Genomic DNA, 72089 nt, shown 5'->3' with positions numbered 1-72089 from the left:
TTCAGAAGAGATGAGAAAGAAGATGGTGATAATCTTGAAATGTTTGTGAAGTGTTTGGTGATCTTGAAAGGTTTGTGAAATGTCTATGCAATGTATTTGTTAATAATTCCAGTGGAGAACAGCTGGAGGCACACAACTGGGTGTTTGTGCTCCAACACTGACCTGGTCCAGCTGCCTAATTACGATTTGCAATTAGAACAGCTAAAATATTATTGTCATCTGTAACCTCAAACAACTCAGCTCTCTCATTGTGTAAATAATTTTTAATCATTTTTCTTTTATTAGCAGGTGAAAGGGAGGGCTGAGACTTTCAGGACATCATCTACCTTTCACATGTCAGACTTGAAGACCTGAGCAAGTCATATAATGTTTGTGTGGCTCTGCCTGTGTACCTCATTTCTGAAAACACATTTAACTCAGCTTATGCTTAACTTTGTCTACAAACCCCTCACACGTTGCAGTGGCTCACTGACCATGGTCAGCGAGTCACTGAGAGGAGACAAGATGTTTGAGTGACCGCTGCAGCATTTTTACCAGACCGTTCACTAACACATCGACTTTTCTATTGTCTTTCATGCATTGTGTCTGTTTATGAATTGAAGAAGTACTCGATTTTCTGTTCTCTGTGTGCCCATTGGCAGGTCTCAGCCAGGCTCTGAATGTCTTCTGCAGCTCCAGCCTCTGAACACACCAGAGTCTTCCAGGATCTTCAAGAGCAGATTGCACCTGCGGAAAGTCTGGGTTTAGTTTAAACCTTTTTCTGACCTACAGTGATTATCTAGCCTATCACCATGGCATTTGAATGTCTTCCAGAGAGATAGAGAATGATAAAGTCAGCACCCAGCTTTCACTGGTTTCAGTGTCTCCCCTCCCACATGTATCATTTCACTTTACAAGTAAGATGCCTCCTTTTCTAGAGGACACAGGGCGATAGTTTTCTAAACATTTCCCCCCTCACACATTCTAGGTAGCCTCTTTTCACTCAGTGTCCAACATCTGTACAGCCTTCCATGAGAGGCTGATAGACATACACAAGACAAAGCCCAGCAGGAATCTCCTGGAATGGTTTTGAAGTGAGAAGCACCATTACACAGTACCACTGGTGAGAAGAGAAGAAATTAGCTGTCACTTAATTTAAGAGTTTGAAGGGTTGAACTTCAAGTCAGAGACTTGAAACTGTGAAATGACGAACGTCTCACAAAAGCAATTGTTAACCGACTGAGAGGTGAGAAGAAGGGAGGGAGAGTACGTGGGCTGTGAGCTGAGCAGAGAACAGGCACTTCTGCTTAGGAGCTGCCTGACTGATGTGTTTGTGATGTCTCATAATTAACACCTAGCAGTTTTTAAGCTGATAGTAGGCGCTTGTATTGATTAGGACAATTTGCTAATTCTATGTCTGTGTCAGCTATGTCTCTCTAAAATTAGGATAAAACATTTACCAAAAGAGTAACATTAATGTGCTTGAGTGCTCTGAGTCTTTTCACATATCATGATGTCTGGAGCACTACTGAGAACTGTAAACACAGCCACAAAACACCCTTTGTGGTACCCTTGGGTGTCCGTTTTAGACCATATAGCTGCTTCCACAGAGGAGCACAGATTTGTAAGAGAATGGGGATCTTGCACTGTTGAGATTTTTACATGACATTGGACACTTGTGTTTAGGCAACTGGATCAAGCCACAAAAGTCCTAGATTTTACACCCTTGACAATGTGGAAGAAGTTTTCTTTACATCCTGTAGAGCAGTCCTTGCATGACAGACACTGACATGAGCAGCTACAGGAGTTCAGGTTACCAAGACCACTCACCAGTGCCCTGACCTTGTTTGGTTCCCAACACTTGGCTGGTCTTCTCTCACACTTACAACTTTGCATTGCTCTGTCAGTAAGTCTTTGGAATTTATTTATAGTCAGAGGTAAAATAAGTTGAGGAAATAAATCCTTAAAATCTAAAAGCAATTAATTACAGGTTAAACCAAGGATATAAACCATACTTTTCAGTGGAGGAATTTGCATGGGCTCTGAATTTATGGACAAGACATTTATGTCAGTGGGACTAAGGCGCATTCATAAGTTGCTAAATTACACATCATAGTTCATGTGCTTTCGTTAACCAAATGACATTCTGCATACATTTTACTTTACTTGAAAGTGGGATCCATTTTCGAAATGCTAAAGGAGGAGTAAACTTTTCCCCTTTTCTTCTCTCCAAAGGAAGAGAAAAACATGTGTTTGGGCTGAACATTCACAATTGATTTTCAGTCTTGAATTACTTTGTAAAAGTTAATACCTATTAGTGTATCTCAGACAGAGCTTTTTAAGAACAAGAGGCCTGATTAAAAAGGGAGTGAGCTAGTAATGGTTCTGTAGGGTAAGTCAGGAGCAGCTATCATGGTCAGGCCAAATAAGCTTGACTTTTGCACTAGAAATGAAGTTACAGCTAATGATGAATTTGACAAATGGTAATAATTATCAAGCTCAATTTATCTGTTCTAATCTCAGTCAGAGACCAAACTAGCAATTACTGTTGTTCCTAGTCAAATGATGGGGTTTGCTCTGCTCTAATTCCTACCAGCATCATAATAGCCCAGAGATAATGATAACAGAATTATAGACTTTGTTCAAATGTTGTCAGAGTGGGCTGAGTCATTACACTATTGCACTACATACATAAGACATGTTGGAAATACTGAAGGAAAAAGAAGAAGAAAAAAGTAAACATTCTAAATAAAATCAATTATTAATTGGTTGCCTAATTTGCCCTTAATGCATGAACCAATTTCAGGCAATTCTGCTTAAGCAATACTTTGGCAGGTTTAATGTATATGTGGTATCAAAATTTGTTCTACAAATGTTTGTCTAACCCCGGCCAGCACATTCCAGTTGTGTAGAAAGGAATCAAGGTGCCATTTTTCATTTCTTTGCTATTTACTTCAGTAATAATATATTTTAAATTTTAGGATTACACAAATGATGTGGGTAAAACATCTAGTCCCTTTTGCAATTACCTCTGCAAAGGCCAAGAAATGTATAATGTTTCCTTATCAAGTAGAATTTTTTGCAGAGCATTTATATCATAATAAAGGATTTCCGTTTTCTTCTTTTGGCTCTGTAATTGACTTGGCTCCTTACAGTCTTTGGCAAACATGACATTAATTAGATTTACAGATCATACTAAATTGTAAGGTGTTGCAAAACCCAGGATAGATGGCAAAATAATAAAATGAGAATTGCAGAATTTAGAGATATAAGTAGGCAATAAAATGAGATTCAGTCTGGAAAAAAGCGGGGAACAATGAAAGCAAAATGCAGAAACTGTACAGCAATAAGCTACATGAAAAGCACCAGTGAAATTAAAGATTGTAAAAAACCCAGGCTATTGGTTATAAGTTTAAACTGCAATTGTCATCTGGTCGTAAATGCCAGCCCCATAAGCAGGTAGTTTGAGAAGAGACCTATATCCATCCTGCACTGTACCAGTACCAATCCAAGCTGAGTAGAAATCCGTTTATGCTTGGGCAGTTAAAATTCAGTCTAAGGTCCATTTTATTAATTAGTCTTTATTGCAACATACACTGCTGCAGTGCCTTAAATATGCCAGTTATACACACCCCTCTTTCTGAAGCAGCTGGCTGTATAAAACAGGTACAAAAAATGATGATTCAGAACTGGAAAACCACCACAAATGAAGACTACATAAAGAAAATAAGAAGAAATATGCAATATCATCGCTAGTACAAAACTAGTAGAAAGTTCTCTGTCAGTCACAATTGTATGTACTGTTGCAAATGAGATGTATGCAAAGATAGAAGGTGCCAGGCTCATAGCCCAGCCTGAGAAAATCTAAGAAACAAACATCTTCAATGACAGTGAGAGCAGTCAGCACGGATTTGCCAATGGCAAGTCATGCTTGGCCAATTTGATAACCCCCTGAGATAAAACGACTGGCCTGGTAGCTGAGGAGAGAGCAATGGAATCTGTCTACTTGAACTTTGGTGAGGCTTTGGACACTGCTGCCAGATCCTCATGAAGAAGATGATGATGTATGCGCTGCATGAACAGACAATGAGGTGGGATGAAAAGTTGCTGAATAGTAAGGCCCAGCATGTCATGATCAGTAGAGTGAAACCCTGCTGGAGATCATCCATTTGTGGTGTATTGCAGGGGTCAATAATGCATCCAAACCTGTTGAACATCTCCAATAATTTGAATGCTGGGACAAAGTGTACCTGCACCAGCTTTGCTGATGATGCACAACTGGGAGAATTAGCTAATATGTCAGAAGGATGTGCGGCCACACATAGGGGTTTGTGTGAAGCACAAGAAGGCAAAAAAGCCCTGCGTCTGAGAGGAACAACCACAGGCCACGTCCACCCAAATGGAAATCAGTTTGGCATAAAAGGGCATGGCATCTTGGTGGACATCAAGCTGAACATAAGGTACCAATATGGCCTTGTGGCAAAGGCAGCAAACAATATCCTGGGCTGCACTAGGCAATTGTCAGCAGCTTGAGGGAGGTGATTCTTCTGCTTTCTTCAGCACTAGTGAGGCCTCACCTGGAGTTCTGTGACTAGTTCTTGGATCCCCGATATCAGAGAGGTGTGGGGCTTGCAGGATAGAGTTCAACAATGGGCAGAAAAAATGATGAGTATGATAGGGAGTGTCTCTCATATGGGGAAAGGCCAGGAGAGCTGGGACTGTTAAAACTGGAGGAGGTTCAGGGAGATTTCATCAATGTGTATAAACACCAGCAGGAATGTGCAGAGAGGAGGAAGGTAGGCTCTTCTCAGTGGTGCCCAGTGGCAGGATCAGAGGCAATGGACACAAACTGAAACACCGGAGGTTACCTCTGAGCATCAGGAAACATTTTTTCACTGTAAGAATGGAGCACTGGCATAGGTCACCCAAGGATGTTGTGGAGTCTTCATCCCCGGAGATTCAAAAGCTGTCTGGCCATGGATCTGGGCAACCAGCTCTAGATGGCCTTGCTTGAACAGGGAAGTTGGACCAAAGGTCTAAAGAGATGTCCCCTCCAACCTCAACCATTCTGTGACTCTCTGACAACACAATATTGAATCTCTGGGAGAGTAATATTTGGTAGTCATACACAACACTACCATGGATATAACTTGAATATTCGTTCACAGGAGATGATCTCTTTGTTGGCTGGTTTTAAGATATTCCAGTTAAAACTTACATTTAAGAAGTTGGGTTTGTATGTGTGTGTTTTGAATTAAAAATCTTGAATCATATGAATCAGCCAGAACAACATGGTCTTTCTTATCCAGGATATGATGAACACAAATCAGAGAAGAAAATGTTCTGCATTTATTTGAAGCAAAACACCCAAGCAATTTTTAGGGATTATTGAAGTAATCTTTACATTTTCTGTATATACAGGAAAGTGGGATTGATTCAGATTAGTGTATTAAGATACTGTACCTTTTTTTTTTTCATACACAGATAGCTATCATCCCCCCATAAATGCCTGAAAATAGTTTTCTTTAAACCTGTGCATATCTAGTTTCACCAAGCAATTCAGGCCTCTGATAAACTTTATCCAAGCTGCATTCTATATCCATTAGAGGGAGATTGCAATATATTCAATTTTGGAGGGGGGGAAATAGTTTTTATTTTCTACACTGCACCATAAAGTGTCATCAGAAAATTTCTTCTGCTGATAGCATCTGAAGTACTGATGGGTTTTTCATTCTGTATCCAAAGGACCCTGTACTTCCAGCCTGGATGTGCAGTATCTGGGAAAATGGTAGGTGCATATCTATGTGCAAGCAAATTCTTTGTCTTCTCTGTCCATCTTTTGCAGTTCATGCTGCAGTTTTCTAGCAGAGGGCTTTGTTCCAGAGATTCTTGTTGGTTTTACCTGCTCTTGGCCAAGCTCTGCTTCCTGCCTTTGAACTCAGATGGTGCCCATGCTACTGCTGGTGGGCTGATGTCCTGGGTGCTGAGAGCCTCCCTGAGATGGTCCCTAGCTTTGGGGTTACTACATATTGAGTAGCCCCTGGAGAACACTGAAGCCTCAGTAATGTCATTGTTTCTTAACTATTAGCTGTTTATTTCTCACAGATCAATTTACCTTTCCTATAATACAATGATTCAGGTTTTTTCAAATCAGAATAAATTTCCCTCTTAAAAACTGTTTTAATGTGTCAAGAAGGAATGGTGTAGGACACGCTTCTTCAGAAAATTTATCTATTGAAATAATCTCTTTGTACTCTCTAATGTATGTCATTAGGTTGTTTATGAAGAGTAGAAACACCTGAATAGACCTCATACTCAAAAGTCTTTGGATTGCTTTTCTGAACTGCAGAATATGCTGAAAACTACAGAAATTTATAAACCAAAAGGTGTTTTTCCAAAGCTGGAAAACCCCAAGCATCCTCAGAACATGAACCTCTAAGCACACAAAACAGCACCTAGATTTATACTTATTCATGAAAGAGATGTTAATTGAGTTTCTTGATGAAAAAGAAAAAATCCCCAAACTACAAAGAAAGTTGACTTCTTAAAAACTGAATTTCTCTTCCCTGTTAAAGTAGTGGAATTTGTACAGTACAGAGTAACTTTGTGGTATGCCCAGGAGAAAGTTTTGCCACTGTAGATGCCCCCAGGAGATAAAAGCAGTCCTGCTGCAGTGGGAGCTCCACCAGTAGATGCCTCCCAGTGTTGCTTGGGCAATGTAGCTTGGGCAACTGGGCACAACCCAGGCTGGGAGAACACAAGGATACTTTGCATTTTCCTACATCTGTGTGTTCACCACCCTTCTTTCTATTTTAACAGAGCTGGTGGGGACCTTTTATCTGTTTTGCAAGATTTCTGCCATAATCTCACAGAAAGCATCAGTATTGCAAGTCTCCCTGAGAAGAGAGGGGCAGAATGCTGCCAGGGCTGTTTAGGGTGGCACATCTCCCACAGGAATCAGGCAAAGGGCACTTAATTGGGGTGAAATATATTTTGAGCTGAATGGTCTCTCTGAGGGATGTATGTTTCACTGCAGTGCCATTACTCAGGTACATGAATCAAACCTGACTGTTGAAAACCCTCCTTGGAGATTTGTCAGAACTAAGCCTCCCAGTGAACCTGCTGGGATTTGTTAGTTCCCAGTTTCTATAAATGAAACCACCACTCTCTGAATCAAAGGCATGTGGGTGTCAGACAGTGTGTCTCATCTCTACAGGGGGAACAGATATACAAGAGCAATCTTTAAGTGTTTGTGCAAATTATATACCTACATCATCCATGTGCGAGTGGGAGAAAACACCTCACCTTCTTCCTTCCTGCAGTCATTCAGACTAATGCTTCCTGAGGCTGATGTTTGCTGTAACTATTATTAAGGCATCACCAACAAAAGAGCAATGGAAAAGTGGACATGACCCTTCAAATAAAGACAGATTTGATCCAGCAGCATACTATGCAACTGATTTTCACAGAACTATACAGAACTATGGAAAAAAAAAAAAAAAAAAAAAGTAATCAAGGATGGACAATATCACAACAGAAATTGCTTTTGATGAGTAGTCTGGAGCAAATTGGCAGGTTGGAAAAAGTATGGATCTACTATGTGTTTCAATACATCACTGAAATGTAATCCCTTCACCCACGTTGTTAAAGCCAGACCTGAAGTCTGCTAGATCTCAGACTAGAGATCAGATCCCCATTGTTAGCAGATAACTTTATTTTTCAGAATTAGATTCTACATGGGTGAATAGAGAATAGCAGGAGAGGATGGCACTCATTTTTACAGATGTCATTTCTGGAATGTGCCTGCTGACACTCCAATAGAGGTTTGAAGCAGTGCAAGCTTAATTTAAAGAAGCAGCAAGTTTAACTCTCCTTTGAGGCTGGAAGTGGATTTGCTCATTTCATTAAGCATCAGAGCTTGTTTGACAAGTAAGTGAAGTCTGTCTGCAGTATCGACTAATCAGGATTATCATGTTCCTGGGGAGAAGATCCAGACTGAGCTGGAAGCTATTTTCCTGGTGTTTGTGTCCATGTGCACTTAAAAGACATATGTTAGGTAATAGGCTGGACCTGTGAGACAACTGCATGGATCACAATAATAAGAAGTACTTTATTTCTTTGCCACACATCAGATCCAGCATAGAAATTACACTTTTCTAAATCACTATTGTCACCCTGCCAGGCAAAATACAACCAGAGTCACAGTGCACTGCTATTAAACACACTGGAGGTATGTGGTCAGTCAAGGTTTATCAGAGACAAAAGCAGTGAGGGCAAGAGCTCTGCAGCAGGGAGAGATGGAGGGACGCAGCCCTTGAGGCAAGCCCAAAAGTTATTTGATTAGGTACCGTCAGCCACCCTCCTCCCAGCCTCCACTCCTGTGATACTCTGTAACCAGATGTCAGATGGCTAAGGAAGACCTTGCATTTCGCGCGTGCTAGTCTGATTTGCCTTTCTGAGAAAGACCAAACCCACAGTAGCTTCTTTGACTTTCCTCCAGAACTGAGTGACTAAGTCATGTCCTTAAAGCCAAATGTGGTCTCAGCACAGGCTGGTTGGTTGACAGAGACTTTGTGAAGCGTTTTCCTGTGCTGCGCAGCACCATTGGCCACACTAGGTATCACAGACAAGGAATGCTCCACACTTTGGGAAGCTGCTGTGCAGCCAGTCTAGCTCTCACTGCCATGGGGGACACCACCACCTCTTCTGTGGAGTTTGCCAGTGCTTTTAACCAGCAGCAGCTGCCTTTCTGCAACACAGAGATGCTACTTTCTGAAGATGTTAAGGTACCATTAAAGCACAGCCTGAACTATCCAGGCTTTAATCCAGCCCTGTGGCTTCCTGGGGGGTTCTGGCTTCAGCGCTTTACTCTTCCAGCTCCGGGCAGCCCTGTTCATTAGCGGTGACAACATTTTCTGTCAAGCATTTTTGCATCTGTCTTTCCAAGCAACAATGGTTCCAGAAGGAGCAACATTTTAAATCTGTGTTAGCTTCATGTTAGCTGCTGGGAGGTGAAAGCCTACTGGCAATCTAGTTCTATCCCATCTTTCTTGATCATTTCCATAAACTCAGCGAAAGAGTAAATTACTTTAAGATATATGATATTGCACCCCTGACTGATGCTGATTTCTCCCAGAAACTTTGCCTGCTGTGTATGTTTGAAATATATGGCGTGTTTGATGAGGGCTGGGCCTTGCTCCTGGCTAGCAGTTCCTAACTCCCATGAACTGCTATGGGGAGCACACCAGCCTAGGGCTTATCAGAGCTGTGTGCGCCGACGGGGAGCTGCTCACTTGCCAAACAGCAACGACATCTGCATTTCTGTGTGTCTGTGCTAATGACTGCCACTAGTACAGTCCTCTGACAGTATCATCAAACTGGCACAAACTGGGCTCCCTTATTCCCTGATGTATTAATTCCTTAGTCTCACAGCAATACTGAGGACTGGAACTTAATCATAGAAAACTTTGAGGACTGTTAGAAACCTGGCAGTCAGATTTAAATTAAACAAACAAACAAACAAACAAAAAACCCCAAACAAAAAACCCCAAGCAAACAGACAAACCCCCCCAACAACCACAAAAAACCCACAACAAACAAAGAAAAACACAACCCAAAAAACCCCCAAACCAAACAAAACACAAACCCCCAAAACACTAAATATGGAGAAAATACAGGTAAGAATTTTCTGTGTGTCTCCCTATCCGTGCAAAGTGCTTGTTAAGGCTACCTCTGGGAAGCAAAAGAAAAGCAGTCAAGTATTGAAATTAAAGTGCACAGCCACGCTAACCCAGCTAATAGGAGAGCTCCTGACCATCCTGGGTTATATATGGAGCCCTGTACAAAAAGCATTTACTTGCTAAACACAATCTGAAGGTTTTGAAATTAAATAGAAATTACTTTAATGAAAACTAAGGAGAAAAATAAAGGGGGGTACTGGGTGTATGAAGTCCTCTTAACTACCTGGAGTTGAGAAGTTATGATGAATTACAGGCTAATTATTTTCTTGAATTAATGGTTATTATTTTCTGAGTGCCCACCTCAGTGGATCATGAAGCTTTTCTCCAATGCTAATATTTCTACTGTAAGGATTAGGATGTAAGCAGTGTTGAAAAGAATACAAATTGCATATTAAACAAAATATTTGTATCAGACAAGTTTCATCTTCATTCTCACCTACAGATTCATCTTTGCCACACTTGTTAGCTAAAATAATATTCAGGATGCTTTAATCTTGCACAAAGCCTTACAGACTTTTCAGAAGAGGCCATTTCCTATTTTTAGTATATGAACATTTCAGATATTCTTCTTAGGCAATTTTAGATGCAATTGATGGAATGTTTTGGAGTTTTTCACTGATGGTCATGATGCTAAATCTGATCCGCCCAGCATATATGTCTGTGTTGCTGTCAGCTGGTAGCTAATAGCTAAGATTCAGTGAAATTTGGATTCATATAGGGATATGGAACAACTGTCTCCTTCCCTAGCTCTTGCCTCTGCCAACCACAACATACTCCAGCAGTGTCAGGGAAGTGTTGTGTGTGCAGGAGTATTACATGTTGCACAAAAGACATATTTCTAAGGAGAAAGATAGGCAGAGTGAATGTGATGGGTTTGTAACCATCAAATTGCTGCATGCACTGTGGGAAGGCTTTTGGGTTTGACACTGATGAGAACAAAGCAAGTATTGAAATGGACTGTCTGCGAACACCTGCATTGGATTTAATAACTGCAGAGTTTACAGAAAGCACAAGGGAGTGGGAAGTGCACCAAAGTAAATTCACTCAAATATAAAGAATTTTCACAGAATCTTCAATATTTTCCATCTGTAGAAATGGCTGGATTTTTATCCTATTCAAATTAACCAACCCAAGTATTGATGACTCCCGGAGTCCAGGAGAAAGACCTCCAGGTAAATCCCATTCAGAAGAGGCCCATGTTGGACCATTCAGATGTTTGTCTTCTCATGGACAAGTTCTGGTGGTTTGTAAGCAGGTATGATCCATGTGTGACAGTCGTGAAAATGGAAGAGTTGTAGGTGTATCTGTTTTGCAACATACCGTGAAGACAGCCTCTGTGAATATCTTCTTTGGCTTATGAGTTATGGTACTGTGTCAGTACCTTGCCCCTTTCCTTTCATAAAAAATAAAATACAAATCAAAGCTTATTTTTCTCCATTTGAAAGAGTAATTTTAAAAAATCTTATTTTCCTCTTTAACCTCATCCAAGTTGGATGAGGCCTTTTGAGACTCGGTCTAGTGGAGGGTGTCCCTGTCTGTGGCAGGGTGGTTGGAACTAAATGATCTTTAAGGTCCTTTCCAAACTAAACCATTCTATGAATCTATGAATCTCTCACCTTAGAGGTGCTTGAGTCTCTTTTGTCCAGATGCCTTCTACAGCAGTCTGGTGCACCATGCAAGCATTACAACAGAGGAGAAAGACTCATCTGCTTTAATCGGACCATCTCCTGAAATTGCAGCCCCTGCTCATTTTCTCACAGAAGCAGATCAAGTCTGTAGCCATCTCCCATTGTGTAGAATTTGGCTAATGTAAGTGACTGCTAAAGAAAACTTCAGCCTTCCCCTGTGACCTCCTTCATTCTGATGAAGATGATTTTGGGTGAAAGGAGGAAGGTTACTACATTGACATAGATGAGTAGTTTTACATGAGCTAGAGTTTGAAGACAATGGTTTAGATTTTGGGGTGTTAGTTATCAACAAGATGGAAAACAGACACTGCAAAATGACAAGTCAAATTTTGCTGAAAATGTCAGAGGTGGAAATATCCTCAGGTGGAAGTACAGCAGGAACAGGTAATAAAGCAATGTCTTTCAAAAGTTGAGTTCTACACTGTTATTCATAAGAAGATATCATCTATGATACTATGAAACGATTTTCATATATTTTTCCTCACATACTTGCTTATATTTTTCAATCTTACTGTACTGAATAAAAGGAGAAGATGGATATGATACCAGCTGTGCTCAGAGTACTTAAAAAATGCTGCTCACCTCAAGGGAAAAACAGCTATCCTTCTTCTTGTATGAAACTGGAAAGTCCAGGTGATCCTGGGGTGGGTATATGGCAATGAATTTGAATGTATTTAGCACTATGGAGGCTCGGTTCCAACTTGAGCTTCTTCATATCATAATGAAGTCCATAGGGTATTGGTGCAGCTTACTGATAGCACAAGTAGTTTATTTTCCGTAATTTGGATCTGGAAGTACATTTCCTTTTTTTTTTTTTTCTTTCCCTAAATACACTTTCTCATATTAAGAATAGGTCTGTTAAGGAATTAAAATCAGATATTGTTATCAATTCATGTACATTTATTTACTTTTCTTTTTTTTTTTTCAAATAGAGAATATGTCATTCAGTGACTCAGATAGAATTTTCTCCCAAAACATTACAAGTAGAATCTATGAAGTCCTGATGCATTTTTTTTTTTATCCAGAATGAGCTCCTGCTATGCAGTGACACTGAGTGTTCTGAGTATGAACAGCCTCTTGCCTGTGACATCTGACTGTCATGCTGTAGTGAAGAATATCTGGGTGATACTATGAATATGTTTATGGGTGGTTTATTTTAGGAGCTAGGGTGACAAATCCATGTTCCTTTTTTTTACACTCTAAAATGAGCAGTTTTGTGCTTTAAGAAAATAAAGGGAGGAAAATATTTTAATATCCCATACAGAGTTGCTTCTGTTTTAGAAGCAAAATGTGTTTATTTTCCTTTACAGTTCTATGGACCTCAGGAAAGTCTTTTAACCTTGGCAGTACTCTACAGTACTGCACATTAAAGCTGTCAGAAACCAAACTAATTAAAATGAAAAGCTGCTCACTTCTTTTTTTGTATAAGGTTAAGGGGAAAAAATATATATATATGCACAATTACTGGTGAAATTAGGGCACTGAGCATAATTTAAAACTATGGGCAGGCTAGAAACATTATGAATATGAAATCTTTGTTGTAGCAATTATGGCCTGCATGCAGGCCTGGGTACCAACCTACCTGGGAAGATGATGACAAATTATTGAGAACTTTAAGAAGAATAAAATGCAAAACATAAGGGCTAAAGAAGATGATCCATGGAGAATGTCTGTAAGAGCTAAATATTTTAAGATGCTCCACATAGTGTCCAAAACTGTTGTAACTGTTTACACACACTTAAAAGATACAAACAATGAGGCATTAGTGTGATTGTTTAGAACACTTCTCAGGGGTGTAATCGTTCATAAAGTTAGGAAAGTGAGCAAACAGAGATTTGAGTTGAATAGTCATCCAAAAAGACCATCTAATAGACTGTGAAATAACTTCCCAAGAAAAGTGTTAGAACTCACATGCCTAAAATGATTTAAAAGTAGAGCAGCCATATCACATGGTAGTATAATGGATGGAGAACATAGAAGTAACTTTCACTTTTGTCATGCCCTCTGGTTGTAACTGATTTGACCGCCTCCCCCGCTGCTGCCATGTCGCACCCACCGCCAGCCCTGCACAACACCCTGCACCACTGGTGGGGAAAAGAAGATATAGTCAAACATTTAGTGTTTAAAGAAATTGATTCTATTGCTGGAGTATTAGGCAGCTGAGTGAAATATGTGTAAGTGGAGCCTATGTGCCTTGCTCAAGGCTGTGTGGTGGCAGTTTAGTCCTTATACTGCCACGGACTCCAAAAGGCAGTAAGATTCTGGTCCCACCAGCTCACCAATTATTCCATGGGTGACAAACACCTCCCAGCTCTGAGCTGCTCTGCTGTGGCTTCTGGTTTCTTCTTATGGACTTTGGCACCTCTTAACATGTGGTTAGATGCACACAAACAAACAGAAAACCTGGTGAAATCAGTATAAAACTGTCAGTTCTCTGTATTAATACTTCTTATGCTCTATTCCCACAAGCAATCTGCTGCACAGAGGGTTTTTCAGTGGAAATAGGTATTGAAATATCACATGAAATGCACGTTGTAGAAATTAAAGCTTCTCCTTGTGAATGCCCAAAGGATTTGGTTATACCTGTTCTTAGATTGATTTTTTTCACAAAAAAAAAATCCTTTTCTTTGCAAGGGCCAGGACAGAGTGGGGAAAATTTGGGAAAGAACACTTTCCTCCATCAGTTAAGCAGGGCACCTGCTGAAGGAGTGGTATTAGCAGCAGTGGTATTACTACACACATCTTTGAAATAAATGGAAATGACAGTTAAGACACAGAGTAAGGAGACTGGGACACAGTCATGGTTTCCCCACAGGTTATTCAGTAGGGTTTTGGGTTAATTTCCTACTTCTCTCTAGTTTTGTGCTCTTTCCTGTGTAAAATAGAGGTAGTAATACTCATCGGCTGTATTAGAGTGACAGGAATCTGCAGCAGTTTCACAGTTCTTTAAAACCCTTTGTCAATAAAGATCTCAGTGAAGGGTGAAGAGCAGAGCCAGCACTGGTTGTTAGTACTGGTCGGATGCCAGACCTGGCAAATCATTATGGGAAGTAGATTTTCATACTTTAAAGTAGAAAGCATAAGGATTCTCTTGGCAAGAGGTGTTTAGGTGACAGAAATTTGATCTGGCTGAGTTAGCCAACATGCAGATTTAAAAAAACCAACCAAGCAAAAAAACCCACCCACCCACAAACAATTAACAAAAAACCCTGTTTTGAGTACTGAGTCTTAAAACCCTAGACCAATCTTCGTCATACAAGGGAGTTATCTCTTTTCACACCAACTCTTTTGATCTAAACATGAGAAAAACATGATTTGAAATTATGCAGTCAAATAAACAAGTGGCAGCAGTTTTGAAAAGCAGGCAGCAGAACTGTTTTGTTGTTTTTTTTCTAGGAACCTGCAACCACAAGGCCTATGAAGTTTTTCTAGAAAGAGGAATACAAACCCAACTTTCAATTCATTGATAAAAATGAACTTTCCCCCCAGCTGGCCAGGTGAAAAATGGGAAAGAATGCTGAGCTCATCTCTACAGATGATCAATACTTGATTCCTCTTGATGAATATGCTCAGACATTGGAAATAATTGCCTAAGCTCTACAATGCCATTATGTATTTGAAAAACTAGCTATAGAAAATGTAAATCAGTGGGAGAACAAATTAGGGAGTACATTATCATTAAAAGCTGCATGTTCACATAAATAAAGCAAAGCTACCAAGGGCTGGGCCGCACAAGTCTGAAGAAATGACTGTTCAATATTGCATACTCACATTCTACATGTTTGCTTATTTAGAATCATAACAATTTAGTAATCTCATTACTCAAGATTAAAAACCTGGATGTATGCATTTAGCACTCAGAATAAAAGCTGTCACAATGACTGTTTCATTCGGTCCATCACAAGGAATCCACAACAGCAGATGAGCAGGAAAGCCTATACATATAATCTTCCTCAGCTTCACAGTTGAAGTATGTACTAGCAAGGCAAACAAATAATTAATACAACAATTGAGGTCTCTTAGATGCAACTTGGAGCAGGGATTGTATTTTCCAGTGTCATGAAATCCCGGTGCAGTGAAGCCCTTTTGGCACTTTGTAATGACTAATTAATAGTCATTAAATCTCTGCCTAAATGCTGAGGCCATTAGTAAAAATTACCAAAGTGGCTGAAAGAAGAAAGTAGGTGGTCGTAGAAATGTAGCTGTGTGCCCTGGGTCTGGTATGCTGCAGAGACAGAGCACTGTCACAGCCCTGATTCTGCACACTGCTGGTTCTGCATCAGAGAGCAAGCCCTAGGGGCATCAGATGTGGGGAAGGAGAACATCCTGCTCAACTTCTTTAGATCAATCTGCACATAACTGTCCTCTGTTGAGTTAGGTTTTGCCACCTCTCTCAGTCCTTCAAGACTCAATCAGCAGAGCTCACACACAGATCTCTGACTGATGATATATAGCAGCATATTTTGTGATGGGGTATTAAATTACAGCGACACATTATGTTTGAATTTATCATACACCTTTGACCACTTTATCTGCTTCTCAAACCTGATCACCTAGAATTTATTTCAACAGTCTCCAAATATGAATGGCTCCCTATAGCTAATACTCCCTCTTTTTCATTTCAGACATGGAGTTTTGCTGAAAATGACACCTGTGTGAGCTATTGTCAAGGTAAAAATCAGTGCTACTACAGCGACAAATTTTCTTTGCCTAGAAATGTCAGAGCTTTAATGCTCCATTTATACTATATTGGGCATGTCTAGAAATGGAAACTCTTATGCCAGTGGAAAGAAAAAATCCCCAGTCTCCCACATCTAGAAGGCTTTGAGATATCTGACTATTAAAGTACAAATTATTTTTAAGAATATAAATCCTATTTTTGAAACGTTACAACTACTTCTGGGCTCAGAATATCGGGACTAGTAATCATGAAAGCTGTTGGCTCTTGAGTTGGGAAGATATGAATAATACACCTTCTAGGCTATCAGAAATATCTCCAAAACTTTCTAAGTAGGTTGTTTAAACTTTACTTTCTCATTGGTTGGTTGTTTCTCTCTAACTAGCTCATGACTGACTTAGTTCTCACAACCACAGGAACAAAACTGCGGATGAACACCCTGATTTTTGCCTGCAGCAAATAAATATGAGACGTTTAACTGGCGTTGCTCCCCTGACAGCGCAAAGTCGCTGAGTTGTTCTTCTAGACTTTCCAAAGTCTTGTTCTGTATAAACTGGAACAAATAACAGACCATAATGCTCTAAAATTAATTTTTAATTTTTGCATTGTGAGCATGGCTTGGGGCAGGAAGGGGGAATAAATATAAATGAATATTGCCTCTGCATCAGGACCAGCACCTGTGCCTCTTCCTCAATTAGAAGGGGGTGGATTTGTATTCACAGAAAACTCGGCAAACTTGTTCTAAAGATCTACATGTCTCAGGGCTTTCCAAAATTAGGTAGTAAGCATTAGAAGCAGATAGCAGTTGGAATAAGTAGAAAATATTTCACAATGGTGTGTGTTATTCAGAACTACAGATGAATCAATCAGCTGGTCATTACTTAATGTTTTCCCAGTAACATGGCATTTTAACTCACCGGTGTCTCACTAACAACATCCTTACTAGTGTATGACTGTTTCTTGTTCTTATGATCTTGCTTCACATCAGAAATATTGTTCCAAGGTCTTTGAAATATGGTGTATTTCCTGCTTCCCCTGCAGAACAGCTTTATTGCTCTGCAAAAATTGGGTTGGTTCCTGCCATACTTTGAAAGCAAAGTAATCTGATACTAAACAAAACTTCTTACATCAGTTAAAAATGGGAAAACATATCTCTGCATGCTGACAGATTGTTATGTTGTGATTTATCTGGAACAGAAACATCAAGTCAATCTACTTACAATATCATACCACAGCAGTCATCAGATCATCCTGTCTGCCTTTGACACTTAAACAAGCATAAATCTGCAAGACCACCTGGGCAGTTAAGGTGCAGAAATGACTGTGTGAAGATGAGAGGAGCACATCAGCTTTAAAGCACTTGGACAGTGATGCACCCCAGTACCTTTTCAGATGCAATTTCCTGACTGCCTCCTCTGCAGAACCATCACTTCACCTTATTGACAAGCATCTAACCCATGTAACTCTGCATTTCTGAAGGCAGTCTTCTGAGACAGAGAGGCTGTTTACACTGGTACTTCTGATGCACACTGCTACACTTTACATGTCTTGCCAGATATTTGTGATACCCCAAATGACAGGTGTGTGTCTTAGTAAGTTCTACCAGAGGCAGGAATTAGTAGACTAGGGAGCCCGCAGCAGTGGAAGCATCTGGTAGGAAGAAAATACTGTCTTGTACTCTGTCAAGTGTAATTAGAGTTGCCAGTTGTCATTGCTGCTAGCACTTAGTTAAGCAAGTTTCTCTGATAAGAAACTATCTGACAAAAGTCAAAGACATGTAAACTTATTAATGACATAATAACAAAATAGTATTACTGAACATTGGAGCCCAGTGGTCTCTGACCACCTTCTTTTGGTTACGCAAAGAGTGGAGGCTGTGATGCTTAGTGTCAAAGTTACTTATCTGAAGATGTTACATGAGATTTCTGATTAGCAAAGTGTTACAAATTATACTAAAAACAAAATAAAAATGTAAATTGCATTTAGTAAAAAATGTAGTGATTGCCATCACAGTTCAATGACAATATCAATGTGATTCCCATTACCAGTCCTTCTAATGTGCTCACTGCCATGATGGGAGATATTCCCAGTCACTGAGAAGGAATGTGTAGCCTGAAGCCAGCTCAACATCATTGCTGTCTTTGAAATACTTTTGCTAGTTGTCTATTTTTTATACAATATGTGAGCTTTCTTCCACTGATGGCTTATACTGGACAGTCTCAAGCTGTCAACCACTATGAAGAAGAGACACAGGTTTCATCAAGTTAAAAAAAAAAATACACTAAAAATGCTCTCAGAATAATTTGCTTGCAGCAGTAAACATTGAAGGAAGATGGTGATAAGGGTTCTACAGTCTAATTAATAAGGATAAACATTTGTTGTTTTTAATTGTATCTGGCAGTGTGTTTGATTTTTCTCTTCCCAGAACACAGCACAGAGGGGCCCTGGCAATCCACACCTCAGCAGCCTCTGAAGATCTCACACTGAGAGAGCAGCAGTGCACCACATCCAGCTGCTGCAAACAGCATCTCAGCTGTTGTTTTAGATGACCCCTACATTCTAATTATTTGGTAATTTTAACTAACTATAAATATTTTTTGCAGTGTTGCTATAACAGTGTGTCATTTTACAACTATTTCTTTGTTCCATGAATTTTCATTGAAAGAATTTAGAAAGAACAAAAATAATACAAAGGAGTGAAGATGTATTTTGCTGTTTTCTTGACTAATCTAAATGATGGTTCTTACACAACAGCCCACAGCTGGACACTTGTATGCCCAGTGCAGCCCATGTCCTGTGAGGTACTTGTCTTAATTTTGAGAGCTGGGCTGAATAGCTGGTGGGAGACAAAAAGCATCAATAGAAACTTTTGAACACAGGGTTTAAGGAAGAGGAAGAAATTAAGAAGATATTTTGAAAGTGATGGCTGTAGAGAAAAAGTGTATTAGCCAGACACAAACTGTATGCAAGTAATGAATTCCTGCAGTAATCACAGAAAACAGCAACCTGTCCCCCACCCTTAGCCCCATGAAGCTGCAGGGAGTATTACTGATGTCTGGTTTGTGAGGTCAAAACACCCACATGAAATATTTTTTAAGAACAGGAACAAAGTAGTGAAAATTGATGAGCTGAAATGACATAATAAACCCTAAAATAAAGAATACAATCCTGATACTTTTGCCTTGAAATGGTTCAGTCTCTTCAAGACATTGTAGACTGCATTATTTGAATTAGAATTATTTGTCTGATTTATAGGAACTCACAGAATCAATAGAAGTCTGTGATATTTGTATTCTTTGTGAGAGAATATAATTCTTCTGTGTTCCTCTTAAGGGTAGACTTTGGCCCCAGGCTAGGTACATGCCAAGCCAATGCTGGTACCTTCCTTTGGCATGGTTGGGGCAGGCAGCACCTCTGAGCTTTATGCTGCTCTTTGAGCTATGGGCAAGCTTTCAGAGACATTTCATCAAGTTGTATTGGCAGAGAAAAAATATCACAAGCAATCTACTCTGTACATGAGTACAGAGTACGCTACAATAACAAAGAATGTCTCTTCTGGAATAAAAGACAAAGACAAAAAATGGCTGAAATGTATTAAGAGTATTATTAACTGTATGTGGACCCAGTGACTGAGTTGCAACTGCCCTAGTTTAGGATGGAAAGTAGCCCTGAGGAGAGAGATTTGGGGGTGCTGGTGGACAAAAAGCTCAACATGAGCTCTCAGTGTGCACTTGCAGCCTGCAAAGCCAATCAGATCCTGGGCTGCATCAGGAGAAGTGTGGCTAGCAGGTCGAGGGAGGTGATCCTCCCCCTCTACTCAGCCCTGGTGAGACACCACCTGGAGTACTGTGTCCAGTTCTGGAGCCCCTATTACAAGAGGGATGTGGAGGTGCTGGAACGTGTCCAGAGAAGGGCCACAAGGATGATCAGAGGGCTGGAGCACCTCTCCTATGAGGACAGACTGAAGGAGTTGGGGCTGTTCAGTCTGCAGAAGAGAAGGCTCTGAGGTGACCTAATTGTGGCCTTCCAGTATCTGAAGGGGGCCTACAGGAAGGCTGGGGAAGGACTTCTCAGGATCTCAGGTAGTGATAGGACTAGGGGGAATGGAATGAAGCTGGAGGTGGGGAGATTCAGGCTAGATGTGAGGAGGAGGTTCTTCACCATGAGAGTGGTGAAACCCTGGAATGGTTTGTCCAGGGAGGTGGTCGAGGCCCCGTCCCTGGGGGTGTTTAAGAGCAGGCTGGATGAGGCTCTGTCCAGCCTGATCTAGTGTGGGGTGTCCCTGCCCATGGCAGGGGGGTTGGAACTAGATGATCCTTGTGGTCCCTTCCAACCCTGAATGAAACTATGAAACTATTCCAAAGTAAACTTCTCCCTCTGGGTATGTGTCTACATTTAGTTATGATGTAATTGCCTCAGACTACAGATCTAATTTCCCTGGATTTCTAATAACACCCTAGATGTCTAGGCATTAATTTCAAGCAGATCAGTCCCACTTAGGTTCATTTACTAGCTAGTGTCCACATGCCTGAGAAGTGACTGCTAGCTAGCACCATGGGTTGACACTTTCATCCCCTGTCTTTCTCCAGCTCAATGCACACACCCTCTCCTCTCACAAGTGCCCAGCAGGCAGAAAAGTGGCTGGCCACAGACCTGAAAGTCATGCCACAATTATCCATCCTGAAAGTCCAATTAAGGATGGGGATGCCTGACATGTTGCTTTCCCAGTCACAACTGCCACTCAAGCATCAGTCTCTGGAGAGCAGAGCAATCTCCAAAGCACACATTCCATGTTGAGTTACCAAGGCTCTGTCCTTCATCTTTATTGCAATTTCCATGTTTTCAGACTACCTCTGGAAAGAGAAGGGAATGTGCACACACTGTGGGCTTTAGCTCTCCTGGAATAATTTGTGGTCAAGAGAAGGAAGGGAAAATTGGGGATATTTAGAGGTTATGGAGGAAAAAGAATTATGTATACTCAAGTCCTCACTCCTCTAGAGGAACTGCACACAGAAGAGCTCAATGAGGAAACAGTCCTTGGCAGCATGCTCAGCTGCATTAGAGAGTCACACTAGACTTTCATACTCCAACCCAGTTGCATTTCTGGCAAGCCTTCCCTTCCCATGCTGTGCCATGGAATCATAGACATACGTTTGCCTTTACAGACCACAATGGATCTATTTTCCCACTTGGAGGAAACTTCCATGCCTTCAGCCTCCCAGGCACACAAACAAGACATGCACACAGCCTGTGGATCCCTCCAGGCCAGAATTTGTGAAAGACCACCAGCTCATCTTGTCCTGTGCTCAGATGCATACCTGCATGCCAGCCAGCCTGCCCAGAAGCCAGAGGCGAGAGTGTTTATGATAGGTTTCACTGGCATCTCAGGAGAGGTGGTGGCAGTAATTCTGCTGACAACCTGTCTAAAGGCCATTGCAAAGACACTGCATAATGCACATACCCTGCTTGGCCTGGGGTTTTTGATGAAGAGGCCAGGACAAAGCAGCCACTATGGCAAGGTCTCCAGAGCTGTGGACTCCATATAGAAGAGGCATCTGGGCCTGAGTGACTGGGCACTGTAGCACTGAGAGGCTTACACTAAAGTCTGATGCTGCCACAGGATGGGAAGACATGGCAGCATATTGATTTGCAACAGAATGCAAGACACAAATGTTGGCTCTAGCTAGTAACCATGTGTTCTGTCTCAAAACCTGTAAAGAACCTGAGAATTACCCAGATTACATAGAGTCATAGAATCATTTCAGGTGGAAAAGATCCTTAAGGCCATGTATCATTATTTTTTTTCCCTTTCTAATTCTTTACCATTCTACTTTTGGGGGTTGGGGTTTTTTTTTAGATGTTGTCATGAGAAGACAGCAATAGCATGGTCTTATGCATTTAATACTGTTTTGTGAACTATAGGTTTCATGTACATTATTTACTTCTGGCATGAAGAATATATTAATTATTCAGTGTGGCAAGAACTGAGTGTCAAAATGCCTCTGGTAAGTATGAATTATAGATTTATCTAGTTATATTCATGTTTTGTTGCTATGAGTTGAGCTTTTAAGACTTTCCCTCAGTGGATTATTTGTCATCATGATCCTGATTCATCTGAGTAATCAGCTATCAGTGCAGGTTCATGCTTTGCTGTTGTCAGGGTACATTGTATTCTGCTTTTCTCTCTCTAACATCAGGAACTATCCCTATTTGGGAATATACATGCCACCTATACAGCAGCTGCAGCCACACACAAGTAGTGTGGCCACTGAAGGTCTCTTCCCTTACCTTCTTTCTCTGGGCAGTGCAGCACTACAGTTTATGCTCTGTGCTGACTGCTGGGAGGGGAGCTGGTGCCATCACTCTCTGCTTAGAAAGTGTGAGGATTCTCCCAGACACACCAGAGTTCTATCAGTGCAGTGTCCCCTAGCAACCTACCCAAGCACAGGGGCAGCTGGTCAGTAGAAATCTGGCAACAGTGGGAGATGGAAGATGTTGCCTCTCAAAGAGATTAGCTACTGTCACTTAGTGATATTTTACCCCTGTGAAAGGCTCTTCAATTCCTGCTGAATTTGTGATTTCTCCATCTGATGCCCTCCTTCTAGCTCTGTAACTAGTTCTCAGCACTTGTCAGACCACACCTGGAGTAGTGCATCCAATTCTGATCCCCACAATTCAAGAAGGATGTGGACAGACCCAAAGGAGGGTAGATGCTGTCCTCTCTCTTCACAAGGAGTCACACTGAGAAGAAAAGGGGCAATAGGTACAAGCTGAACTAGTACAGGTTTCATCTCAACATGAGAAATAAATATTTTTCAACAATAACAGTCATTCACTGTGACACCCTTCTCTGAGATCTGGTAGGGTTCCCATCACTGGAAGTTTTAATGACGCAGTTGGACAGGATGCTAGATAATACCACCTAGGTTCCCTTTCCCACAATGATTGGATCAGATGATCTTTCAAGCCCCTTCCAACTTGGGCTGCTCTTTGACTGTGATTATTGTCCTGTATGAGAACAGCTTTTCCAAAGTTCTGCTGTCTTAATGATGCTGTCACAACTGTATACATTCATGTCCTTTCAGTTTAACAATCTCCTGGTGTTGTATATTTTTTTACAAATGAGGAACATCAAGTGGGTGTTGGCCAGTTGATATGCAGCTGTCTGCTTCTGTGTTTGTGAGACTGGTGACAGCCACTGACTTAGGAAACCTTAAGTGAAACCATTTTTTAAAGCCCATGAAACAACACAAACTTTTAAATATCAGGTGCTTGATACAGCTTGAAAGTAATTGCTTCAGTGCTGAAAACAAAATTGTTCTCTAGGGATGATAGTGTTCTTTAGTTAAAATCACAGGAAAATAAATACTTGCTTTTCTTAAAGAAAGAAAAAAATGTCATTTGGAGGTGAGTAATCATTCTTAAAAGGCAGCACTTGTCTGACACGGCTACAGGAACAGCACTCTTCTCAGGAAGGAGCTTCAGTGGTTGTTATTGTAATTTGTGCAGGTCCAGCTGCTTTGCCAGCAGAATGCAGAGCAGCTTTAATCGCAGCTTTAAACTAATGTGGCAGATATTTATGATAGAAGCAGTGGTGTCAGTTGTGTCAGATGCTGTAAAAGAATCCTCAAAACTATCATCTGTCAGATGGATTAAAAAAAACCCAACAGTTTCCTCTGAAAGTGCTAAGGTAATTTAAGCAAAATTATAAAAAGCAAAATGAAATTTAATCAAACTATTTCAATGACAAATTGCAGATGGGGAAGTCTCCTGGGGTTGCAAAGAATATGTTTATACTGTCAGGTGTGTCAGAAGGAAGATTAGACAGAAACATTGTAATGGCAGGAGAGAAGAACAAAAGATACTTTCTCTCAGTTCTCTGCTGTTACAGCATCCCAGAAGTGCTGTCTTCCAACTAACATGGTTAAGTGACATCCCCTTCCTGCTCCCTCATATTTGCACCAATGAGAACACTTGATTCTGTAGAAAGAGAGAAAATAGTCAGAAGCAGTAAGAAGTAAACTAATGACTTATTCTTCTGAGCCTGGTCCTAAAAGTACAGCTCTGGGTGCAACTGTGGGACTTGTGCTGATGATGGCTGTACTGTGGGGCTGTAAAAGAGGGCCAACATGTGACCATGCTTCGCTGTTGTATATCACCCCTCCTCTCACTGCTTTGCTGGGAGCTGGGCGAACTGGGAGCACCTTACTGTGATGATGTTGGCAGGAACAGCTGCCATCCAAAGTGCAGGATTAGAGAGAACACATTTCTGCAGGGAAATGGAACCTGTTCCTGTATGTTTGCTACACAAATCATCAAGGCAGTGGGTGAAGGCAGGGCTAACCAATTTGCTTTACATGGAATATGCAGTCACCTGAGACCTCATAACTACTAAACCATGGCACCAAGTTCCACATCTGATCCCCTCTTGAACACCTCCAGGGATGGTGACTCCACCACCTCCCTGGGCAGCGCATTCCAGTGGTTAACAACTCTCTCTGTGAAAAACTTTCCCCTCACCTTGAGCCTAAACTTCCCCTGGTGCTGGTTGCCTGGGAGAAGAGACCAACCCCTTCCTGGCTACAACCACCTTTCAGGTAGTTGTAGAGGGCAATGAAGTCTCCCCTGAGCCTCCTCTTCTCCAGGCTAAACAATCCCAGCTCCCTCAGCCTCTCCTCATAGGGCTTGTGCTTGTGACCTCTCACCAGCCTTGTTGCCCTTCTCTGGACAGATGTCTCAATGTCCTTTTTAAATTGAGGGGCCCACAGCTGGACACAGGACTCAAGGTGTGGCTTAACCAGTGCTGAGTACAGGGGCAGAATGACTTCCCTGCTCCTGCTGGCCACACTATTCCTGATGCAGGCCAGGATGCCATTGGCCCTCTTGGCCACCTGGGCACACTGCTGGCTCATGTTCAGCCTACTATCAACAAGTACACCCAGGTCCCTTTCTGCCTGTCTGCTCTCCAGTCACACTGACCCCAGCCTGTAGTGCTGCATGGGGTTGTTGTGGCCAAAGTGCAGCACCCAGCACTTGGACTTGTTAAATGCCATCCTGTTGAATTCTGCCCATCTGTCCAGCCTGTCAAGGTCCCTCTGCAGAGCCCGTCTACCCTCTAAACAATCAATACCTTTCCCCAGCTTGGTGCCATCTGCAAATTTAATGATGACTGACTCAATCCCCTCATCCAGATCATCAATAAAGATATTGAACAGGATGGGGCCCAGCACTGATCCCTGGGGGACACCACTAGTGACTGGCACCATTCATCACCACTCTCTGGGCTTGGCTCTCCAACTAGTTCCTAACCCAGCACAGTGTGCTGCCATCCAAGCCACGAGCTGACAGCTTGGCCAGGAGTTTGCTGTGGGGAGCGGTGTCAAATGCCTTGCTGAAGTCCAGGTAGACTACATCCACAGCCTGCCCCACATCCACCAGGCAGGTCACCTGATCATAGAAGGAGATCAGGTTGGTGAGGCAGGACCTGCCCATCCTAAATCCATGTTGGCTGGACCTGATCCCTTGGCCATCCTTCAGGTGTGCAGTGATTGCCCCCAAGATGATCTGCTCCATAATTTTCCCTGGCACTGAGGTCAGGCTGACAGGGAAGCAGAGAAATGAAATAGGCTGATCACTTAGTGCCACACATTAAATGTTATCATTCAAGAGTGTTGTACACAGAAGACAGCAAATATTGTAGATATGTCAGAGATGATTCAGTGTAACTGAAATAACTTGAGAACATAAGCTCTCCTTCACTATTGACAGAATAGCTAGACATGTTTGATTTAGTTCATGCTGCTGTGCTGCGTCGCTCTGCTTTGTAAGTCCACACTTTTTCTGTTAACTCCTCAATTCAACCTTACAAGTGGGAATTCAGATAACACAGCCCTTCACTTCTGATCTTAGTTGAATACCAATGCCATAATTTTATGCTTCCTTGCTTTCTCTACTCTCTGACCTTTCATGCTTCTTGAGGGACATCTCATTTCCTCTAGCTTTCAAATACCTTAACACTTATTTCTTCATATTGGTGATACAATTAAGTACACATTCTTAATTGAGTTACAAGCAAATACATAGAATAATAACAGGGTGTTTATCTTTGTCAATCCTAGACAGGCAATTAAAGTCTCCTTCACACTCTTCTAGGCAAACAGAACCCTTTAAACTGATACACCACCTTTACATAATGTCAATAGACTGTCTTCTACTCACCTCTGTTTAGATGAGCTTGTGTATTCAATAGAAAATGCAAATTTGCTTTACTTGAGGCCCAGCTGGAAATGAACGTAACGCTCCTGTTAGTCTAGTCCCTCTGGTTCAGAATAGACTGAAGTAGAATAAAAGAGTTACTTCTTTAGTGGAGTTGACAGAACACATTTCCAGAGGTCACACCATGAATGAAAAGCCAGTTCATAGTTTTGGTGCATTATTTCCTGATATGTGCTTGGATTAAGTATGTATATCAGCTAACCAGAGCAGCAGGTCTTCACCTATGGTAAATTGATGTGGCTCTATTCAAAACCAAAGAAGCTAATTTCCATCAGGTGAGGATGTAGCTGTGCCACCACCCATGTCTTGTCCTTTTGCCATTTAGGAGAGGAGGAAACCCTCTGGTGTTCAGCATGTTTCAAAGGCTCTGGTGAAGAGCAGTTTAATTTCAAACATTTATGTAAGGGAGTTGAAGAAGAATGGTCATATGCCAAAGGTTCCAAAGTGCAGTCAGTTTGGATTTTGCAATCATCACACCACTGGCTGAACCTTCAATACAACGTGGGATACACAAACATGCAGAGGTCTGGCTTCGGTTTGTACTTTTCTCTGCTATGTATCATTCCTCTACTGCTTCCCTTAGGGCAGAGGGATTGGTATTTCTCCTACTACCTTTTTGATAGTGTTGTGTTCTGTCATAATTTTCCACTACAGGCCCCAGGGGTCTTAATACTCCTGAATTTAAAAGACATCCACATGCAGCACAGACTACACAGCCCTTTTGGCTGTAGGAAGAGCCATTTTCCCTTTTTACAGCTTATGGTTTCTGATGAAATCCAGTTACAAACATTAGGATGCACTTCAGTCAAGTGTTGTGTGGATTATGGATCCCATTGTACACAAGCCAGCTCATAGCAATAAATGCTAGTAATATTTGCACTGAAATCACTCTATCCTATTTTCTGCAAAATTGCTTTTACACATATATCATTGCTCTGCTATGCAGAAGAAAATATGTAGAGCATAAATATTGACATTTATATTGTCCATACTTGTACATGCTAAAGAAATCATTATTTTTTTAAAGGCTTTCAATAAAGATGGTTGTTGGAAGGTTAAGAGAGGGAACAAACATCTTAGCAGCACCACACAGTACTTCTGTTTCCTTGGAGATTCCTTTTAATGTATAAAAAAGTAAGAAAAGCTCACTGTTCATAGTAACGTGCTTTTTTTTAACCCAGTCTTTTGGATAGAAAAGAAGTATGAATATGGGAGTGCATCACCCTAACAGTGACATTACATATGTCTCGTGTCAGCAATACTTTTAAATGCTTCCTTAGAGAATATGCACTTATTTGTAATTGAATTCCACATAATGAATAATAATTCCCTATTGCTATTGCCATTCATTTATTATACATCAATATTTCCCCTTGATAAGAGGAATTTTTGAGAACTGTCAAACACTCAGGCAGAAAAACACTCACAAAGCTACAAAGACAAAGCTGATCAGTATGGCTTGGATATACCATAATGTAAACCACTTGGGTGCCCAAAGACATGTCCAGATGCCAAACATCTCTTCTCAAAGATACAGAAGTAAATCCCTGGCTTCAGATGTAAGTCTGCATCCCAATATCAAGCAGAAAAGTTCTAGTAGAGGAATAACAGAGAGGAAAGCTTGATAGCCCATGTGCTGGAGTAGTAGGCAGCAAGACTGAGGGAGCACCAAAGGTAGAACAAAGGAGATCAAAGGAGCTGAGAAAATGTCATCAGGATAGTACTACATGTATCATACTTGAATCTGGGGGAAACCAGGAGCACTCAGAAGTATTGCTACAATCATAAAAGGAGCAAATGGGACTGAGCCTGAGACTGAGGAATTGGCAGGGAGAGGAAAGTCAGGTTTGTCCCAGCCTCCCACATGCCATGTGGCACTGACTGAAAATCATACATGATATGGTCTATCCTTGCAGATTATCATCTTAACAGATACAGAAGCTCATTTTATTTATGACATTCTTCCACTCTTGCTTAGGACACAGGACAGCGAATGCTCATTCAGAGAGATGTAGAACTACCTGAGACCTAATGGAAACAAATATTTAAGCCACCTTTACTAGGGTCCTGCAGTACAAGAAAATTCTGATCTGAGAAAATTGGTACATGAAAAAGAATCTAAAGGGCTCAGAAACCAAAATTTACAATTATACTTTCCCTCTATTTCTATGTTTTGCCCTTTTTAAATGAAGACTTTGTTTGAATCATTCAGCATTCACTTGTTTGGGAGAAAGAACAACTGTGCAGCATCTATCACTGTTTGACCACACTGAATCCTGTAAAGGAAATTAAAACCAGGAATTACCAGTGTGAATTAAAGCATAATTTAAACTGAAGCATATTACTGCAGCTCTCATTAGTAGGAACTATAGGAAATTATTTGCCAGACTACCTTAAAATGAATGCTGTATTTGAAGTGTACAGTTATTTTCAAGATAAGTAATTTTCAGTAGAGGGAGCTGCAGGACTGAGTCAGACTTAAAACACTGAATAGCAGTTACTGCAGTAAGGTAGATAAAAAACTATTTACATTAACATGCAGAATTATTAAACAGTCTACCCGAGTTTATTATCATAAAATAATTTAAACTTTAGAACACTTCTCTGCAGCCTAGGTTGCAGAGAAAACAAGTGATGTATTTAACTGCATGTAACTGCATTGCTTGACATTTCACTGAAAAATAATCTTCTCTTTTCCTGGATTATAGGCACTGATTTGTGATACAAAGATTCCAAAATCAAAACAAGGCTATATTTCTTTCCTTATTGTGGTGGTTTTAGGCTATGCCTTTAAAATTTAGTTACAGATTTTGAGCAGAAAAGTAGAAAAATATAAATAAATCACTATTGGGTTTAAAAAGGAAAACAAAAGATTATTCTAAACAAATTCATTGGGTAAATACCTAGAATAAGATGAGCTGTAACATAACAATTCTTCCCTTTTTTCTCTTCTGATCTCTGGCTGGTTTTGCTTTGCTTGGGAAAGATAACATGCTTTTGCCTGGCCTTGGCTAAGTCTAACTTCTCTGCTCCTTTCTCTTGTCCCTTTTGCACAGGGGGGTAAGGGGAGGCAGGGAGGGAGAAGCTAGTAGCTTCCCCTGGTCATTGGCCAGGGGGGCCCTTGTGCTCTTTGCTAATTCTAAATATCTGTAGAATATTGTAAATACTGTATATTGTGTACCTAGTCATTGCATTCCATTGTAGAGTGTAGATTTTGCTTGTAAATACAGCTTCATATGCTCCTGAGTTGGTCTGGCAAAGTTAAAGTTGGGGGGAAAACTTCAACCCACCACACTTACTGAAAGTTAATGGCAGTATTTCCAATCTGGAAACTGCCGTTTCAGAGATTCAATCAAAGTGCACATCACAAAGCAATAAGCAGAGTTATCTGCACTGTCTGTGTCCAGCTGTATTTGTATGCAAAATAATATGCTACTACCCTAAGGCAAATCTTGTGTCTATGTGCAGTTTTCTCTAGATGTGTCATTTTCAAGCGTTATCCTTTAGACTCAACATGCTCTGAGTCTTTTTTCTCTTGAGATTGCTCTACCAGTGTAGGGCAGTTATTGGCATTTGAAACACTGCCATTTACAGATGTTAAGCATCATTCAATGTTAGTGAGCCCTCTCCATACTGACACCACTGTGTCAGCAGTGTCAGCCAAGACTGAAAAACAAGACCTTGATAGGCATCTGAAGAGAGGAAAATGAGTTTACAACAAAATATCCAATGTTATTTACAGGTTCCCAAGTATGTTTTTATTTAGAACTGAGCATTTTCTCTGGCAGTCTTACATGAAGAGGCCTTGAAAATACACCTTTGTCACATTTATTTTTGTCATGTCGAATTACTCCCAAATACTCACAGTAAAAAATATGCTGTAATACTGGGGCAGCTGCAGTAGTAGCTTTGCTCTTCAGTCACTCCTGATAGCTGCTTCGTGTCAGTAGGCCCTTCTGTGACACATCCATGACACCTGGCACACAACACAACCCAAAGGGCAAGACTCTGTTCCTCCATTTGAACTCTTCTGCACCATGTGGACACCACTGTCCTGTGTAAAAGCCTCTGATGTGGCAACCTCTCAGTGCCAATATTCTTCCTGATGATTAGCAGGTTGCAACACACTGGTACTCAGGCAAAGACAGAAAGGCAAAAGAGCAAACAGGAGCATGGAGAGAGCTTTAAGTAGGAAAGCCACCACACTAAGTGCCACAGTGCATCTCAGTAGTTATGCTGCCTCAGCCATTATTTAAACACTGTAGGATGGGTAAGTTACTGGAGGATACCACTCATGTGATCAGGATTGCTGTCTCAGAGACCTGGCACTTGCATCAGGACCTTTCAACCTTCCAGGAACAGCATAACCATGTACAAGTAATTGATTTTTAGATATTTGACCAAGATCTGGAATGACAGTGCACTTGTTTTGAGGCCTTCACTCTAGCTCAGTGCTAAGTTGCCTGCAGTGAGCTCAGTCCATATTACACAGCAGTTTGCAGTCAGCAAATCAATTATAGACATCATTAACACAATCTCTGTCCTGTCCTCTATTTTGTATAACCTGTCTGTTCCCTGTTGGTTGCTGCTCCCAGTGTCACTTCTGTGTTCTGGAGGTAGAGCATAACTTGTATCAGAGCCATCAATGAAATGCACATCCAAACCTAAGGTCCACTGCAAAATATATTGCCCATCAGTGCTCCTGATGGCTACAGCCACTCCTGCTCATCAGTATTGACTGCCCACAGAGGATGCCCACTTCTTTCTCCTGGTACATAACCAGGATTTGCCAACACACATTTCACCACATACAAGAGACAATTGCACGATCACCAACACTTCATTTGTGCTAAAATGTATTGTCTTAGCTCAAAGATAATGGCAAGCTCATGAGGTCTTCTGATTGCACCTTCACATGGCTCACAGCCTGTTGGTACTAAGACATCAGTCAATGTCAGTAGAAAGGGCACTGCAGGGGTTATTGTGACCTGATGTGTGTTTCCCAGTCCTTATGAAGACAGATTCCAACATGAGTGGCTTTAGGAAAAACACTGAGACCACAGTAATTGTAGTTCCTTTTGCTGCTGCCACGCAGTAAGAGTATTGGGAAGCATTCTCCACTCCACAGGAAGCTCTGGCTGTTAGCACTAAGGGATGTATCCTGTGTACTGGGAGTGAAGGGAATTCATATCCAGCTATTTGTGCTTTTGAATTAAGTCTTGATTTCCTTAGCCTTTATGAATAACAAGTGGAGAAAGGAATCCTGATATCTCAGTAGCCTTGGTTGGAAGGTAGAAATCAGAAACCTTAGCAGAAATCAACACAAGCAGCAGTAGCCACCCTCTCTCCTTCCACAAGCGATTTAATTATGTCAGGTTCCTTCAGTAAGGTACACGGTGAATCAACAATCCTTTCACCACCTCTTTTTTCCTGTCTTTTAGCTCCAGTTAAAAAACCTGAACACATCCTGCTTTGCTAATAAATTCCTGCTGTGCTTTTACACAGTAGTGCTACAGGACAGATTTATCCCAGAGCCGTGCTATTTCCCCCAGTAAGTGAAAGCAGAGCAGATAGCAATGGCCTTCAGTGCCAAAACCAGAGCAATTTACACACATGCAGTGCAATGTCTTGCTGACTGGAGGATGAGTTTGGACTGATGAGTACATAGACACAGATCTTCATGTTCCTGCTCACCTTGACCCTTCACTAGTCCATTCAGAGGAAGCATAGCTGTTCCCACTGTAACAGCCTCCTGGGGCACTCTGAGCACAGATGGCAGCAGGCCTGTGCTTCCTCCCCTCCTCAACTTCCTCCACCAAGTCTGTAAATTCTCACACAGGAAAATGTACACGTTTTTCTGCTAGCTCAGAGTTTTGCCCACATACAGAGAAGAGCAAATAACACAATCTGTTGTTCTGTTGAGAGAGTACACCTGTACTTATTCTTACCTGGTCCTTTGTAGAGTCTCTTCTTTGGTGATAAACAGTAGAGGAATTTTTCTTAGTATCATTATGTACTCAAATGCTTTTTTCCCTTCTCTATCTGAATATTACTAGGCAAAGACCAGAAGACTGACAGATAATACAAAAGTGTAACACAGAAATCCCCTGAAAGCAGCTAGCCTCTCTCTGCCCACTGAAGACAAAGCAAGCACACTTCACAGCAAGGAAGATTCAGGTAAGCAAGTCACCAACGTTTTCCAGCTTTAAGACCTTCAAGCAATCTGTTCTGATGGTGTCTTTTGAAGAAAAAAACTTCTTGATAATTTTGGTAGGCATGTATTAGGAATCATTTCTATGCGGCAGGAAATGGAATTTTAAAAACCCAGTTAATCCGCTCATTGTGAAGGATTTGGAAGGCATGACTGATTTCAGAATGAATGCCCTACCTTCTTCTAATTAATGGGACTAGTCACACATTAATTGAGAACATGCATAAGCTTTTCCAAGACATACATCATGCGCATGTCAGTGAGCAAGACAGAAGTCTGGGGACACTGTTTCTTCATTATGGACAGAATTTATTTATCACAACTTAAACATCAGTTAGAATCTATTAAATGTACTTAACTATGCCGTTGAAAATTTGAAATAAGAGCAATGTGACTAATGAGAACTAAAATGATGAATTCCTACTGCTCATTTACTTCACAGGGATTAAGGCAGAACTTCCAAGGAAACTGATTTGCAAGGCAGAGACATTCAGAGAAATTTATGATTCTACACACCATTTTCCACTTCATGCCATAAGCACCTCTGCAAACATTGCTTCATTGTGTAACTCTACGTGGTCGGTTGACCTTGGCTGCCAATCCTGTGCCCACCCAGCCACTCTGTCCCTCTTCCTCCTCACCAGAAATGGGTGAGAAAATATGAAAAGCTCACAGGTATTTTTGCAAATCATCATAGGTTGGAAAAGACCTCAGAGATCATGAAGTCCAACCTATCACCCAACACCTCATGACTAACTAAACCATGGCACCAAGTGCCACGTCCAATCCCCTCTTGAACACCTCCAGGGACGGTGACTCCACCACCTCTATGGGCAGCCCATTCCAATGGCAAATAACTCTTTCTGTGAAGAACTTTCTCCTTATGTTGTGAAAAGAAGAAAACCACTGTATTGCTGTACCATGAAATTTTATTTTTTCAATGAAAAGCCCCAGCATCATAGAGCAGAGTACATTTTCTAATCTTGAAGCCAGGAAGATTTGGGGAAAAACAAAACAAAACCCTGAACTTGGTTTTCCTACATATAATTTCCATATCGAGATGACATTCAGAGAAACCCCCCTAGAAATACAAACTAAGCAGACATTACTTAACCATCTCTCTTCTTAAAAGTAAACTGGGCACATCACACAAGTCACATATGGTGCTTTGCTTGTAGAATATGCTGCAAATAGAATTATTCAAATCAAACTAGGCAGCTTTTCTATTACCTAAGACCTTTTAATATTACATTGCAGTATGTTTATTACTTTACAGTTCGTTACTGTACTACAGAATGATTTTTCTCTCATAAAGGGGGCCTTCACTTGTGCCTTTCTTTGGAAACACCAAGCACTCTGTTTTCAGATATCAAAAATATTCAACACATATTCACAATGAGGTGAAGCCTCCATTTTTCAAGTAAGGGTTTCATGGCTATCTATGAAACTAATGGAAAGAGCTCCTATTTACTCCTGTTCACATTTCTGAGAACATGATCTGGATAGTTCTAATGCCTCATAAGTAATGCCCTCATCTGTTGGTGAGCATGTGCCATCATATCCTGCATAAGAATTACAGTAACGTAAAGTCTGGGTTCTCTCACAAGATTCATGGATAGACTGCAAGAACTGTAGAACATTTGAACAATCAACACTTCCAAAAAATATTTGTAGAGCGGCATGATCCAGTTTTCAATGGGATTCTTAGTTGAAAAGTACTATTTCTCTTACTAAATATGGCTTTAAAAATACAGTATACATCACGCTTGTGTTACACATATCTGAAAAACAAATCAAACCAATCAACATTTTAACTCATTGTATTAATAAGGAAAGTAAACAGCAGGACTTTTGGAAAAGAATTCAAGTATTTCTCTGAAATGTTGTAAAATGAAAACCAGTTCCTAAACTTTGTATGGCTGTACTTTAAGCAAGTATTATTTGCAAATGTTTTTTGTCTTATACAACAGTATAATATTCTGTATCCAAGATACAGCACACCATTTTGATACTGAATAAAATTGGAATGTAAATACCTTCAAGAGAAAAGAAAAAAATTAATCTGCCAGTTACAAGAATTTGCAGTAATAAAACGTCCAGTCACCATGGCTGACAGACCAAATATATGAGACATGAAAGTAATACAAGCTGAATGAGAGAAGTACCAATAAATATACATGAAGAGAGGATCATTAGCTGTTTAGACAAAAAAAAAAACCCCACCCTCTCAGATGTAATACATTTTAAAGAGAAATACACATTTAAAAAGCTAGAGGAGAGCAGGGGCTAACTTCTGATCCTCAAACAGGAACAGATCTGTACAAGAGCAGCAAAATGTAGCCCCAAGCCTACACAGATCACATGTACCACAATACACAAATGAATACACAACTTAAATAATCACTCTCTAGGCGTATAGGATAGGCTAATGTTTTTTGCTTTAAACACAAACCAGCATAGTGAATTCATGATTTATCAGATGCCAGTTTCTTCCCTTGTCTTCACTAAACTAATTTGTTTCATATTTAGTTAAACATAATTTAAATTTTTTTCAGTCACTGAGCTGTACTTTTAATATTCCAAGATTTCCTTTTGCAATGACATTTTAACATATGTAGTTAGATTTCTGAAGAACTGCATACTGAAGAGGGAAGCTTTTCATATCTTAATTTTAGCTATTTAAAGAACAATTAAAACTTGCTGGTGTTTCAGAAGGCATTTAAAATTTCCTTTGTCTGTGCCTTCCTGATATAAGTTATCACTGAGAGTTGCTTACAAGGTATTTCAGTTACAGTGTGTGGTATTTGGTATCATCTACACAGCCACGAAACCTTTTATAATCCCAAATCGCCTCATGCAAGGAAGCCTTTATAAGTAGATTATGTAGGATAAGGTATGACCTGTATATAGATGTGCTTTTATTTGTCAAAATATTTCTAAACTCTTACTGTTGTTACTTAAAGCCAGGAATGTGTGTTTGAATTGCATTGATAAGTTGCAAGGTATAGTCAGAATTATCAAATGAAAGAGTTTTCTAAAAACAGATGCAAATGACAACATTGTTGTCCAGTATTTTAAGCCACATGCAACTATGTAGCCCTCCCAGCAGAAAATATTTTCTCAGACACTGAAAATACCTTGTTTTGATGGCAATGGAAAGTGCAACGTTTTATAACATTTAGATATTATTGAAACACAACTACTAAAGTAGATCTCCAGAAAAGCGCAGAGAATTTATCAGTTAGCATGAACACATATATCTATGACAACCCTGTCTTTTCTAACATAACTTAGATTACATTGCTCCAAGATATATGTTCATGATTTAAAAAAAGACACAAAGCAATAATATGTCTAAAATTATACTGAACCCATAAAAAAACAGAACTACAATTTAAAAATACTTGTCAATTTGACTAAAATGCATATATACTCAATTTCCTTGAGCTTTTATGTTTTCTTCTCCCCATTGGAGGAACAATATCTATAGTAATTGTCCAATGCTACTCTGTCTGTAGGCAGCTTCATCTTTACAGTTTTCTTCAATTCCTCTTGCGAATAGTTTCATTAACTGGCAGTGAACCCTGAAAAATATCAAAAACATTTAATAAGAAATGAGCATTACATATTCAGTTCTAATAACTTGTAAATTGCAAGCAGTGAGACAGTTTCTTTTTCCAGATTACAGATTCTACTCTCTCATTCTTGATACAATTATCCCCTGCAAAGAAGGCGCAGTGCTTTCATGTATCCTTCATTCCTGTTACAACTCTTCTTCCACACAGAATGTTCTATGGGGTGCACAGATGAGCTGATTTTAGTTGATACACAACATTTATAAAAACCACTTTGGATTGCTAAGGGGTGATGTTTAAAGAGAATTCACCTGCATGCAAATACTTTGTACTTATTTTGGTTCCCTCTGTTCTAAAAGCATGCAGAATCAAGCAACCAAAAAAACTTGTGAAACAAAGGAAAAAAGCTCTTCAAATTCCTCAAACCTCTACTCCATTCTAATCTGATTATTTTCACAACTGCAAACTTTCTCCATATGCCAAGGCTGGAGGTAAGACTGTGCTGTGTGTGAAAAACAACACAGTGTGGGTCATAACTCAGTATTTCTGTAAGACAAAAATGCTTGCTTGAGCTTAACAGGAAAAGATGTTTAAAAAGAATCCCTCCAAACATCCACTTCAAACATCTGTTTCCAAGATGTAGAAACACAACTTTGAAGTCATACCATTGTTTGAGAGTGATTGCTTATAATATAGATGGTTGGAATATTCTCTGGAAAGGACTCCAAAAGATAACAAAAGAAGAACAAATCTAGTTTATAACTGGAAGACTAAAATTTGCTATGCAGAGGCATCTTTTGGGGATGAAAAAGCTAAATATTTTCTGCTATACGAAGAGAAATATCAATATTTACCTCACTTCAATTGCTGAGCTGTCCAGAGTTTCTCCATCACAATTCCAGGTGCTATTAGCAATATGACAGCAACAGGATGGATGATCTCTGCAGAACTGGCCAAACCGTTTCTTTCCTATGTCTGTGACACTGCTTTCATTGTCCTCTGAAAACTTTGACGTAAACTGAAAACTCTTCACCCGATAAACATCAACAAATGAGAAGTCAAACTACAAAGCAAAAAAAAAATATAAATCGATTACTTCAATATTTTTGAAGTGTTAAGCAACTCAGCATGCAACATTTTGTATTCAAGAGCCTGTCCACTCCAATCTTCTAGAGGAGCTTACATACCTATGGCATAGAGTGATTTTTGTTTTTAAGAAACTGCACAAGTCATCAACAACAAAGTCAAAGTGGAAGCCTAATCTGACTCCAGAGAACACACTGTCAAAGGGAATACACACCTGATCATCTTGGTTTGTATGTCTGACAAGATATCGTAGAAAATCTAATCTTGAACATTTACGAACTAGAATGAGGTCAGCTGAACCATCTGCCAAATGAGCTGCTGGCGAAAGACCTTTTGGACTTCTTGGACAGGCACAGCTCATATTTACTGCATTGATGGCTAGAAATTTCCCTTTAATAACCTTCCATTCTTCTTCATCTTCTGAAAGACAATAGGAAATAGGTTATTTGGTCTACTCACAAGAATCCTTAAAAGCAATCACTCTTGGCAACTCAGAAGTTTCTACTGGGCATATTCATGCACTGTCAATTATTATCTAAATTAAACTGCTGTTTAAAAAATCATCTATTTTTCATATATTAAGAGAGGAAATAGCTTTCTCCCTTCACAGAGTGTGATGATCTACTAAAACTGCTCGCCATTTCTGACACATGGGTGTCAAGTTCAAGATCAGTGCTATTTGGGTAAATCCATAAAGCTCTAGGCAGGAAAGAAGACAGAGGCAAGCTACATCTCTTAGTGTGAGAGCTCAAGGGGGTTTTTAACTTTTTATGAATTTTCTTTTTGCTCTTCAACATGTTACTCTTAAATTAACAGTGATGCAAAGACAGTGGTTTAGTATTTGGCTTCTAAATCAATATTCCTCTTCTGACTTCATGTCACAAATTGTGTATTTTCTTTAAAAAAACAGGAAGAGATTAGTCAGGGTTCAGCAAAGACCAGCAGGCAGCAGAGCTGTGACTGTTTCCACCCCAACCCCAAATGTCTGAAGATGAATAACAGAGTTAAACTTTTGGGAAAACAATCACAGAATGTCAGGGGCTGGAAGGGACCTTGAGAGATCACCTACTACAACCCCCCATGCCAGAGCAGGACCACCTATACCAGATCACACAGGAACCCATCCAGGTGGGTCTTGAATATCTCCAGAGAAGGAGACAACAGAGAAGTCTTTAACATAAAGTCATTCTGTTAAGAGATTAGACCTAAACCAAGCTCAAATATGTGACAGCATCAACACAATCAAGAGGAATAATAATTTTCTGGAACAAAGAAACACTGGCAGATACTGCACAGTGTCATCTAAAGTGTATTTACTTGAATATGGATAAAAATAGATTTAAAATACTTTTGTATTTTTAGATAACACATAATTGCCTTCCCCCCTACAGTATGAAATAGGCATAAAGCAGCCATAACATGCCTTTTCTCTTCCCACTATAACTAGGCTGAGACATTTAAAATTAAAAACTCCACAGAACTCTATGGAGATACATGTTCTGTGCCTGCAGTTCAGAGGCAAATTGCCATTGTTGATGACAGGGGTAAAACTGACGAATGAACAAGGAAAAAGATAAAAGATAAAGTTTGTTTATGTAAGCTTGTTAAAGTTTCATCATCAAACCACAGCAAAGCAGAAGTTTTCAAGTGTATTAACTGGTATGGACTTAAAATCTAATATTATTCAGTTCTCGGCATTTGGGTTAAACTTAGTTAACTATTTTCAAGGTGCTTCTTTGATGGAACAAGAGATAACATTTATTCTGTATGTTTCATGTCCTGAAATTCTGATATTCCTTACTGTCTTAGTTTCAGGAACTTCACATTTATTTTAGAGAATCATTATTACAACTTTCTATATAATTCTGGACCTATAATCTATGATGCATTCATTTTGAATTGACCTCTTCAAAGCTTTATTGATAAAAAAAGTCCTTGGAAAGTATACTGCAGTTGTTCTTTGCTTTTTGAACTCTTCTTGCTTCCTCAAATTTTTATTCATTTGAATTTCTTACTATCCACTCTTTAATAACAGAGCCAAGAAAAAAAAAATAGAGCAGGACTACCATATGACAAAAGATTTAAAGGAAAATAATTTTACTCTTTTTCTGTCGATGCAATCCTTTCTATTTCCTGATAAACAAACAAACAAACAAAAAAGCTGCTCTTAAATTCAATATTTGAGTCATCTGCCGGAGTTGTTTTAGTTTTGCTTCCTTTATTGGTGATCTTGTTATGTTGCTTTCAAACAGGACATTAACTCCCTCCCAAAAAAACCCCAACCAAACCACAAATAAACACAAAATAAACAAACTCAGATTCAGATTCAAAATGTGCATCTTCAGAGGTGAGAAAGACTTAAAATATGTGAAACTACAAAATTACATTGTTCAGGTTGCAGATAAATAAGGCCCTGCCCTCAGATGATGGTAACTGAACAGAACATAAACAATTGGAGCTAGAACTATGTCTAGAACTATACAAACTCTTATTTACAAGAAATTTGGGGTTTCCTGATGAATAAATGAAAACTGAGAGATCCTTTGGTTGCTTATCTGAGAAGTATTAATAATCTAGTCTATAGTGCATCTACCTATGTGTTTAACTTTTGAAGTATGCTCACTGTATTAAGTCTTAAACTACCTAAAGTAGCATGGTTAGATATGCTATTGCACCAGACATTTTCACCTAGTGGGAAATACCATTCAGTACAAATTTCAGCACAGTATTCAAAAAAGCTTCATTGTTAAAATAAGAACAAAGTCAGAGTATTTATCACATTTTAAATGACCAACTGTTTTCATAACCTTCTTCAGGGTGCATCTCTGGAATAGCACAAATTACTCACAAAACCTATCTTTCATATCATATACAGGGGGGGCATCAATGGCACTCATTTCAACTGTATATTGTGTACACATAGTGCAAGTTTCTGGAATCAGCATAAAGTACTAACATTCAAAGTTTACTCAGAATATGTGCACAGATTTCTGCACAATACAAAGAAATGTGTTCAGTGATAGGCAACGCAAGCATCCTTCTAAACTTATCTAACAGTACACAAACCAAGTACGCACAATGGACAACTCAGCCAATACATCCAGCTGACTAAAATGCTTATCTGAAGTGGTGATTTAAAAATCCTTTTTATTGCAAATCAGGAGTAGCCGATTGCTAGGGTTTGCTTACAAGTACTGCATGGAGAAGAGACTGGATTGCAGAGAAAGCCCACTACTAGGAGTAAAATGGATTGAAATCAACAATATCCTACATAATCATCTGTCTAATGGCTGGTGCAAACCTGGCTGAAGCAGTCTTGATTGCTCACTAATCTGCAGATTTCTTCTGCCTTTGCTCCTTTGCTAAATGAAAGCTAACAAATGACACTATGGTATTCAAGATCTGAAAGCAGTAGCTGGGATGAAAGCACTATATATAAGCATATGTAACAGTAATTCAGGTTGGCATAGAAATCTATACACAGTTTTTATGCTACCAATGAATCTCCATAGCAATGTTACTCTGTGCCTAGAACCTGGCACAGATACTGTGCAAAATGACTGCAGTTATAAGAATATCTAGGTCATATGTACCAATGCTGTATCAAGACAATTAGTTTTATGCACTGGTCTCTACAAGAGGGAAAAAAAAAAAAAAAAAGAAAGAGCTGCCTGCTGTTTCAGAGGTGTTTATCCAAGACAGCAGACCGGGACCAAAAGCAAAACTTGTCCAACTGAATCTGCCTATCTTACTCCAGCAAAGCCACAAGCTTATCAGTATCAATGCATTCAGATTAGAACACAGTAGTCAGATATAAAAAAGAATTAGAAGGATGACTGCACAGAATCTGGTACATTAACAGCTCCTTTAACAAAATCAAGAAGTCATGCCCCCTCCCAAAAATGGGAAAAAAACCAAATCCATGTAAGTCGGCACAAGAGTAGGGGAAAAGACAGACTAAAATAGCATAACTGGAGAAAGAGGAAAGAAATCTCATTAATCATTTCTACTGGGTATTGGTGGGGTATTGCAAAGAAATAATTAGGTCTACCAGATCAGTTGTTAGTTGTCCAAGTTCACTGCCTCAGATTTATTTGATAAATGGCTTTACATAGGGTGACTTTTCTGGTAACAAACACAACTTTTTCATCCTGATCTATTCTAAAAGTTATCTGAATGAAATGCTTCCCTCTATACTAGCCCACAGTTTATCAGTCAAGTCCTTCTAACAAAAAGAACACACAGTCTTAGGTCACTGAATAATTTTTCCTAAAGAAACCAAACCCTTCAAAATGTTCAAGTAATCGGTATAATTTTACCTGATCTTTTTGAGGTTTAGGTGGAGAGGCTTTATGTATTTTTTCACATATTTACATATATTTTCCCTGAACTACAGAAACAGTGGATTATCTAGTAACTTGCAATGTTTAAAAAAAGTAACAAAACACACACACTGGAATTCTGAAAATTAATTTTCATAATACATCACTATACTCTTTATGACAAATTACCTTCATGTTTTAATCCACATTCCTTGCGCTGTTCTGCCAGCTGTTGCTCACTTTTCTTGCAAATGTAACATCTGAAAACAAAAACGTCAATTCAGTTCTTGAAAACAAAACTATTAGTCTCTTCAACTTCTTTGTTTTACCCAATCATTACAAGACCTTCCCCTACCACAAGATGCAGCATAGCATTGACAACCCTGATGTGATGTGAATTGCGACAGCCCTGCATGCTGTATAGGTACTTAAATACAGTGCTGAAGTAAGAGTAATAGTGGAAGACACTGCCATACTAGAACCAGTCCTTCATCTCACAAGTGCTAAGTACAAGGGAAGAATCACTGCTGAGCTACTAGCTTCTCTTTGCTTAGAAAGCTCAATATATAGTTAGGCTTCCTTGCTGCAAGGCACATGGCTAACTCATGTACAGCTGTTGGCCACTAGGACCCTGAAGTTCTTTTCAGCAAAGCTGCCTTCCAGGTAGCCAGTGTCCAATCAGAACAATCATTACTGCTGCATAAGACTCTTTACCCCAGATACACAATGTTTGCCTCTCCAGAATTTCAGAAGGTTCCTATCAGCTCATCTAGGTTCCTCTGAATAGAAACTCTGATTGTCAACATGTAAACGGTTCCTCCCAATCTGGTAACATTCACAAAACTGATGAAAGCACACTCTGTCACCATCCCAGTCATTAATAGCATTAATCCCAATACTGATTCCCAAGGAACACCATTAGTAATGGTGTGGGACACGGAACTCACAACCTCAGTGCTCTAGGCAGTCCTACATCCATCCACTTATGTAGTCCACAGTTCACTAATCTGGTTTTAAGAATACTACAGGCAACAGGCCTTGCTAAAGTCACAGTGTGCAACATCCAGAGTTTCTCACTCATCCACAGGCTGTGAGGCCTGTAAGGCCTGGAGGCTGACTTGATCAGTGAAAACTGAGGCAAAAAAGTAATTTTCCAGTCTTTTTCATATCTTTGATCACTAGGCTCTCCATACCATTAAACAGCAGGCCCACATTTCCTTTAGCCTTTTTGTTATGATTGGTATACTTATATAATCCCCTTGTAAGAAGCAACATCCTTCACATTCTTAATTGATTTCAGCTCCACCTGAGCTTTGGCTTTCTGAATTGTGTCATCCCTTTACATTTAGGCCATGTGTTTGTGATCAACCAAAGTCATTTCAATTCCACCTTCTTTTCACTTTTCCTTACTCTTTCATGTTGGTTTTCTGTCATGCTTACTCAAATTTCTGCATAACAGAATGGACTGCTCTTCTGCTTTGAGAAGCTATCAACCAACTTTCCCAGGCCTGTGTCCTCCAGGGCAGTCTCCCATGGAACCTTGTCAAGGTTCCTGAATAAACCAAAAGCTGTTCTCCTAAAGTTTGGAGCTGCAACTGCTTTTTTTTTGTTTTCTTTTTACCTTGCTTACTTCTCTCAGGATTTAATAGTCTATGATCTCATGGTCACCACTGCCAAGACTGGCCTCAATTGTCACATCTCAAAGTTTCCTTTTCTGTAACAAGACCAGGAAAGCATTTGTCCTATTCAGCTTGTAAAGTGCCCACATAGTCATCATCACACTCCACAATTCTCCTTAACTGCATGTGTCTAGCCCATGGTGAGCAACTGTGGAGCAGAATCCTGCCTGTGGCTGGTGAAAGACCAAAACTGAGACTGGTTTTTGCCTATGACTGTAATTGGTGAGAGAGCCCTCCCTGTCCTTATCTCCACCCTCTAGCCTTTTAAAATTTTTTTCTTCCCCATTCCTCCAGAGGCAGGGGGTAGGAGTGTCCGAGTGGCTTTGTGGTACTTTGTTGCTGTCTGGGTGGGCTTAACTCACAGGAACAGCATAATAATAGACCACAAAAAATGACTGAATAGGCTCATTTTGAGGACAAGCCATGCCAGCTGTTGCAATAGCACTAAAACAATCGCTACAATTGCTAGATCAAATTACAATGTGAATATTTGAAATGTTTTTATTAATTCTTTCCATCTGTAGAAGCTACAATGCATCTGGACTATCCCTGTGCTAGCAGTAACACAGCAGAGTACCCTCGGCATCTTGTAACATCTACTGTACCGTTATACTTTGCTTCATTTAAAACTGAAGGCAGGGGGAACAGCTAACAAGGTTTTATTACGCTTTCATTTACTGACCTGATAAAGTGAGGTGTTCTCTTTAACAAGTCAATAAACTTTTTTACAAGGTTGTCTCTTTTAGAGCAAGTGTTTTCACATTCAAGCCAACATTTCTGTTACCTCTGTTTATGCACACATCTTTTCAAACAGTTCATGCCAACACTCAGGAGATAAACAATAGCCTACCCTGTTCTGCAGCTATCTTTATCTCTTGGTGATCCCAGTGCGTGTTTTGCTGGTTGAAAAGAAATTGTTCCTTCATAGTAATGATGAGAAAGAAAAGTCTTGAAGCCTACATTAAGAAAACGTATTAAGCAACATTAAAGCATTGTAAATCCACATTGCAAACACCTCTACATACATCCTTTGATTACTCCTTTCTTCCTTTGTCTAAGGACTGCAAAACAGTAATTGCTCTCCCCAAGCTCTGTTATGATGTTTTAGACTATAAAGGACAAGGAAATACCATATCACCAACTCAAATTTTTAACGTTTACCAATAGTGCCATTACCTTGATTGATATCTTTAAAAAACAAATAAAAATTTTAGCTATATGTCACCACCAAATCTTTAAATTGGCCTACCCTACTTAAATCCTGCTAATGCATTGTCTTTCCCTAACACAAGACAAACTTTCCAGTAGCATAGGATTTATCCAAATAAGCTAATTAGGCTAAACCTATCTCTATCATCAGTGCTTGAAGAAACACAAACAATTCATTCCATCAGCTCAATGTCCAAGACAGGAGTGCCTATCTCTTGCTAACTGATTGAAATGGAAGTCAAAATGATTAGCACAGAAAAGCTATTATTTTTAGGCAGTTATCACTAGGTGACAAGGTGACATATACTTGATGCAGCTTTAATGAATATGCTGTTAACATTATCCCTGAAGTTAGCTTTACATAATGTTGCCTCGTACTTGCTACTACAAGGAGTTGGAATTCTGGTTCAGTTTTTCTCTCATGTTTAAAAGCCTCAATGAAGCTCAGTTTGGAGAGAGTACATCAATCACACCAATGTGTATACATGCTGACAAAAGAATGTGATAGTTACACCAGTTACCTGAGTAATCATATCGTATCGGACCCATCCACCGCTTCTTTTCGCTATCTTTTAATAGATCTCCATAAAAACCATAACCCAGCAATGATACAGAGTACTTCAAAAACGTGTTGTTATGATGTACAGAAGAGACATCCAAAGGCTGGCAGTCACCTGTGAAGATAAGAAATGCAAAGTTCAGTTACAGCTTATCTTGTTTGTAGCTGCAGCCATGGTAATAGCTTTAATGTTACACTGTTTTTAGAAAAATAAAGAACAGATGCTGTGTCTATGTCATAGTATATATGTCATGTACCTATATACATTTCTTATATGTGCAGAAAGGAAAACTACATAATGAAGACTTTACATCCATTTGTTATGTAGGTAGTAGAAGTTATAGAAGAGATCAATGCAGTATCTGTGTATCTGTGGATATTGTCTACCTAGACTTTCAAAAAGCCTTGACACTGCTTCCCACAGACTTCTTGTGGGCAAACTGGCTGCTCATGGCTTGGATGGGCACACACTCTGCTGGATAAAGCACCGGCTGGGTGAACAGGCCCAAAGAGTGGTGGTCAACAGAGTTAATTCCAACTGGCAACCAGCCACAAGTGGTGTTCCTCAGGGCTCAGTGTTAGGACCACTTCTGTTTAACATCTTTATTGATGACCTTAATGAGGACATACAGTGTGTCATCATTAAGTTTGCAGATGACACCAAGTTAAGCCTTAGCACAAGGGTAGGGAGGCTCTACAGAGGGACCCGGATAGATTGGATTAATGGGCCAATGTTAACGGCATGAGCTTCAACAAGGCCAAATGTCAGGGTCACAACCACCCTAATCAATGCTACGTGCTTGGGGAAGTGCAGCTGGAGAGCTGTCTAGCAGAAAGGGACCTGGGGGTTCTAATCAACAAGCAGCTGAATATGAGTAAGCAGCGTGCCCAGGTAGCCAAGAAAGCCAATGGCAACCTGGCTTGTATTAGAAATGCTGTGTCCAGCAGGAGTAGGGAGAGAAGGGCCACAAGGATGATTAGAGGGCTGGAGCACCTCTCCTATGAGGACAGATTGAAGGAGTTGGGGCTGTTCAGTCTGCAGAAGAGAAGGCTCTGAGGTGACCTAATTGTGGCCTTCCAGTATCTGAAGGGGGCCTACAGGAAGGCTGGGGAAGGACTTCTCAGGATCTCAGATAGTGATAGGACTAGGGGGAATGGAATGAAGCTGGAGGTGGGGAGATTCAGGCTAGATGTGAGGAGGAGGTTCTTCACCATGAGAGTGGTGAAACCCTGGAATGGGCTGTCCAGGGAGGTGGTCGAGGCCCCGTCCCTGGAAGTGTTTAAGACCAGGCTGGAGGAGGCTCTGTCCAGCCTGATCTAGTGTGGGGTGTCCCTGCCCATGGCAGGGGGGTTGGAACTAGATGATCCTTGTGGTCCCTTCCAACCCTGAATGATACTATGATGATTGTCCCCTTGTACTCAGCTCTGGTGAGGCCACACCTAGAGTATTGTGTCCAGTTTGGGGCACCTCAATACAGGAGAGATATTGAGGTGCTGGAGTGAGTGCAGGAAGAGGGCAATGAAGCTGGTGAAGGGCCTGGAGAATAAATCTTATGAAGGCTGATTGAAGGCGCTGGGGCTGTTTAGTTCAAAAAAGAGGAGATTGAGGGGAGACCTCATCGCTATCTACAGCTACCTGAAAGGACACTGTGGAGAGTCCGGTGCTGGTCTCCTCTCACAGGTAGTGATAAAACAGTAGGGAATGGTCTCAAGCTATAACTGGACATTAGGAAACATTTTTTTCATGGAGAGAGTGGTCAGGCATTGGAATGGGCTGCCCAGGGAGGTGGTTGAGTCACCAACCCTGGATGTGTTTAAAGATTGTATGGATGTGGTGCTTGGGGATATGGTTTAGGGGTGAACCTTGCAGAGTAGGGGTATCAGTTGGACTTGGTGATACCAAGACTCTTTTCCAACCTGGATGTTTATGTGATTCTGTAATCTACCAGATACTACTTAATACTGTATGTAATGCTATCAGAGTACAGTCCAAGCTTGAAGGGGCTTTAGGAGGTTTCTGATCAAACTTTCCACTCAAAGTAGGTTCAGCTGTAAGATCCAATCAGGTTACTCAGAGCTTATCCAGTTAAGATCTGAAAATTCACAAGAAGAGTACACCACCTCTCTGACATCTTCATATCTTACGCTTTGGAGTGGTGGTGGGTTTTGCTGGGGGAGGGAGGGTGTGTGTTGTTTCCTTGATTGATTGTTTTCTTTGGTGTTTTGGGGGCTTTTTTGGCTGGTTTTTATTTTGGCAGTTGGTTTTTGTCATTTTATCATTTTTCTTCTGTTTCATTTTATGCCCATTGTCTCTTATCTTTCTAACATGGACTATTATGAAGAACCCTTTGCGTAAGTGAGAAAGTAAAAAATCTAAATATGTGTATATATGCACAATTTATAATCCAGCTAAAATACTATCATACACTAAGGTCACTTGTCTCTCCAATCAAACTCCAATTGTCTAAACTCTACATATGCTGAGCAGATTTAACTATTGTTTATTAACAGCAAACCACATATGCAAACCTTAGCTACACCAGCTCCTAAAACAGGAATCCTTAAGCACTAAATAACAAACAATAATTACTGTCACTTGGAAGTTCAATCCTTTATGCTTATGGAAATCATTATAACTAGAGACTTGCACAATTTTTCAAATTCAATATTAAGAACTGTGTGACTATGACTCTTCAGCATGTGGCAAGATAAGATGCTTGATATCACATATCACAATGTTCCTGAAATGCCAAGCTGTCTCCCTGAACCCCCACTGCAGTTCAGGGACTCTGTTACTCAAGGACTTTGAGAAGTGGCAACGTCAGCATCCCTACTGATGACAACATATCAAAAAGCATTATTGAGAGTCACCCTTTTCCTCCTAGTTTGTCCTCAAAAGACAGATAGTAAAAGTAGGGAATTATCATCTAATTCCAGTCAAGCAGAAGCCGTACTTCTAGCTTGATACAGAAACATTGAATTGCACAGCAGAGTTGGGCTGGTAGCACAAAATACTATGATCCAAGGGTATATACACTTGTTGCAGCTTTCTCAAAGGTGGAGGGGGAGAGTCCAACAATTTATACTGCATATTGTATTTTACTGCTATTTTTCAAAAGTATGCCAGAATGTACAAAAACCTTAAGCAACAGATGTAAAATTTCAAACCATTATGGTCCCTTGGAAACAAAGAATTACAGCCATCATGTTCAAACTGTATTTCAAACATATATAAAAGAACTACAGGGAATATTACTTTTAGCTAATAATTTTCATATAAAAATAGAGAACTGTGACCACCCACCTACAATAATATGAAGAGCTGATGTTACTGGATCAGAAATGCCAATAGTTGAATAACATATGCAGTCTGTTGATCCTAAAAAATAAAAAAATTGATGTATTTTCAAAGAAACATTACCATCAGAGCCCTCCACATACAAGCATAAAGTTCCTTTGGCCTGCTCCTTTCTATTTTATGAAGTAAATATAAGGATACAAATATTATTTGTTACAGCATTTTCGCCCTACCTCGATGAACAGAATTTCTTTCTTTCCATACAAAGATTTGCATCATATAAGTAATAAATTTATAGCAGTTAGTTAAAGGAAATAAGCTAATTCACATGAAAAATGTCAGGAGTACATTACAGTTATCAGTTAAGGAGAGAGGGGAAGGCAGGCATATGCTGGTTATTCTTTGTTTCTTACTCATTGAGATCTCATGAAAGAAGTTGACAGTCTTCTCTTCTTTTTTTTTTAGAAAGCAATCTGAATTCCAGACTGTCAACATCACCTCCTCCTCAAGCTCCATCTTAAAACAGAAACTCCTGCTTAGTTATTTCAAAGATAGTAAATACTTGCTTTTAGGAATTAGTTTATAGATAGGGAATCAAAGTGAACAGAAATGTGCCTTTTCTGTCTTGAGCAAAATACCTACAAGAAAGGTGGAAGTTTTATGCTTCACCTATATTTTTGCCTTTGTTACTAAGTAGCTTCAGGCCACTTCTCAGAGAGATCCTAAGTCTGAAATGAATTTTGAAGATTTTTAAATGAGAGGATTGGCCAAGACATCAAAGTGTTTACCAACTGTCAAACCATCCCTCCTTATCAGACATACCAGTGGATTATCAACTACAAACAGTAAAATATCATTGGGTTGTTTTTTGTTGTGGGTGGTTTGGTTTTTTTTCACTCTCAGAGTTAGTAGTTTGGAGCAACAAAATCAGTATCATTCCTTACATGCATTCCAAGAGAGTATAACTGGTCATAACACTGCACCAAGAATAAACATTGTGGTACACTTCATAATCAAATGGGAATTGTAGACCATTACGTGGGTCTTGAATAGATTTGTAATCTACTGTTGCTGAAATAGCACACAGAGTAGATGCACATCCAAACCCCACCAAAATCTCATTTTATCAGTATAGATCTGAAAAGGAAGACAGGATTAAAATATTAAGTATAGCCTGACAAATATCCCTTGATTGGGAATTTTTAAGGCTGTAATTTAAAAATAAATTTATTTATATATTTTAAAACAAATCATTTTAATTAATCACAAAAATTATCAAGACATTTATTTACAGTATTAAAGTATGTACTCTTCATAAGGTATTTTTGCTAAGGCAAGATTAAAGAAACCAAAGTGATGAGCTGCACTACATAGAATACAGTACAGCCAAGTTACTAGATTTTCATTTTGCACACAAGTATTTGTGAGTAGAAAAGCCATGCAAACAGGTGCTCAGACATGATCTTGTAAGCTTGGAATTGGGTCAGAGAACTCCCAAAGTGACTAACTACTAACCTACAACCAAGTTCTCTCCAATTAAAACACAGATTCTGTGGGCTCTAAATATTATTTTTTCTGCTTTTATTGATAAAACCAAAATAAGTTCTGAAGATCTGGAAGTACTAAACTAAGTGGACGACAGAATCAAGTCAAGTGGATGCTGATCCTATAGAAAAGAGTGAATTTAATAAAGAAATAGAAATACTTTTGCTGCTTGTGAGCACTGTTTTGTGAGATACCACTGACAAAGGCAGGTGCTCCCACAGCCCACACAGAATCCTCAGAGGCAAGTCAATATGGCAACAGAATTCTGCACTGCAAACAGGCAGAATAACTTCAGTGAGGGTCCCGTATGGTTGCAGTATTTTTGTGAAGTCACAGTCCCTACCATTACCTTGTAGACAAAATATCAAGTGAGCCATGCTAATGACGGAATAACTGCATACAGTGTTTTGAAAAATCTAGAAGGTGACACTTCAGGGAAGTGATTTTCAAATGACAAGGATCTGACAGGTTCAGAAATAACAAGGATAAGCTACTGCTACAGGAAGAGATGAATGGTCTGAACATACAGTCATGTTCCTGCTCGGAGTTTTATAAACCTTCTTTTCTGTGTCCAGAAACCAAGAAATCAACTTTAACATCTGCAGAATGAGTGGCTAAGTTGAAAAGAACAGTTCACAAGGACTTTGGTCTCTTTTTTTTTTTTTTTTTTGGTAGATGATCACTTCAGTAGAAGTTCAGTACCACAAAAATGCATTAATATAATAATGACAAGTTTAAGAGATGAAAATTAATGTAACAGGGAAAGTAATCCTGAATTAGTTGTGTTCATAGCCCCACCATAGTAAATGCAGTATTTAGCTCTAAGACAGCAATTTCCAGAAGTATGACAGATTTAAAATGGAGGAGGAACATAAAACATTGCCCTTGAGATTTCAAACCTAGAAATGAGATGCTAACTACACTGCAAAAATCATTAAATAAAACAAACATTGTAACAAAAGGCACATCACTTTGAGTCATCTAAAGGAAAAAGAAAGAAGATTGCACCCACCATTTTTCTAAACTACATTCACGTGAGAAACCTGTGCTGTATTTAGCACTTTTAGCTTCCATAGCTGCACAGCAACACACTGAATATAATCATACTGCGTGCTTCAATCCTAGACATTGGAGTTTGCATCTTGACCATGAAAGTGAGAGGGATCTGGACACACAGAAGCCTAAATCACTACTGCAATTATTACTTTGTACCTACACTTTACTCAATCTTCCCTAGTCCTTGAGAGTTTTTTTTCCCTATCCACAGGGTAGGCTGGCAGAATTGGTTTTCTGGAAGAATGAATGCATTACTCTTATGCTACAGCACACTGAGAATTATTTATTTTTTCCTACCTGCTGAGATCATAAGGGTATTTAGTCTATCTGTTCTCAGAACACAGAACACAGAATTCACCAGGTTGGGAGAGACCTTCGAGATCATTGAGTCCAACCTATCACCCAACACCATCTAATCAACCAAACCATGGCACCAAGCACCCCATCCAGTCTCTTCCTAAATACTTCCAGTGATGGTGACTCCACCACCTCCCTGGGCAACACATCCCAATGGCCAATCACTCTTTCTGTGAAGAGCTTCTTCCTAACATCCAGCCTAAACCTCCCCACACAGCTTGAGACTGTGTCCTCTTGTTCTGGTGCTGGTTGCGTGGGAGAAGAGACCAACCCCCACCTGGCTACAATCACCCTTCAGGTAGTTGTAGACAGCAGTAAAGTCTCCCTCCAGCCGTCTCCTTTTCAGGCTAAGCAACCCCAGCTCCCTCAGCCTCTCCTCACAGGGCTGTGCTCCAGACCCCTCCCCAGCTTTGTTGCCCTTCTCTGGACACCTTCCAGCAACTCAACATCTTTCTTAAACTGAGGGGCCCAGAACTGGACACAGGATTCAAAATGTGGCTTTACCAATGCTGAGTACAGGACAGAATGACCTCCCTGCTCCTGCTGGCCACACTGTTCCTGATACAGGCCAGGATGCCACTGGCCTTCTTGGCCACCTGGGCACACTGCTGGCTCATGTTCTTCTTTCTGTTAGCCAGTACCCCCCAGGTCCCTTTCCACCTGGCTGCTCTCTAGCCACTCCAACCCCAGCTTGTAGCTTCCCTTCCACTTGCACATGGTTTGTTTCTCCCCAAGCCTGCCCCCCTCTTCTCCTTTACTAGATTTCTCCAACAGCAGTTCACAACTTTGTTGTCCTGTTCTTTGCCAGATTTAGTAAGGACAAACTAACTTACTCCAGAGTGTAATTTTACTACTAAAACACAGTTGAAACCTCGGTAGTTCTGCATGTTGTAAGAGAAATGATTCTCCGGTTTTAAGTTCTATGGTGGCATAGTACCACACCAAATGCAGCGAGAAACCATGCCTGGATGTGCTTTTAAGGCTAGACAGCACTAGGAGGAAGTCATTTTGTAAGTGTACCAACTTGTAGTAACCTCATTGCAGGGAAAGACTTTGTCAGGTTGCTACAGCCTCTGCTCTTCACAGCAAATCTGTTTACAACAGCAGTCAGTCCATTTACAGTGGCAGATTTGAAGAATGGCTGCAACTAAGAGAAATTTGTAAGCGCCAGGAGTTGAAGTCATTATTAATGTAAATAAAAAAATACAAATTATTTTATTAAAATGTACCATGAAGTATAAGTTATGTATTTTAATCAGAAGCCACAACAAGGAGAGACTGTCTGGAAACAGACACGTCTGTTCCAAAAAAGGGGCCAAACGGGATTTCTGCAGCAAGTCAGGACCACAATTTTAAAAGCAGCATCCAATGTTAAAAAACCCATGAAATTTAAAAAGTCTGCACAATGGAATTCTGCCTGTGAAATAAAGTTAATTGCTCAGAAATAGTCATCCAGATGAGAATGTTTCAGCATTAGATTTGTCATTTCCAACTTTTGTACAATGAAATTGATGGCTTCTGAAAAAAGATCCACTGATTTCAACGTTTATTTGAATGCAAACAATGTTTAATCACAACCACAGACCACAACTTGCCATGGCATTGTTATTGCAGCTTGATATAAGAACTAAATGATAAAGAAGTCAAAAACATTGACTCAGTGTCACCTTACCTCAGGCTCCTGACCTCAAAGAGTAAACTGCTGCCATGTATCAGAAAACACACAGAGCTTTAGAACTTAATCTCTAAACTATAGGTAAACTTGTTTTCAAAATCTATTAATAAGATCTTAGCCAAAAGAAAACACTCTTAAGAATGTCACTTATTTTAGAACAGACTTCTTGCACTAGGCTACGAACTAGAGGATATGTTGGGGTCAATACATGGTCAAAGCTCCATTACATCAAGTGAAGATGAAAAGAGAACACCAAGGGGCTGGAAAAAACCCAACAAAACAAAACACCACCACCACCACCAAACAAACCAACCAACACCAAACTCTTAACTGCCCTCCTGACTACACTGCAATGTGCAAGTCTGGCCATTTCATTCATAATTTATGTCCCCATAATGGATTGATGTATTAAGAAAGAGTTAAGATTTGTTCAGTGATTTTTCAGGAAATAAGCAACTTCCTGTTTTTTCAGTAATGGATGGTTTTAAATGCTGTACAATACACAAGCATATCAAGATATATATCACCCTCTGTACTTCCAAAAACATTATTCATAGAACTTCGAGGCCAGCTTCCCTTTATACCATTATAAATATTTTTTGAAAGATCTGAATCATACAATAGATTCAGATTTTTTTTTTCTGTTGGAAAAGACCTTTAAGATCGAGTCTAACCATTATGAATAATGACTTTGAGAAAATATTTGACCCATAGCACTTATTACAAGCCTGTACTCCATGTTAGTGAACAAAATAGAGCATACTGCATACATTCAAATAGCAAGCAGTTACAATGGAAGAAAAGACAAACAAACCACTGAAGTATTTAAGAGAAGAAAATGACTTGACAGATGTTAGCAATCTTAAAATATCAGTGAAGATCATACTTTTGGATTAGGTTCAGAGTGGGTGCCTCCTGGACTGCCACATGAGTTATACCTCCAGTGTCCTGAGTGTCCAACCCAGTAGGTGGACACAGGAAAGAGTGTATTCCTACCCATAAATCCTGCCCCCTCTAAATCCAGCTGCAAAGTCTTTCTCTTCCTCTTTCTTCCCTCTCTGCTCCTGTGGGAGATGCTACCTATTGGGTAACAGTGGTGGAATATCTCAAGGTCTCTTAGGCCTGGCTAGGCCTAATGCCAGAAGAAGAAGGGGAAAGGCAGTCTCAGACCTGGCCAGCCTGAGACTAGCCTAGCAGTGGGGGGGAAGAAAGACCCCTGGGGGTTTTAGGTATACACTCAGGTGGGGAGAAGGGAAGTGTTGGGCAGGCTTTGGGTGTAGTGTAAGGCACTCTGTACACTTTGGGATTCTTTGTTACTATGCTTTGTAGTTTCTTAAAACACTCACTGCTTTTCCATTTAAACTTTCCATTGCTTTGCAATCCATTTGTGTGAGCTTCATTCTCTTGCCCCTTTAAGGGGCAAGAGAGGGTCTATCCAGCCTCAAACCAGGACAGGTTGCAATTGGAAATAATGCATTAAGAAATTCTTGGAAAAGCAAGGTTAGTATTTCAATTTTTGACATGCTTGCAGCTAACTTTCTAAAGACAAAGAAAGCTTTTAACATTGCAATTCTGTTTTTTTTTCAATTGTATTTTCTTACAGACACTAACACCACTAGCAGGCAGAATCTTCTGAAACTAATCATGAAAGCAAATATCTTCAGTCCAAGAAATATGCCCAAATAAGGGAAACAAAGGGTAGAGCACTTCAAATTATATCCTCACTAAGTTTATACAGGCTGATTGCAGCACAAAGAATATGATTATAGTAATTCTGCTATACAGAACCCTTAATGTGCTAGCTAACAAGGAGAATGAAAAAAAATATGGGGATATTCGCATGGTAACCACTTCTGTACTGCAAGCAGAAAGGGTTATGCTTCTTCCAAGCGGTAATTCAGACCATTTGAGTTTGCATACATTCTTTACAAAGATATAATGACTATAAAAATTAGTCACCTAAAGCCTGAGAGAACAAATATAATATTTAATTTTATAATTTATTATAACCTGTGCTAAATTTTCTCATGAAGTCTGTGTTTTAGTTCTAGTTAAAAGCTCATGTTTATTTCATATCCCAATTTCTTGAATTAAAATCTCAACACATCTGACAAGAAAAAAGAGAATAGCACATAAAGGAACTGAACTGTTTGTCTTTTCAGAGAGTCCTCAAAACTGCAGATGACATTAAAGAGTTGCAACACTGAATTCAGTCCTGGAAGAGAGTAATCTCTAAAGTCACTTTTGAAGGAAACTTGTAGACCAGCTGGACAGGGTGAGATAATACCTGTAACACCTAATTTCATAGCAAGATTGACACAGAGTGTCTGTGGTCATTAAAAAAGTTTAGCATCAAAACTGGAATGCATCTCCATGACAGTAGTCGGGATTGCCTGAAAAAGTGGCTAGCATTGAGAACTATGAAGGTATAACACCTCTTAAAAAGGGGCAGAAACTGCAGGTTGGCCTGGTACCTGAGGACTGTTCCTCAGCTGTAGTTGCCTTATGATTTCTGTGATGAGAAATGGAGAGAGAAAAAGAGTTAAAACCAACCAACCAAAAAAAAAACCAAAACACCAAACAACCAAACCCAAGAGAAGAGATCTTAGCATGCTTAGAGTTTGCCAGACCAGTGTCAGGTTCTCATTTTAACTAAGCTTGTGGAGAATATGGAAAAGGAGAACTGGAACTGGAAAAGGTAAATCTCTGTTCAGTAAATTTCACTCACAGATGTGTCCAGATGGGCAGTTATAATTGCCAACACTGAATCTTGCATTAACACAAACTAAGCCACAAAACAAAGAAAGAAACAAACAAACAAAACCACCAACCAAACAGAAAAAAAATACTAGCAGTAAAGAAACTCTAAAATTGCACATTAAGACTGTATTTCTTTCATAAAGTAGTCTTCCCAAGTAAAACTGCACATGATCAATAATTACACCGGCATATAAACAGCTATAGCTAGGTATCTTTTACACTTAAGCCTAAACTCATGAAATTATGAATAAAATAAATTGAAAGTTAACCCTTTCTTACCAGCAGGAATTATGCCAATCCTTATATTGCACTGGACTAACGGTGCTTTGGGATTATTTTGGTCTATGCCAGAGTCCTTCTGCATTCTTCCAATGAGACCATGCATCACTTCACTGAACATGCCGTCCCCACCAACACAAACAACACTGCCAGGAAACACAAATTAGAATGCACACTAACAGTCAATAAACAACACGGCAAGTGTTCTACTTAGGGCATGCACTGGGCACATCAAAAACAGTTGTTCTATTCTCCTCCTCCATTTTTACAATGTAGTAGCACACAGTCAACTTGGAAATAAATGAAAACCAGAAAAAAAATGAATTCAAGCTACACAACTGCAAACACACCTAGACATGTCTCTAACATCAGAAAAAAAATGTTGAAATGAAACCTAAAAACCCCATGTTTATACTATACTGCTGTGTGTGGACAGACAAGCATCAGTGGAAATTCACTGGAAAACACTGAAATTCACAAGGAAAACACTGAACAAGGCTTTATATACAGCTTTCTAAGTAAACAAAATAGAAATAGGGTACATTTATTAAAAAGGGAAAAGTAAGTTAATACTTGTGACTTCAGGCAGAAGTGTATTTTACACCATTAATTTAAAAGGGATATACATCATATGAAAGCCAGTAACAGAGAAGTGCATGCTTGAATGCTATTTTGAACATGCTGAGCCCAAACCGACAGAAGTCATGTGTATCTGCAAAACCATTCGTAAGGAAATGCAGGGTTCTAATGTTACCAGATGCAAAACTCTGATTTGCACACTTAATTCAGGTCAGAGCTGGAACAGCAGCTACATAAACCCTCAATTTGTTAAAGCAGACAGTCCACAGCCAAGCAAATATTAGGAAGTAAAAGACTGATTTACAGCAGTATACATTTCATGCACAATAATCCAACACACACTCAGCACTCTAGAAGCATAAGCATTATTTAACTGAAAGGCATAATTCAAATACACTTGAAACGAACACTTCACAAACCCAAAGTTATGCATGTGGACTCCAGCATACATGTTTAGGAATGTTTACTGCTACCTATAGCAGTAATTTCCATTGCATAAACTAATACTTACTCTTCCACATAGTCAGCAAAAGATATTGCAGAATGAGCGCTTATTTCATAGGACAAATTAATTTAATTCTCAAGTAATGAGGATTTACATTTACTTATTCTATTTTCAACAGAAGCAAAACTTGGAAAAACCCAGCCATTTCTTCGTGAATGGAGAGGACAGTCTTAAAAAGGTACACTGTCCAACTCTAAGTCAAGACCAAAGTGATTGGGAAAGAAATGAGAAAAGAATGCTTGATTTTCATTTTTATGATTAATTTCTCTCCTCATAGCTTAACTACATCATTACTCTTTAACCTGTCTCAGATTTCTCTGCAGGCTTTAAGAAAGAGATTGCATGGACAAAAACTTCCGTGTAAATGCAAGGTCAACATTATCTCAGTAGTGTTCTATTTATAACAAATACTGCATCCAGGCTCAGCCGTGACAATGACATGAATGTCTGTACCTAGCAAGGTTAGTATTAACAGATATAGAAGTTCAGGTATACAATAATAAGCATGACCACATTCATTGCAAACATCAGATGACCAGTGTGGAACCCACATATATGAAGACTCCTACTGAAGAACTACTGTACAAGATCTTGGAGAGATTCTTATGTTTTGGGTTTATTTTGTTAATGGACTAGTATTTCACTTTTTAGAGGGTAGCAAACTACAAACGCTGAAAGACTTCAGAAGAAGCAAGCCCACAAGACAAATGAGTTTTAAAAGAACTATGGTCCTTTCTAACGTGAATCAATATGTGAACTAATTCAAGAATCAGGGAAACTAACAACCTGAAACAGTTTTGGGACTTGTGCAACAGGCATCTGAATAGAGTAGCACAGCAATTCAGCCATGCCAGACTTATTCTAAACATGGTAATTACCTGCACAGTATTACAGCATGCTCTAGTTGTTCTGACAATGATGTACAGACACCTGCTATATTCTAACTGAATTAATATTCTACATAGCTCTCTTTAAAAATAAGTTGTTCTATTGCTTTAAGAAATTCTTAAGGGGAATAGGAAGAACAAACAGGAAACACATGCAAGAGGATTAAACAAGCTGTTTGAGGTAAATACATTTAGAAAGCAGCATTATCATTAAGAATCCTCCATCTAGTTCCAAAATTACAGGTATAACTGCCAAACAAAGAATCTGGAGATTAAGTGAAGAAACTCATCACTGAATGAAGGGAAGCCACTTATCAGTACCAATCTAAGAGCATAGATGAACAGCAATTAGATGTAGGAATGCAAAGAAGCTTTTCCTTTATGTGAAAACAGTCAAACTTCACAAAACACAAGTATTTATGCAACTCAACCATTTTTAAAACCTTCCATATGAGTACTCATCTGTTATTTAAAAAGTAGTATTACTAAAAGAACTCCTTCCTAACATCACTGTTCATCACAGAAACATACTTAAAAAAAAACCCAACAAAAAATACCAAAGCAAAAATGGAATAAAATTAGAGACTGTTTACATCTGCCATAATCACTTCAGATACCACTACAATTGGTCACAGCTACTTGTCATAAAAGCTTGCTTCCATTTTCTCCTCTGTATTGGAATTTCACCAACTGCCAACACTGTCTAGTTCAAAAATCAAATGATTAGAAAAACATCTTAACTAACTAGGTTTTTATAGGATCCTACTATAGTCACAATCACTTATTTAAAGCCAACTCATTTCCAGTCATGTGAAGCCTATGACCTTAAACTATGAGTATAGTTCCTTACTACCACAATTTGTCAATATCATGCTCTGAGTCAATTTATATAAACTCTCCTAGAAAAACTACTCTGAAAAACATCTGAAATGCTTCATTTTTGCAACTTACTAGTTCAAATATACTTGTCAACAAGCACAAGGTGACACTATTTTAAAATACTCTAGTTGTGACAGTTTAACTGCATAGGTTCTGCGCACATTTTCATTATTTTCCAGTCATGTAACTTGTTTCATGTTATGAACCAGAAAATTGAATCACTAGCTTATTAACATACTCTGTTCTACAACAGATTTAGTAACAGAATGGAATTCTACTATCCAGTTAGATCTTTTTTTTTAAACAGTAGTACCACTAAAGAATAAACAAAGCAAGCCACATGATGTAGCCATTATTTGAACAGTCCTCCTACACAGCAGGAAGAACTATCTGAAACACTTCTAAATAGTTCATGGTTTTCATATACAGGCTGAATGCTAGCGGTAGGTACAGTGTTCTTGACTCATATGGCAAGAACTATACTAACAAAACATTTCAGGGTAGTTTTTGAGCTTCCACAGAATGCTTAACTTCTGAATGAGCAGAATTAAACATACATTCATCTTCTGAACACAAATCTCATGTAAACATTGTTATACTACCCTTGAATACATAGATTTGAATAGGTTTAGTGAAACAGTTTAGTGTCCCTTTGATACTCCTAAATGTGGATCTCCCATGTGTGATGGGTTATGCCCATCCTGAAAGCAGAGGTGGGAGGGCTTGTGAGAGCTTTGCCCTCTCCGGAGAGGGTTTTCCCCCTGGGAAACTGAGTTAGTCTGTTCCACTCCCCTGCCCTGTCCAGCAAGCCTATATAAAGGAAGACACTGCAGCCATTTGCTTTTTGGGTTTCGGCCTTGCCTGGATGACAGGACTGCTGCTGGCTTCCTGCTTCTCTGTCACGTGGTCAGGCCTGGTCCTCCTCTTCCCCGCTATATCCAAGCCTCTTCAAAGGACTGGTTTTGTATACATATTCTCCTCATCCATCCTTGTTCCTTACCCTTGTGAACCCTTCCTGTTACTGTATTTTTCATATATATGTGTATATATATATATATACTCTCTATTTCCAAACCGACTCCAAATTATTTCTCAGTAGGTTTGCTCCTTCCCTTTCTTTTTCTCTTGATTGGGAGAGAGGAGGGGGGAGTGGGGGAGGGATTCTCAGCCTTGCCCTCCATCTGAGCTCTTAAATCACAGTTAAGGCTCAAACCACCACACCATATAAAGGAGTATGACCCAGGACTTTCAGCTGTTGCAATAAACATATCATCAATGAAGGCTACTATTTTAAACTAGAGACAGGAACAGACAGACTACAGAACATACCAGCTAGAGAAGAAAAAAAAAGACAAATGAAATTACTTACCCATCATATTTATTAATATTAACTTCAAATAAATTGTCCTTAGCATGGTTAGCATGTTCAGTTACTATGAAGAAATAAATACATTAAAAGTCACTACTATAAAATTACTATTTAAAAATGGTACATGGTATAGAATTATAAAATGTTGTTACTGATTCACAAATAACCATTTTTCTACTACCAATGTAACCACAAAAAAAAAAGCCCATAAAATATGTTTCAAAATATTTCATGCTAATGAAAAAAAAAATCAAGAGAGACATGCAATGGAGTACATACAGAAAAATATTTCACAAGAAAAAAATGTGTGAACAATTGTTTTTAACAGTAAAACTGAAAACCAAAATACAGTATCTCATGAATTAAAAGATAAAACAGCTTGACAGTACCAAAAATTGTAGTTTAGTACACAGAAATCAATATGAGGTCTCCATTTATCTGGCTACCCATGCTTTAATTGGAAAACATTCCCTCTCTTAGTTTCATTTCCCTAGTAAGAAAAAGTAAGTAACAGAAAGAACCGAAAACTACTCAAAGATATTTTAAGGAGTTCATACTGTGTTTATTAAGAAATTAAAATATTCATTACTCACTAACAACATCAGTGGAGATAGAAGCCAGACTGAAGAGTGGAGCAACTTTCTGTTCATAAATTCTCTTCCCTTGTCGTTTTCCTCCATATGGATTAATATACACCAGCAACTGCTTTGGTCTAGACTCTGGAGTAAAGAAAAATACTACAGTGTTCTTTGCACACAAAGCAAGAATTCAACAAGCTATACAAAAACAAGTCTGTAAACAAAGCAAACACAGCATATAAGCCTTTTAAAACACTATATTAACTTGTAACTGCATCTGTAACTCTTTCTCAGAGCTATAAAAACCTGCTTCATTGATCCTCTTTATATTGAGATATAATAGGAACTTTATTATAACTGAGGGTACTGACAGTATTGAAGAATCTGGCAGCAGGTAAAATTTAGAATCATTTCATCCAACTCCATGCCTCACATTCTTATGTGTATTATTCTTGCAGTACCTTACCACTAAATTACATTAGTACCACAGGCATACAAGACAAAAGACAAACCAAGTTCAGCAAGAGGAAAGGCACTTCTGAGTGAAATAAGCATAGAAATACTATTACATTCATTTATTCAAACAATGTCCTTGCCTTGCTAACTCTTAAAAATGTATTTCCTTTCTATGATAAAGACACAGCAAGAATACCTGGCAAAACTACATGCTGCACAGCAAGTACCTGCCCTATAGCATAACACATTCTCCTCAGAAAACACCTTGGCATTCTAAATTATTATTTTAAAAGCAAAGAATAAACACAGTTAGTAGATCAGCAAGCTTGCATAATCAATCCACTCAAGACAGACCGCTTGAAAAGTTTAAAGATGCCACATATTCAAAGCACCAATCACCCTCTCCAAGAACCTGTTACTTTTTCTGAAATAGCTTGTTGCCAGCACAATGAACATCTGCATTCAAACAGAGATGATGAATCAGGCCACATCTCTCACAGGTGTCCTGAACGGATGCACAAATCTCATTTAAAAAAATATTTTACTGGAAGCCAGATACCTCCTGTAACATTTACAAAACAAAACCATTAGTAAGGTGTATGCTTCCAGTGCTTGTTCAGAAAAACATTTTTGTTACATACTCTTTTTGATTTTGTAAGCCTTAAGTACTTGCTTGAGTCACATAATAGTGTATTTGTATCAAGTCTTTTCCCCAGCTCTGTATGTCAGATGGATATCAGCCTTACACTGTAGGTAGATTATCCCCAGTCTAGCCCTCAGCTTCATCTCCCACTGCTCTTGTCAGGCCTCCCTGGATGGACCTGATTACTTCAACTTTTCTGGGTTGTAAATGGGACCTGCTGCTATCCTCATCCCTGCTCTGCCCACTCTGCTCAGATTCAGTGGGACTGCACCCGCTATGGTCATCCCTAACCCCCACTTCTGTCATAAAGTTATTATGCTTCTGCCATGCCCTGACATCTACCAAGGTATCTCTTTCAAGAAGAACTTCTGCAAAATTACTTTTAGACTTCCAAGAAGTAAAATGTCCAAGAGAAAATTATTAATGCAAAATTATCAATGGGAATGCTTACTATGTAAACACATTGTAGATGAGAGAGAATGGAAAAGTGAAACATACACACAAAAAGCCACCCATAGACCTTACAATTGCTACAATCCTGTCCGCAGATGTCTAGAGTAACTCAAATCTCTGAGCTTGCATCTGCCCTTTCCTTTCCCCAAAACTAGTCATTTATAGCCTCTGCTAAGCTTCTAATGTGTTCCTATGTTGTGAAAATAACCTAAGTCTTGGCAAAATTATAAAACACCTACAGTCCTGAGTTAGACTAAAACACTCAATACAAGTTAGTGTATACGCGAGATACAAAAAATAGTGAAGAATGTATTAAGAAGTAACTCTCAGCGCTCTCAGCTTTTGAGCCTAAGCTGCTCTTAAGAGTTCAAAAAAGCAGATATATCAAAATAATATAAACTGATATACAAGGCTGCAAAACAATGCTGCAAATGTTAGTAGTTTAGTCAAACTTACTCTGCATTTCAAGTAATTCTTTCAGCACCTGTATCCACTGATTACACAAGTGCTCATCAGCACACCAAAATGTCACATCACTGCACCGCCAGCGGTGATTTCGGGCTTTTTTCACATAATAAACTATTAAAACAAAAACAAAAACCAAGCAAACAAAGGCATGAGACAGTTCTGTGATATAACCACCTTTGGGGAAAAGTGGTAATTAACAGCCACTACACATTTCTGTAAATGAAGCACTCAAAAGTGTCAACAGGACACTTGTAAAAATTCAAAATGAAAACATAAATGAAAATACTTGCTCTAGGATATTATCTTCCAGCAGATAAACATAACTTCTTTTTAAACCACATATAATTGATTTTGCATAAAGTGATTAAAGACACACAGAAGTTTACTGTGCTTATATACTACTTGTATTAAAGTCTGCAGTGTGTGCATAATATAAAAAGCTATAAGCTTAAAAGGATATGCCAAACTCTTGCATCAACTCCCACGTAATCTACAATGTGGATTACATTTCATAAAATTGAATGTAGAGTTTCCTTATTAACAACTAGACTGGTGAGACACAAAGCATTCTTACCTCTCTCTATCTACAGCATCACCAATCACTGTTGCAGGACTAAATATGAAAAAGCACTCCATGACATATAATTCTGACATGTCACCACTCTTCCTCCAAAACAAACAGAAATTTCTGACACTTTAAAAACGGAGTCAATAATACAAAGAATGTTTACATATACACATTATGATGATTAGGGATAACTTCAACCCCCCAAACATTTAGGACTCAATTTTCCAGCCTCTCTTTTCATTTTCTAGTCCAGCCACAGAAAGCAAGTGTCCTGCTGCAGAGTCATTCGGAAGGAGAAACAGAAGACCTCATTACATAACTAAAACCATGATGTATTCTTAAAGGAAGGGGTTTATTTTTCAAAATAAGGATCTTTAAATGTAAAGTGGCAGATACTTGGTGGATTTGTTTGGTTTTCTGTTGTGTTTTTTTGTTGCTGTGTTTTGGGGTTAGTTGTTGGGGTTATTTTACGTTTCTTCTGTTTGTTTAGTTTGGATTTTTTTGATTACTGGTTTGGTTTTTAGGGAGGCGGAGAGGGAGTGAGGGTGCTTTTCTGTAGCTTTGGTTTGTTGGGGGATTTCTGGTTAGTTGTAGGGGAGTTTTGTTTCGTTTTGTTTGTGGGGTTTTTGTTTTTTTTTCCTTGTTTTTTTTTTTAAAGAGTATTATTTTTGTTAAAGAAGGTTCCTTTGTCTGCCCTAAAGTACCTCCAACACAGCAATTAATTAGCAAAAGCATCCTCAGACTGTATTAACCTTACCTGTGAAAGCATGTGGCTTTGCCATTTTTTGCCATTTGCCAATATTGTGCTGTTTCTTGTTAAGTTCAGTTTCTTCTACAGCAATGATCTCAGAGATTGGTAAAATACGGTTCTCTGTACAAAGACAAGATCATATAAATTAACACCTTCAAACAGGATCAGAATTAGTATTTCTATATATAATAATACAGGCATACAATTAGAGTAGCTGCTCAGTAAGCACAAGACCCTAAGTAGAAATCTGCTGAATATTTTTTTGTTTTGCCTTCAAAGCACAAACTACCTCAAATATTTACAATTCTAAGATTTCTCAGAAAATTACATATTCAAAGTATAAAAGCATTCTTACATGAATCCAAAATCCAGCAACATTTACTTCTGAATAATGACACTGGCCCTTCAGTGACCTCTAGTCCAGATTCTCAACAGTGAATAATACAAGCTATTTCAAACAATGTGCAACTAAATCTAGTGCAGAGACTACAGAGGCTAATTGTTATTCTCAAGTAGATGGCTTATGAAAGAAGGACATTCATGTGAACTTCTAAATTTTAAATCCCCTAAGCTTTTAAACTTCTGTATCTCCCAAGAAGCAAATTCTAGATGTTATGTTCATGTACTGTAATACATATATTTCCCTTTCTGGCTTTGTTCAACTATTTTAACTATTTATAAAACAAATTTTAGCTTACAGTAGTCACAGAATGTCTTTACAATGATCCAAATACAGAGATGAACTCACTAAAAATACTTTACTTCACAGAATCATAGAATTAACTAGGTTGAAAAGGACCTCCAAGATCATCAAGTCCAACCTATTACTTAATAGCATCCCATCGACTAAACCACAGGACTAAGTGCCTCATCCAGTCTTTTTTAAAACACTTCTAGGGATGGTGACTCCACCACCTCCCCAGGCAGCCCAGTCCAATGGCCAGTCACCCTGTGAAGAATTTCTTCCTGACATCCAGCCTAAACTCCCACTGACACAGCTTGAGACTGTGTCCTCATTCTGTCACAGGTTGCCTCCGAGAAGAGACCAACCCCCACCTGGCTACAATCACCTTTCACGTAGTTGTAGAGTGCAATAACGTTTCCCTTGAGCCTCCTCTTCTCCAGGCTAAACAGCCCCAGCTCCTTCAGCTGCTTCTCATAGGGTGTGTGCTACTTGTATATAGGTATCATACATATCTGTATGTGTATCAAGTATCCCATATTTGATAATAGAAGTGAATTGGTCTTCCAAACATTCAGGTTATGTTAACAACTTCAGGTCTTGAAACCACTTCTGAGCTCTCCTAATTCTTCAGATATGTTCACCCTGTTACAGCCACATGACTGGAAGTTCTGCTTTTCCAGTAATTCTCTTCAAAGATGTGGCAAAAAAGCAAAGAGTAAATGTTTTACCTAAATATGTGCATTTTTTGATCTTAAGCCACATTAAAAAACAAACAAACAAACAACAAAAACATATCCCCTGAACAAAAAGGAACAAAAGCAAAGCACAGTGAACCCACTTTCCCCTCTCTAAATCTTTGGGTTTGGCAAAGGTCTGACAAGTTTCTGATCTCTGAATACCACCTATGTCAACTGTGGCCCTTAGTACTACTTGACACTGTACCAGCATCAAGCAATTCCACTGCCCTGATGGTATACTTCATTAAATAGTGTGCAGTAAAAACTACACGCTAATAGAGTAATTGCAGAGGGGCAGAAAGATGTAAAACTGTCTCAAATACAAACATTTAATAAGCTGCAGCAAGTGTGCTAAGTAACAACAAACCTGAATGCAGTGGTATTTGCATTTGAACAGAGCTCAAGAATTTCTCCAAGTAGACTATCACTATTTGAGTTAGCATTAATGTAGTATATTGTTTTATCAGAAAGCAAATCAACTACTTAGTCCTCCTCTCCTTCCTCTTCCCCAGAAGGGAGAAGTTTCCAATGCAAAGAAGTCAGAGACCTTCAACACAAGCAGCCCTTCTATAAACACAATGACATCATCAGCCATTTAATCACCAAAGCCGCCCTCTTTTGAGAGTTTGACAAGGTTCAAATATGTACACGTATGAGACTACACACCTACTTTTGTAACATTTACCCTATTATTAAGTAGCATGAGTAATGTCTTTCCTTCACCTTTTTGAGTTTCTCCCAAAACATGGAAAATCTTATTGCCATATTAACAAAAACAAATTGATACTTGCATGAGTATTACTAGATGAACATTGAAGAGGGAAAAAAATACATTGTCAAACAACAGACTCATCGACATCAAAGAACTGTATTTTTCTGAGTATAATACACTCAACCAAGTAGCACATAACAGCTCCTATACAAACCTCCAGGCAAACTACTGTAACTTTTTCAACATACACATCTACATTCAAGAGACTGAACTTAAAAGTTCAGGAATCCTGAAGTACATTTTTCTTATGACATACAAACCAAACAAGCCAAACACACTAACAGCAGCCAGCAGTTGTTAAATGCGTTGTGTGTTAAGTGAGGCTTTTTAGTGCACCATCACTGTCTGCCACTCCCACAGAACACTTCCTGAGTTTATAAGCCTACCCACTCAGAACTCCTATCAAGATTTGTTCCTTCACTACTGCCAGCTACATATCCTACAGGCCAAATTCCTCCCTCAGAAATGTGTTAGCTGAACATGACAGAAACATGTGCAAAAGCATAAAACTGCCCTTGATCTCAGCATTTGCTTAATTCTTAAAATTCAGCTCAGGCCCTTGGATGCATTCAGATTAATTTATTTGCATATGCTTGTGACTTAAAAGTATTAACAGTTAAAAAGCTGGGATGCAGATTTTAAGAAAATGTATTTTTTCAGTCACTTTGAAAATTAGTTTATTGTTATAGAGTACACATGAGCATTGATTATCCTGTCCCAAGTTTAAGCTTTGCCCTAGCCTAAAATTAAGAAAACAAGAATGTTTTCTGATATTCATCATGCACTACAGAAAGTCAGACCAGAATAAGAAAAGATGAAAGACAGGGATCTAGAGTAGAATTACAGAGAATTCACATCCTGAAAGAGGAGGAAGAAAGAAATGGCATCATGACTAAATGATTTAATTAAAAACTGTGGAAGAGGCACAGAAACATCTGAAGGCCACTACCTCCCGATATACAGCCATGTATAGGAAAATAGGCTTTTTTTTTAAAGTAAATCTTCAAGTACTTTGTAAACAAATAGACAATAGATCTGTTCCTAATACGATCAGACACACAGTGGCTATTTCACAGTAAATACCCAAATTTCCATCAAATCAAAGCAATTTGAACATGGATCAGTTTGCATATTCAAGTCATACTATAGAATGTTCTCCCACTGATTCGTTTTTTTTTAATTCACAAATCTTTTCAACTCAGCTATTAATGTTTTAACCAAAAAGTGAGAAATAATACACACTGCTTCAACTTAAAAACCCAGACCAAGGAGGTGTGTGCTGGAAAAACACATACTGTTTAATGTAGTGCTCATCTATATTTGAACAACGTATCTTCCTATATCCTACTGGTTTAACTGAGTCAGTGGAACTACTTCCAAGAAAAAGTGGTTCAGATTTCTACCTGTGCCCATTGTCAATTGTAAATGGCAAAATATGAACCTGAATAAGGATGTGTCAGCACACTACTGGTGCTGGACAGATGTTGCTTCCAAACAGGTCCACCTCTGCTATCTTGGTACTGTGTTTATTCATCAAACTGAAGAATATTTAGAATACTGAGGTTTCCTCAAGCAGTTGTTTTGAGGGCAAGACCAGAAAAGACACACCAAGGGAGTGTACACAAGTGAAGGTGTGCAGTCTGGTACCTATTCTGATTGCTGCCTTCATGCTTGTACCTTACAATTGAAATGCCAGAAAAAATGTAATTTCATTCTGTGCTTGCGATCCCTTATTACTAGCCACGATAAAGTTTCAGACAGTTATTTCTAAAATCCTTCTAAGTACAGATGTACAATACATTATCTGCTAGGAAATTTGGAACACAAAGTTATATCATGTATTATTTGAGAAAAACTGGTGTCATCAATATCAAGAAATAATAAAACAACTGATCTGCCAAGCTCTGCAAATCAACTCAATTTCATGGTGCACTGTCACAAGGTTGAAAACAATGTTCTTCCGAATATTTTACTATAAAGGCGCACCTAGGAAAAAAAAACAAAGGTGCATAGCTTAAAGTAAGAGAGAAACATGAAAAATTTCACATAAAACTTTCCCTCTAAATTCAAAAAAGTCTAACCAACCAAACAATGGAAACCTCATTATGTTGCAGAACTTCTGAATATGAAGCTGTTAAACATTGTCTAACAGTAGGAAAGAAACAGGATTTAGGGTTTCAAAAACGTACCATGACTTAAACATTTTATGTTTTTGAAAATGCTGGTATCTTCTCAATGATAGCATTAAAAATAATTCTCCTCAATTACTATTCTTTCCTCATAAAATGCATTTTAACAGGATGCCTTCTAAAAAAAAAAAACCACCACAAAGTAAAAACTGAATACCATTCTATGAAGATGAGGAAACACAGCAATCTCCCCATATTCTGTAAAACTATTTTCCTGGATAACAGCACAAAGCCTCTTCTTTGCTGTTCCTGAATACCAAGCCATTTTTACTTTTGTAGTTAAATCCAACACCATAATAAATACTCAGAAAATAAGCAGCCCTTGCAGAGTTGTTTTTCAGTTTAAAGGCAACTGTTTCACTGTAATAACTACCTATTAAGCAAAAACTTTCATACTGCATATTTAAGTCTGTATATAGGCATAATACACAGTAATCATGAAATCAAAGGATAAATGGCAGAAAGATACCAATCTTGGTCAAGCAACTCCTCTGAAATGATAGGTTTCTAGCTAACCATCTTTCATATTATAATGTTTATTTATATACTGTCATGTGTTACTGTCACGATGAGTCGTCCCGGGTCTTAGAAGAGCTTAAAGACAACAGGGCACCAATAATATAAAACTGTGATGACATTAAGGAACAAGTACAAGGAACACATTAATTAATCAAGGTGTTACAAGAAGGAGGTTCGCCATTGTTGTATTGCTCTCCACATGAACCATATTTGTGCCTCCATAACAGTGAGGAATTTTTTTCTTTCCTTCTCCCCTCCCTTATTTGCATTTAATTCCACCTTATTTTCCCAAATCTTGCAAATAGCTGTGGTACAGGTCAGCAGCCACCCCCAGTAACCAGGCTTGCCTCCTAAGGTATCTCCAATAGGGTACTGCTTCAGAGAGTGCTTAAAAAAGAGACAGGTCAACCATATCTCACACTCCTTCCATCATTCTTAGTGTTCTGACATCCACTTGGGAATGTGCTTCAGGATAGGTTCATGCTCTGCTCAGCCCACCACGAATAAGTCAACCAAGTTTACAACTTAAGAAGTTGAGAAAAACTTGAAACTATAAGGAGCTGTAAACTTTAGAATGCTAGTAAGAGTACTATGGTGATTTTGTGACACTCCCGCATGCTCTAAGGGAAGTCATCACACAGTAGATCAGAGGTCCCATTGATCTTGCTCTAGCCTACAGAACAGTCAGCAGGTAACTTTTCTAAGGTTTTTACACAATTCAACAGAACTCTCTCCAAAGCAGGAGCTACTTTTCCCAACGGGAGTAATTGTCTCAAAAGGCTTTGGAACTCTGTATGTTAAAAGATCCAGACACCTTTCTCTAGACTCACTTTGTTTCATTTTGAAAAGTATAAAGGTTATTTTTCATACCCCTATCTTCAAAGTTTCAAGTTCATTTAGTTACACGTCCTAAGTAAGCTGAGGAATTTTCAAATACTGTTTCAGCATTATTGATGATAAAAAATACATTATGTCTAATTTTATTCCCATAAAAGCAGAGGAAGAATAACAAACTGTTCTTAAGAAGTGATGTTTTTAAAAACATGATCAATTCTCAGTCATGTAAACTAAAACATCAAATTCTTCCAATTCTTTTGAAACTTCCTTCTCCTTTCCCCTCACCTTTTTCTCAAAAACACTCAGGCCAATAAGATATTATGATAAAAATCAGGAAAATGTTTAAGAACAGTACATGGTAAGAAGAGAGAGCTATTTAACTATAAAATCTTGCCTGAGACTGGAGACGTTTAAACCTTTGTCAGAGAAACTTCTAGTCAACCTATTATTAGTTCCTCCCTGTCTCAGTTTCTCCAAACTCTAAAATAAGGATGACAGCAGTTCTTGACTGTACAGTAGATGCTGTGAAATGAAGGGCACCACACATTTTCAGATGTTCGTAGAAAATGCTCATAGGACTACACTATCAACGGTGGCAAATAGTATATAAAACTCCAAGGCCAAAGACGGATAAAACACCACTTGAAGTGTAGCAGAATGCCTGACGTATGTCTGTAAAGGTGCTTTCACAAGTTATCCTGAAATTTCGTTTTGTATTTTCAGGAGAAACTTCTCCCACTTCTACTTTTGTAAGCTATACACTATACTAATTGCACAAAAGGGGATACTATAAACTGCTTTGTTACCCATTTCAAACTATTAGCCTACATTAAATATTTCCAAAACAGTACCTTGCAAAACTGTCTTTGGAAATGTCCACAGAGAATTTTAGAAAGCAATAAGCTTAAAATAATAACAATTGCCTGAAACACTGCCTCGGTACGGAAGTGCTTTTTAACCAAAACAAAGTTTAAAAGTTGCTCTCAAAGTTCAGTAAATCTACCCTGTCCTGCCATTTCTAATTTGCATGCAACATGGCAAGCTACATGCTGTTACCTACTCACTGGGCCAGGAAAAATGGGGTTCAGTGAAACAAACCTGGGCATTCCCTCACCCGCCTGCAGGGACGGGTTTCCTGCCTTTGTTATCAGAGGTACGCTCTCAGACCAGATGCTTAAATTGCCTAATCCGAACCAAGGGGAACTTGCTGCATTCACATGCAGGAGCGTCTGCAACTCATTGCGAGTTGCTTTCAGCTTTGCTTCGAAGCTCTCAAGGTTCACTAACTGGCCGATATGCTCAGTACAGGCGGCTCTGGCGGCGACAGTACCCGGCTTAATCTTTCCCGCTCCCTTACGGCTCAGCCTGGGCCCGCCTGTGCTTAAACCACCCTCTGCCTTTCACCACCGGACTCTGAACCCCAGAAGCGACTGCTGAAGCGAACACCGGGTGACACCGGGTGCTGTCTTTCCTCTGTAAAGCGAAAAGGCTTCCAAGTACAGGAAATACTCGGCATCGACAGACCATTGAACGCTCAGCGTACTCTGAGCCGACAATAACAGCACGCCGCCACCGTGAGACCGGCCCCCGCAGTGCCCCAGCAGGGACAGGACCGGCTGCAGGCCGTCCACGCCGAGGGCCGCCTTTCCCCACGGCGCCAGGGCCGCTGCGAACGCCCTTCCTCCGCTGCCCAGGAGAGGCGGGTCCCTCCGGGGAGCCCGGCGACGCGAGGTCGCGGCAGGTGCGCTCACGGCCAGCGGGCCGCCCCAGCCCGCCCCGACACTCCACTCACCGCCGCCACGGCGCGGCGGGCGGGGGTTGCGCCAGGCCAGCCGCCCCCGCTCCTCGTCTAAGGTGACCTCCCAAGAGCGCTGCCCCAGCCCCAACGTGGAAACCAGCCGGGGCCGCCGGCCGCCCAGGAGCTGCTCCATGGCCGCCGAGAGCCCGGGCCCGCCGAAGCCCGCTACCGCATGGCACAGCGAAGCGGGCGGCCGCGGCGGGGCAAACCGGGCAGCTAACGGCCCCCCTCGCCCGCCACTGTACGGCCTGTCCCCGGGGCGGAGCTCGGCGTCAGCGCTACGCCATCGCCGCCGAGGCGGGGTTTGTGGGGACCAGGGTTCCCCGGCACGACGTCCGCTTCAGCGAGGTGGGGCACGACCGGGGCAGAGGGGCGGCTGCTGTCCGCGGCTGCTGTCCCTTGCCGCTGTCCCTTGCCGGTCTTTGTGTGTTTGCTCCGCTGGCGT

At 39.6% G+C, this 72089-nt stretch overlaps 1 protein-coding gene across 1 annotated transcript; it reads right to left on the bottom strand.

Moving 5' to 3' along the window:
* Positions 1-32878: 32878 nt before the first annotated feature.
* CERK (ceramide kinase) lies at positions 32879-71887 on the bottom strand. Its single transcript, XM_068166384.1, has 13 exons — positions 71639-71887; positions 64114-64227; positions 62777-62899; positions 60784-60909; positions 60191-60254; positions 55972-56117; positions 48306-48380; positions 44964-45116; positions 44084-44189; positions 41744-41814; positions 37447-37652; positions 37001-37209; positions 32879-36155 (listed from the first exon to the last, which is right to left on the bottom strand). The coding sequence occupies exons 1-13, from the start codon at positions 71775-71777 to the stop codon at positions 36056-36058; spliced, it is 1632 nt and encodes a 543-aa protein (XP_068022485.1). The 5' UTR covers positions 71778-71887; the 3' UTR covers positions 32879-36055.
* Positions 71888-72089: the final 202 nt, after the last annotated feature.

This window comes from Melanerpes formicivorus, unplaced genomic scaffold, assembly GCF_026170545.1.
Source record: "Melanerpes formicivorus ecotype bairdi unplaced genomic scaffold, bMelFor1.0.p_v2 SCAF_3, whole genome shotgun sequence".
Classification (NCBI taxonomy): domain Eukaryota; kingdom Metazoa; phylum Chordata; class Aves; order Piciformes; family Picidae; genus Melanerpes; species Melanerpes formicivorus.
This window is presented reverse-complemented; position numbering and strand designations above follow the sequence as displayed.

Bases quoted from the DNA above. Each gene is read 5' to 3' on its own strand.
- CERK (XM_068166384.1), bottom strand. From the start codon at position 71,777: ATGGAGCAGCTCCTGGGCGGCCGGCGGCCCCGGCTGGTTTCCACGTTG. The intron at 45,117-48,305 runs GTGGGTGGTCAC...TTATCTTCACAG, and splicing joins AGCTCTTCATATTATTGTAG to GTGACTGCCAGCCTTTGGAT. The intron at 44,190-44,963 runs GTAACTGGTGTA...TTCTTAATGTAG, and splicing joins GATACGATATGATTACTCAG to GCTTCAAGACTTTTCTTTCT.